General features: G+C 44.8%; 2 protein-coding genes and 1 non-coding gene across 4 annotated transcripts; 2 read left to right on the plus strand and 1 right to left on the minus strand.

Annotated features, from left to right (window-relative positions):
• Window positions 1–15,147: 15,147 nt before the first annotated feature.
• On the plus strand, window positions 15,148–15,219 carry trnam-cau. The gene has a single exon. It is a non-coding gene; the product is annotated as a tRNA-Met (tRNA).
• A 28,898-nt stretch (window positions 15,220–44,117) lies between these two features.
• Window positions 44,118–48,208, minus strand: rpp25l (ribonuclease P/MRP 25 subunit-like). 2 transcript variants are annotated; one of them, XM_007897123.2, is made up of 2 exons: window positions 47,966–48,208; window positions 44,118–46,168 (listed from the first exon to the last, which is right to left on the minus strand). In XM_007897123.2, exon 2 carries the CDS (start codon window positions 46,133–46,135, stop codon window positions 45,572–45,574), a length of 564 nt encoding a protein of 187 aa, XP_007895314.1. In that variant the 5' UTR covers window positions 46,136–46,168; window positions 47,966–48,208; the 3' UTR covers window positions 44,118–45,571. The 2 variants fall into 2 exon arrangements, with proteins under 2 accessions (XP_007895314.1, XP_007895315.1); XM_007897124.2 differs by having other exon boundaries at window positions 48,143–48,203.
• Window positions 46,446–60,631, plus strand: dctn3 (dynactin 3 (p22)). The gene is made up of 8 exons (XM_007897125.2): window positions 46,446–46,492; window positions 48,154–48,442; window positions 50,626–50,710; window positions 55,688–55,774; window positions 56,702–56,785; window positions 57,520–57,578; window positions 58,334–58,393; window positions 59,766–60,631. The coding sequence occupies exons 1-8, from the start codon at window positions 46,446–46,448 to the stop codon at window positions 59,853–59,855; spliced, it is 801 nt and encodes a 266-aa protein (XP_007895316.2). The 3' UTR covers window positions 59,856–60,631.
• The last annotated feature ends 317 nt before the right edge of the window (window positions 60,632–60,948 follow it).

Below are 60,948 nucleotides of genomic sequence, written 5' to 3' on the forward strand. Positions count from 1 at the left end.
TCATGTCCATGCGACTGCCTGATTTTCTAATCGGACAGAAAATATAAATTACTTTTATTTTAAAATATTTTATCTCAACGTGTGACATTTTCGTTTGCCCACCTAGATTATTGCGCCCATTAAATGCTTCTATGGTCATTCTTCAACAAAAAATATACGTAGTGGATAATACTCCGCCTGTGGCGTATTGGTTAGAGCACTCGCCTCACAAGCGAGAGTACCCAGATTCAATTCCTGGCGGGGCAAAACCTTAGGCAAGTTTCTTTACTCCACACACTTCGTTTTACTGAGCAGTAAATAGGATCCCAGTTGTTAATCGATTGGCGGATCACTTACAGTGGGTAATAAACCCTTAAAAAAAATTGGTCACTCAATCCACAACTGTTTGCTTTGCGCAATTAGCTTGCACAAAATAAGTGTTTTGAGATGTCTCAACGGCTTGATAAAGCACTACGTCAAATGCAAGCATTATTGTTGTTCATAATAGTGAAACTTTTCATTTTGATGTAGTGAACTTGCTTTTCAAGTTCCAACCATGTATTAGAGTGTTCTTCAAGTGTTTATTGAACAAGGTGCCAACTCATTCCTAGCCTTAGGCAATATCCATTAATTGACTGGTTGATTTGCACAAGGCTACGCAGCTAACCCATTCCGATATCTGACTGACCAGTGCCTTGGGACGTTCTCCCAACGTGAAAGGCGCTATACAAATAATATTTTAAAAATTTGTAACTTAATAATTTTCTTGAAAATAGTTATTTCTCCTAATTGGGGTTATATTATCACACTATCTCTCCATGCTATCTCCAAAACGCCCCTGGAAATGTTTGCACTCACTGTGTAAATTATGCTCCTGGGTCCATTTCTCCCCCCACTTCTCAGTTACCCTCCCCTCCCTCAGTCACCTGTGAGAACTGCCCTGAGATTTCATCCCAAAGTGAAAGGCATTTACTAATGTAAACTGCTACAGCAGTTTAACCTCTACAGAAGTCCAAAGTGTACAATATCAACTTGCATTTGTTCACATGGGGTAGCATCCCGGAGCACTTAGCGTAGTGTGGTAGTTTGAGCACTCGTCTCGCAAGTGTGAGGACCTGAGTTTGATTCCCGACTGGGGCAAAACCTTAGGCAAGTTTCCACATGCCTCTGTTTACCTAGCAGTAAGTAGGAACCCTTCCTTCTTTCAAAGACCTTCCTATAAATACTGGAACTAAGTCAGAAGGAAATTGCCCTTTGTAGGATCCCTGACACAAAGAGGCAGGAGGCAGAGATGCACGACATTGACAAGCTCAGTGTCCCAGTTTACGTTGGGTCGATTGAAGTCCCCATCAGTGCTACCTTATTTTTCTCACATAGATTAGCATACAGTCCGAAATGGACTCCTAATATTAGCATACAGTTCCGAGTCGTTCTCCCTGATTTGGCCAGGCGGTCGATAGCAAACCCCTTAGTCTAGCCTTTTCCCTCGTTGAACACAACTAACCAGAAGATTTTGTACCATATGCTCCAAGCACCAACAAGCCACGCTTGAAGGGGGACTTGTAAGCATTGCAGATCAGACCCGTCAATGGAGTGAATGTCTCCCTAGGACAATAAACTGTATAGGATCTAATCCCCTTATCTCCCCACTACCAGACAGCAGCTGTCTGTCGCTCACAGTGAAAAAAGGGGGGGACAGAAAACAGTAGCGAGTGCATCAATAGATATATATATTTATTTATTTATATATAAATACTGTACTAGAAAAGAGATCAAAAGTGCAATTAAAGGTGGAGACAAGAGGCAGAAGGACAGCAAATTAACAGTGAATTATATAAGGTGATCAAAGACAAGATTTTTCACCCCACCGCTCCACTAATTTGCTTTATACAAAGCTAAACAAACCCCCAGCAGGGTCTTGTGATCAGAGACATGTCAGGTCCCTGGTGTCACGCATTCTGGAAGCACATAGTCTGGAATCCGACAGCTGAACAGAGGGGAGAGGTGGGGGTGTGAGTCACTTTGTTACTGCACTTTTGATTTAATACTCTGGCATAAGGCATGTTGTAAATTACTTATTCGTCATATTCTGTGAAAACGATGTCTGAATCTTATTGCCATAGGTTGTTCATATATACAGTATGTACACACACAAATACACTTTTTTTTAGATTGAAATAAAAACACCTTTTGACTGACTGGTCTCTTTAACAACAGCTCTCCTCCCATGTGGGTTTCTGTCCAGATTTCATTGCCTGACACCAATCGATCCCCTTTCTCCCCTCCTCCCTCTAGGCCCTGCCGGTAAAGCAAATCATCCCTCTAAAAGGGATTAATTCCCCACTCGCTCAAATCCACAATTGCTTTCGCAAAGTGGCATAAAGTCTCTTGATGAAATGACTTGATCCTTTCAGTCGATGCTGCCTCTCTCTATCTCTCAGGGTTTGGGTGAAATTCCCACCTCATTCCAAGGGTCAGAGTCTGTCCCTTCTTACCCCCACCATCAAACTCCCTGTCCCTTCCTTACTACACACCCCCACCTCAAAGAAAACCCCCTTGCCGTTCATCTTAAATTTTTCCTCATTAAAAAAAAATGAGTCATTCAATTCACGACTGTTTGTGGGACAATGCTGTGCACAATTGGCTGTTGTGCCTTGGGATATCCTCCCGATGTGAAAGGCGCTACACAAATGTAATCTTGTTGTGTTTCACCCACAAAATACAGTCAACCCACTTTACAATATATTCTGTGAAGCGGCACTTTCAATGATGTGATAAGGCGCTATATCAAATGCAAGGATTATTATTATTATCTATCGACCCCTCTCCTCTGTCCTCTCCTATTTTCCTCTCCCCTTCTCAACCTCAATCTGGTCATATTGGGCGGATTTCACACCCAATTGGGTGTTGTTATTTCTGTGTCAAAAAATACAGGTTGGGCAGGTACCTCATTTTTTAAAAATTAATTTAAACTGCAAAATGTGGATTTTTTTCCCTTTGAAATCCTTTCCTTATACAGTTTCAAAAAGCAGTAAAACCTAAATTGGCTAGTCTGCTTACCCAATACATAATATTAGGCTAGTTGCGGGAGTTAGTATTTGGCTGACTTTGGGCTACAGAGTGTATTGTAATTTAACTCTACTACAATAGAGTCCCGCAAGTGAGAGGACCTGGGTTCGATTCCCAGGTGGGGCGAAACCTTAGGCAAGTTTCCTTACTCCACCCGCCTCTGTTTACTTAGAAATAAATAGGAACCGGTTGTTAGTCGATAGGCAGATCACTATTCGTGGGGGAAAATCCCTCAAAAAAAATTGTCACTCAATTCACAACTGTTTGTGGGACACTGCTGTGCGCAATTGGCTGCCGTGTTTTTCCCACAAAATACACAGTGAATCCACTTTACAATATATCAGGTGAAACGCTTTGAGACGTCTCAACCACGTGATAGGGCGCTTTATCAAAGCAAGGATTTAATATATATAATAGTAATCTTTGCATTTGATATATCTCTCTATAATATATATAGATAGAGATTATTTAATATCATTTCTGGCAAACCCTGACTTCCATATTCCCTGCATCAGACCTTGAGCAAGCAATTTTCCTCGCCTTTGGTTCGTTTCTGCCCGTCCGCCAGGCTGGACGCCTCCTGAGGGGTGGAGGGGGTCTTGCAAGCTTTGTACATCACAGCGAGGAGCAGAGCCATGAGCACTGACAACATGCAGTTCAGGACGATAGCGACAATCGCTGCCGTGGACAAATCAGTGCTCATCCCTGCGAATCCACAGACAATTTCAGATATCCTTTGGAAGGAAAGAGAGGGAGGGAGGGAGAGAAAGAGAGAGAGAGAGAGGGGAGGGAAAGAGCAACCGAAAGGCGAAATGTGTCCAGTCTTTGTAGGAAGGCGTTTTTTCTTTATATGTATATATATATATATATAAAAAGTTTTCTTCTTTTCGCCCCCTCCTCTCCCGTCTCCCTCCACCCTCTCCTTTCCTCTTTTCCAGCAAGCTTTCCCCTGCCGCTTTGTCCAGCCAGCTCGGACCACACTATCTATACCCCTTTCGGGCTTTGGCTTGCAGGGTCAACAGGAGCTGGAAAGGTAACCAAGAAAGTCAGAGCAAAAAGTGGATCCACCAGAGAGGCAGAGGGGGAGATAGACCTTGAGACAAGTCCATTGGGTTCTCATTGCTGAGAGCAAAAAAACATGAAGCAATAAAACGACTTTCTCTCTTTTCTTTCTCTCTCTCTCTCACTCTATCTCTCTCTGACACACACACACACACACACTCACTAGATGTTCATCTCTCTTCCCCTCCTTGTTGCATTCAAGCCACGAGCACAGATTTAAGTAGAGGATCAAATCCCAATGGGGTTGTTGTTGGTCCTTGGTCCAAAATTGGATGCAGAAAAGCAACAGCCCAGTATCAGCAGCAGAGAGAGAGAGAGTGGTTGAGTTCTTTCAATTCCTCCTCGATCCCTTCCCCTTCTCTGCACTGATCTCACCAGACAATCTCGAAATAGTATCTATAAATACACACAGACACACAGACACAGTGTATATACAAATCCAGGGAAATCTCCAGATGTTCTCCCAGACTCCAAACAGAGTGAATGTCCAGCAGATCAGATCAGCCCACAACCAGGTCACTGCAAGTCTTCTCCACCATCTCTCTCCCTCTCTCTCTCTCTCTCTCTCTCTCCTTTCTCTCTCCTCCTCCTCCTCCTCCTCCTTCTTCTTCTCCTCCTCCTCCTCCAGCTGCTGCTGCTGCGTTGTGTCTTCTTCCAAGTCCAGGCGAAAGCAAATGTGCTCCCACTTCACTTCTCTCGTGCTTTCACTTCGCTTTTTTGTTGTTGCATCTGCTGCACTTTGGGGGGGAGGGGGTGATCTGGGATGGGGGGGTGGGGGGGGTGGGTGGGATGGGGGGGGGTTTGGTCGAGGGTAGGGCGAGCCTTCAGCAGTTAGTTTGCAAAGAGAGGCTTCCCCCACATTGCACCCTTCATTGGGTACCCAGTGGGTTTGGTGCTGAGGATGGACTGGGTGGTGGGGTTGGGGTGGATGGGGTGGGGGTGGGATCCAGGCTGGAGAGAGTGAGTGGTGGTAGAGAGGACCAGTCTCTCTCTCTCTCTCTCTATCTGTCTGCTTTGCTCTTGGCAATTGAAAGCTCCTCTCACAGGCTTACAGTCTCACAAGCTGGATCCCTAGTTAAACCCTCCCTCAATTCCCTCTCTCTCTCTCTCTCTCTCCTCCTCCTGGAGGTGCTGGTGGGTTGGTAAAGCTGACAAGTGTTATTATCACTCCTCCTCCTCCTCCTCCTCTTCACTCTCCATTGGCCAAAGCTCCTGTTATTGACATCCTGCTGCAGAGAATTGACACAAGTATCTGACAGCTCATTTGTCACTGCGTCTGTTAATCACATTTTGCTGCAATTGCAATCTTTTTTTAATTAGAATCCCCCCCCCCGGCAATTGATAATAATAATAATAATCCTTGCATTTGATATGGTGCCTTATCACATTTCCGAGACGTCTCAAAGCGCTTCACAGGATGTACCGTAAAGTGAATTGACTGTGGGCAAAACGCGGCAGCCAATTGCGCACAGCAGTGTCCCCACAAACAGTCGTGGATTGAAGTGACCAAATTGTTATTGGTTTTTTTAAGGAATTATTATCCCTGGAAAAGCAATCAGCCCATCGACTAACAACCGGGTTCCTGCTTACTGCTAGGTCAACAGAAACGTGCGTAGTGAGGAAACTTGCCTAAGATTTCACCCAGGTCCTGTGGTTTGCACTAACCACTACGCTATGGGACGCCACAATATAACTCCTATCCTCCTTGGGAGAGGAGAGGGAATTGTGTATGTGGGTGCTGTTGAGGGGGAGGTAAGTGGGGTCTCTTTGGAGCTGAACTGTTTGGCAGAAAGTCAAAATCGAGTCCACCTTCGGTGGCGGTCTTGGTAGTCCGGTTCCTGAGCCAGGCAGGTCCGCATTATTCCAGGGCACTGCTGATGACAACACAGCCAGACTGGCTCATCGGCAGAACCTGGAGGGGCATACCAGTCACTGAGAGCAAGGATTGCTCCCATTTAACTCCTATTAACGCTGCAAGCCAAAATAGGGTGGTCCTCGCTGGACAAACAGTGAGAAAGCTTGCAAGATAGCGCTCTCAACGGCAAGTTATGCAGTTTTAGCTGGTTAGACTCCAGCACTCGTGGTCCCCCAAACCTCGGCTCTTGCCAACCTGCGCTTAATGCTCTCCGGAATTAGGGAAATTACAGACACGGGGAAATGTCCATGTGTAGGTGGCATACAGAACGCTCAGTTTGATTTGAGTACTCTTAAGTGTGGCAATTGTTTTCCAAATATACTGTAAACAAGGTAGAAAATTTGCACAAAACAATCTCCCACAAACAGCTGTGAACTGAATCTGGACGATTGTTGGCCCAGAGACAAACCTGGTGACTCCCTTCTTCCTTTTTGGTATCTTAAATATGCACTTGAATGGGCAGATGGGATCTCGGTTTAATGGACCCTGCCTCTATTTGGCAGGGCATTCCGCATCCCAACAACCCTCTCCAGCAAGGAATGGGAATAGAATGGTTAGCTGCAGTGGAGCAGGAGGAAGGACTTAAATAACCTGCTTCTGTGATTTCCATGGTTCTACACTCTCAACTCACAGGCTGTGCTGACCCTCCAATGGAAAGCTAAGGGTACACCGCATTGTTGGAAGTGTCGTTCTTAGGATCAGATATTAAACCAAGGCCCCGTCTGTTTGTTCAGGTGGACATTAAAGATCCCAAAAACTTCAAAAAGAGAAGGGAGTTTCTGCCAGTGCCCTGGCCAACAATCCCAAATATAATTGTTTTTTTCTGATAGCAGAGAGGAGAGTGCGGACAGGGAGCTAGGGACAGGGCAAGGGTTAAAAGTATCAGAATGTTGGCAATAGTGGAGTAAAACCAATACAATACAAACAGAGCAGAGCATTCAAGTCATGATGCTAAATCTTCATTTCGCTGACTTTCATCTGTTCTTCATCAAGGATTCTCCTTTGTATTGAAAAGGACGTTTGCTCAGTTTCTGTTCCCAGACACTTCATTCTTCATTGCCCAAGCCGAACACCTACAAACTTTGTTGCATTCACACACTGTGACTTAAACAGTAAATTGTCTTGTCATGGGGACTTTGATGTTCGCCAGTACAGACAGCCTGGATGTTAGCTTAATGTCTTACCTAAAGCACAGTATCGTGTCCCTGCATGTCCTTCATGCCCTCGGTTCCACCATTGGCGGCTGCACTTTCGGCCACTGTGACCTGAAAATCTTCCTCTATCGCTCCGCCTTGTCCCTCTTTCTCCATCTTCAGAGTGCACGTGAACACCTTCCTCTTCGACTGTGCTTACGGTCACCTCCCACCCGGCTCGGTGTCGTGCTCTGCCACAATCAATCGCTCTGAGACGCTACCCTGCACGAGGGGCGCTATATAAATGCAAGTTGTTGTTGCATCTCTGGCAATGCAGTTCTCCCCTTAGGGCTGCGTTGGGGTGTGTTTTGCAGCTGTACGAATGATGCGGAAAGTGTGAACGAAGGGCTGTCGTGGTTTGCAGATGTTACAGATGTTCTTATTCACTTTGTGGGTTTGTGGGATGCTCGCAGAGATTGAGATTTAATGAGCCATTGGTGCTTGAGGAGTTGCATGGGGACTCGAAGTACGAGATGCCCCTGCACGAGATGCACGGTGAATGGTGCCTTCTGTGCCGCCAGGGCTATTCCAAGCCTGACCAGCGCAGATCACTGGCTTCCAAAAAGCCATTTCTCGGATCACAGCTAATGTGCTCAGGCACTCAACCAGCTTCTCCACATGAGAGATCTGTTCTCAAATAAGGAAACTGTTTCCACTGGCGGGTGGGTCGGTAACCAGAGGAGACAGATTTAAGACAATTGATTTAAGATAAAAGCAGGATGAGTCCCTCCAGGGAGAGAGTGCGCATTCCATTCCAGCAATCTATCTCTGAAATTTCCATGCGTAGGTGGGATGCATGGATTTGTCAGCTTGGTTTAGATAGTGCACATGTGTCAGACACCCGGCTGACCAAAAAAAACACCCAAAACAATTTGACTTCAGGAAACTCCGAAATGCAACTTGATTGAATAAAATCGAGAAACAAAAGGAATTTGTTTAATAATACAGTAATGGGCTTTCTAAGGTTTAAATGTACTTTCCGCAAAATCCTGTTGAGAAAATAAATGATAGTTAAAATGGATTAAAAATAAAATTGGCAACTGTGCTACTTGCCCAGCTAGGGCCATGCTTTGGCTTGAATATAGGGTGTGGGGAAGTGAGCCTTTGTATCCAGTGGTAGAGATGGCTCCAATGGTCCATGACATGACTTCAAAATTGTAAGTTCTCAGCTGTTAGAGGGGCTGTGCTGTTGTTCACAGATTGGCTTCCACATTTGCTAGAAACACAGAGTCAATAGCCAGCTACAACAGCAATAGCAATAAACCTTGCATTTGATACAGTGGTGTGTGGCCATTTCTCCACAAAATACACAGTCATAGGAACATAAGAAATGCTGGACGATAAAAAGACCAAGGTCCATCTAGTTCACCTTCCAGGCGGTCGCATGCACATATTTCCTATGTACTATATCCCATAATGTTATTTCTTAAAAGAAAGCTATTGAATTTGGGTTTGAAGGAATCAACATTTCCTGCTTCAACTGTCTTACTGAGGAGCCTGTTCCATAGGTTTACAATTCGCTTACTGAAATTGTTTTTCCACTATATATATGTAATATATATATATATTTAATGGGCATTTCTCTCACAAAATATACAGTCAACCCGCTTTACAAAATATTCTGTGAAGTGCTTTGAGACGTCTGAATGATGTGATAAGGTGCTATATCAAATGCAAGGATTATTATTATATATAAAGTTACAATCAGCCAAATAAATAAAAAAAACAAGGGCATTGAAAGATGCTGGGATGCAGAGTTTAAAAGGCCCTCCTGGCAGGGAGGAGGGGAGGCGGTTGGGGAACTCATCTATATTAATGATGGATGTATATTCTCTTTTCTCCAATTCAATAACAAACAGCTAAAAATAATTTAAAATAAAACCTGCCTCTGATTCCAACATATTACATATTTGTGGAGTCCTGTAGCTCAGTGGTTAGAGCACTCGCTTTGCAAGTGAGAGACCTGAGTTCAATCACAGGCAGGTCAGGGCGAAACCTTGGGCAAGTTTCCTTACTCCACACGCCTAATAATAATCCCTCCAAAAACCAAAAACAATAATAAATTGGTCATTTTCAATCTAAGATTGTTTGTGGGACATTGCTATGCGCAATTGGCTGCCGCGTTCGCCCACAAATGTACAGTCAATTCACTTTACAGTGTGTTCTGTGAAGCGCTTTGGGACGTCCTCCCAACGTGAAAAGCGCTATATCAAATGCAAGGATTATTATTATTATTACAACTTTACAGTAAAACACTGTGAAGCGCTTTGAGATGGCCTCCCTGAAGCGATAGGCATTGTATCAAAATTAAGGATTAGTATTGCACCATTGAGATGTATCAAAATGCTTCACAGGATTTTAATGTGAAGTGCAGCAATTGTGGATATGCAGGCAAACACTTCAACCAATTTGTGAACAATGTCCCACAAACAGCCAGGAAGTAATGACAATTTTTTTTTACCTGGGGCACTGTTGGCTAGGATGCAGGAAAAACTATCATCATCATCATAATAATGATAATCCTTGCATTTGGCATAGCACCTTATCACATTGGAAGGACATCTCAAAACACCTCACATAAATTTTGGAATGACTGTGTACCTGTAGGCAAACACAGCAGCCAATTGCACAAACAGCTATGAAATGAATGACTTACTTTATCTGGGAGTTTGTTGGCCAGGACACCAGGAGAAACTCCCTTCACTTCTCGAATGGTGCCGTAGGACCTTTAACATTCACTTGAACAGGCAGATGGGACCTCAGATTAACATTTCATCTGAAGGACAGAACCTCTGGCAATGCAACACCCCTTCCAATACCCCCCCCCCCCCCCGCCCCCCAACTGCATTGGAGTGTCAGTTTAGATTGTGTGAGTCAAGTCCTGACGTGGGATTTGAATCCACAACCTTCTGACTCAGAGGTGAGAGTGCTACCAACTGAGCCAGTATTGCCTTGGGATCATTTTGACATTCATCCGGGCCGGGGTCCCTGTGCAGTGCTTTGAGGTATGATGCCATTCGACACCAAATGCAGGCAAATCTGGGTGAAATGAGTTGTTCAGCTTGTGGCTGTTTATGGGGCCTCGTGGGTGTAAATATAGTCTCCGTGTTACAGACGCTCCAGTTGACAGTAATTATTGCAAAGGGCTTGCAGGCATTTTGACACGATAAGCAGGAACTATACAAATGTCTTTGCTTTACAGGCTGTCCTTGCTGAGCGATCATTAAATCCTATCCTCCAGCACAGGATGAGAACCAGCTTAGTCATTCGCCCTGAGTTCAATTCAGTCAGGGTTTGTGGCAGATTTTTGGCTGCTAGTCCATGAATACCATTAATTTAGAGTCCACTCATATCAGGCCTCAGTTGTCTCTTTCTCTCTCTTTCCCCCCTGTATTGTGGAGGTTTATAAGGTTGAATTTCATCTCACTGAGAGCAGGGATTCTTTCCACTCGGATCCCGTTACTGCTGCAAGCCAAAGCCCTAATGTGTAGGGTAGTTCCAAACTGGACAAGCAGCTGGAAGATTCCCAGACAGTGCTCCCAATGATAAATTATAGAGTTTTAGTTGGTTACACTCCAGCAGTTAGCCCAATGCACATGCTGAGGTCACCAAGCCCCTCCATGTTCTGCCAAGCTATTGTCAAAGATATTCCAGTCCCGCCTTCCTGTTCAGGTGGACAATAAAGATCCCACAGCATTATTTTGCCCCCACCATCTGGAACTCCATCCCACAGTCCCTCTGCCTCGCCCCCTTCCTTGCCGCCTTCAAGACCCATCTCAAGATCCTCCTCTTCGATCATGCCTTCAGCACCCTCTAATCCCTACCCTCCCCGCCCTTCACCCCTCCTGATCCCGACCACCAGCTCGGGTGCGGATCCCTGACCGTCCAGCACCTTGGGAAGCCCTCCTGACGTGAAAGGCACTGTACAAATGTAATTTGTTGTTTGTTTGTGGAACGAGGCAGGCTGGAGTACTGTGAAGCAGCCTGATTCAGGCGCTAGACTACTGAGCCCACCAGAGAATACACTCAATTCCAGTCTTCCAGCACTAGCCATGTTACCTTGGAGCCTCCTCAATCCGAGGCAATCCTGCTTACCTCCCTGCCTTGGGGAAAGGAGGGAATTTCAAATCAGATTGTAACAACAACCCACAAATAAGCAATGGTATATGTTGTGCTTCTTCACACAGAGGATGGTGAGAATGTACAACGCACTCCCTGAGAATGTGGTTGAAGCAGAAAGCATTAACTTAATTTAAGAGGAAACTTGATGCAAACATGAGAGACAAGGGACTACAGGTTAAAGATGAGACATCTAGGTGTGGTTGACGCTGGTGGGGAGTATAAATACAGGCACAGATTAGTTGAGGCAAGTGGTGTTTTTAGGTACCATATGTAGTTCTATGTAGTTCTGTGTAGGAGTACCATAAAATAACACTTGATTTTGATAGGGCATTTATTACTTTAAAGCTTCTCGGTGCAACCAGCTAATATGCAGCACATTGATCTTGCTCAGGTCAATTTGCAGCACAGAACTCGAGGGCTTGAAAAATAAAGAGCATATCTGGATACGAGAGATTAAATGGCGGTAGCAGATTTCACAATCTGTTCCCACCATCTTGAATCACAATGAATCCTATGGAAGATTTAACATGACATCTTCATGGCTCAGGCAGTGGGCTAAGGCACACATGAACTCTAAGTAATAATAATATAATAATCCTTGCATTTGATATAGCGCCATATCACATCAATGAGATGTCTCAAAATACTTTACAGAATATACTGTAAAGTAAATTGACTGTATATTTTATGGGCAAAACGCGGCAGCCAATTGCACATAGCAGTGTCCCACAAACAATCGTAGATTGAGTAACCAAATGATTATTATTTTTTTTGAAGGGATTATTACCCCCGAAAAGCGATCTGCATTGACTAATAACTGGGGTCCTACTTACTGCTGAGTAAACAGAAGTGTGTGGAATAAGGAAACTTGACTATGGTTTTGTTTTGTCTGGGAATCAAACCCAGGTCCTCTCGCTTGTGAGACGAGTGCTCTAACCACTATGCTACAGGACTCCACATCCTTCTGACTCAGAGGCGAGTGTGCTACCAACTGAGCCAGGCTGACACTCTCTGACTGATTGACTGACAAGAACATTCAGTGTTCCTCCCAGAAATAATGCTCAGAATGTCTCCTGCAGCTAAACTTGACCTTGTGTACAATGAGTGTGTTGGGTTCTGTCATTTCCATCTGACTCGGGACTTAGATTTATCTCTTCCGTTTAGTCCAGGTTCTGGGTGCTTGAGTGATATAAAGTTTCCCTTGTTTGTTTCCCACTCACCCAGCATGTAGAGACAATTGCCTTCTTATGCCTTCTTATACCAAGCATTCATACCATGCTTTTCACCCACAAAATACAATTCAATCAATTCAATTTACAGTGTATTCTGTGAAACGTTTTGAGACGTCTCAATAATGTAAAATGCGCTATATCAAATGCAAGGATTATTATTCTTGTTATTATTCACTGGGAAAAGGATTCCTTGTCACGTCCCAAAGGATCCCCTGCATCACAAGCACATTGAGGGGAAGATCTCTGTGCAAGTAAAGCTTTTTAGAGTAGATGAATGTGGTTGCTTTTTCATGAGAAGCTCTGTTTCATATATACATACATTCACATGCGCGCGCACACACACACACACACACACATACATACGGTGATGAGTTTCTGGATGCATAAGATACCGACTGACCAAGGAAAATCGTACCCACAAATTATTGTGTGGATTGCATAGGGCATCGGTTCTGGGTTGTGATGGACAGACAATAGGAATGTTTTCTTTATCCTGAGGATAGCAAATAACTGAAAGGGTTTATCAGGTACAGGCCAGGACTCAGAGACTCATTAAAGTAGCTATTTGATGCTGTGACGTGACAACAGTAGTGCGAGGTGGAGGTGTGGAGTTCCAGAGAGTGTGGGCAGAATGGCTTTGCTCGCCTGCTGATGATGGGGCGGGGGACTTGAAGCAGGCTGGTTTGAGGTGAGTGGAGGGAGGGGTTGCACTGGTAGGGTACAATGGTAGGATGGGAGGGGTGGTGAGGTCATGGAGAGATTTGAACGTGAGCACTAGGATCTTGAATTCGATCCAAAGGGGGATGGGGATCCCAATGGAACAAAGTGAGAATGGGGGAGGGGGGTGGCGGTGGGGGTGGTGATAGTCTCTCAGAGTTTGATGCAGGAGAAGACATTGGCTGCAGAATCCTGCAAAGAAGAGATAAAGTAAGGAGCAAAGTGATTGGAATTACAACAACAACAAGATTCCATTTATAGAGCGCCTTTCACGTCGGGAGGACGTTCCAAGGCGCTGTACAGTTGGGTCAGGACCCGAGCAGGGGGGAAATGGTCAGGGTGAGGGGAGGGAAGGGAGGGGACGAGGAGGGGTAGAGAGTCGAGAGGGGAGCTGAAGGCACGGTCAAAGAGAAAGGTCTTGAGACCGGCCTTGAAGGAGGAAAGGGAGGAGGCGGCGAAGGCACTGGGGGATAGAGTTCCAGAGCCTCGGGGCTGAGAGGCTGAAGGTCCGGCCACCGATGGAAGGGCGGCTGGGGCGGGGGATGTGGAGCAGACCGGAGCCAGAGGAACGGAGGGCAGGTAGGTAGGGGGATAGTAGGTCAGAGAGGTAGGAGGGAGCAAGGCCGTGAATGGCCTTGTAGGTGAGGATGAGGATCTTGAATTGTTTTTCTTTAGGGTGGGAGGGAAAAGGGGAGACTTTGGATTGAAGGAGCTTTAATAGAGTGGTGAAATATAACGCAATCATTCCCTAGTTTGGTAAAGTTATTCATTTTCGCGGCTCGGAGCTGAGTAACTGCAGAGAAAAAGATTAATTTGACAAGTTTATATAATGAACACAAGAACATTTGAAATTGCTGCAGAACATTGGGTGGAATAACAAGAGGAGCCCGTTTGAAAGCCATGATAATGGGGATGTGCGTTTTATGAAATCGACCTTTGTGGTTGCTTACAGTGCATAAATGCCCAAAGTCTGCATTGTGTGCAAGCCCAGAGGTCTCATGTGGACTAACTAATGCATGCAGTACTTTACGCTGATTCAGCCTCTGATGGTTAACTCTTCATAGGAAAGTCTGTTTGGAAGAACGTAAGGAAGGGCAGAACAATGGAACAAGACATCACAATAATAACAATAATAATATTAATAAGATAAGGTGATTATTATTATTATTAACCTTGCATTTGTTATAGTGCCTTTCACATCAGAAAGACGTCCCAAAATTCTTCACAGGCCGTAGTGTAGAGTGGAGTGACTGTGTATTTGTGGATGAAATGCCCACCGCCAGTTTCCACACAGGAATATCCCACAAATAGCCATGGAGTGAGTTACCATTTTTATTTAAGGGATTGTCGGTCAGGACACCATGAAATTTACAGTATGGAAGAAAGCCAACCGCCCCATTATATGTTCCATTAACCTCATTTTGTTGCTTGCTCCTTCCCCTCCTTCAAAACACCTCTTTGACCTCAATTCTGGTCGTCAGACTCCACCACTGTCAAGTGCTCTGGGACCTTACCCTGCATAAAGGGCGCTATATAAAGGCAACGTGTTGTTGTTGTCTTTCCCCTCCCACCCCCCGGTTCCCACCCCCAGCACGGGTGTCCGTCCAGCGCTGTCAAGCGCTTTGAAACGTCCTCTCGATGTGAAAGATGCTGTATAACTGTAAATTGTATTGTTTTATCCCGTACATACTCCTGCAAATTACTCCTTTGTAACATTATAATAATAATCCTTGCATTTGATACTGCGCCTTTCACGTTGGAAGAACATCTCAAAGCACTTCACAGGATATACTGTAGATATCATCTTAAGCACTGTGATAGGCTTTTGCATAGGTGCATAGGACTCCTTCTACGTAGGAGTCCTGTAGCTCAGTGGTTAGAGCACTCGCCTCATAAGCGAGAGACCTGGGTTTGATTCCCGGCAGGGCAAAACCTTGGGTAAGTTTCCTTACTCCACACGCCTGATAATAATTATTCAAAAAAAAGATAATAAATTGGTCACTTCAATCCACGACTGTTTGTGGGACACTGTTGTGCGCAATTGGCTGCTGCGTTTCGCCCACAAATTTACAGTCAATTCACTTTACAGTCTATTCTGTGAAGTGTTTTGAGACGTCTAGAAGACGTGAAAAAGCACTATATCAAATGCAAGGATTATTATTATTATAGGTCAGCCGCCCGCTTTCAATAAAAACACTCAGTTCTCATGGGGGAATGCTCTCTATTTATCTAAGGCTGGATTATACTAGAGTGTTTTTCTACAGGTGCGTGCTGATGCGTTTTTTTCTGAATGATACAATACCCCTCACAGCACCCAAACAGACCCGGTTTCCCTCTAACCGTTTGAGAGGTTAGTTTTTCTTAGAAAAAAAACATTGCAAATCTGAATGTCGCAAATAGCACATTTTGCAGCTAACGTCATGTGTCGAATCTCCCTGCTGATCCACAAAGTTATAAAAAGAATTAAAAAGGGATGTGAAAGAACACTGGCCTCTCGGTGGCTTTAAATCATAACAAAGACACCTATACTGGTGTGCGACTCAGAGAGAAGCACTAATCTCTGCTGTATGGTTCTTAGGGGTGTGAGAACCCATTATCAGCTGTTACTCTCTTCAGAGAAAAAACCTTTGTTTTCAGTCAGTGGGTCTGACACATTGCATTATATCCCGTGAAGCGCTTTGGGACATCATCCTGATGTTTAAGCCCTCCGCGAGGCTACCATGCGTGAAGGGCACTACATAATGCTGTAAAACATAATAATAATGCTTGCATTTGATATAGCACCTTATCTTGTTGTTGAGATGTGTAAAGGGGTTCACAGAATATATTGTCAAGTGTATTCTGTGGGCAAAATGTGGCAGCCAATTACGCACAGTGTCCCACAAACAGCCATGGATTGAGTGAACAATGTTTTTCTTGGAGGGATTATTACCCCCGGAAAGCAATTCGCTAATCGATTAACTACTGGGTTTCTACTTACCACTAGGTAAACAGAGGCTTGTAGAATAAGGAAACCGAGTCCTCTTCCTTGCGAGGCAATTGTGCTAACCACTATGCTATAGACTTGAGAAGCACTCTGGGACATCCTACTGACGCAAAAGGCGCTGTATTAAATGTAAGAATTATTATTGTGAAGATTATTTACCAAGATATGTCCCATCTTGAGACTTTTCCGGAGATAGTCTGTCTGGGCCACTAGTCCCCAAAGAGAGGAATGACATTGAGAAGATGTGAGAGGTTTGTAAGGTTGAATGCTCTGCTGTAAAACAAGGAAGCTTGCCATTAGATAAAGCTACTTCCTTTGCTTGTCAAGCTCCCCAACCTGAATATTAATGGCCCTGGGCAGGGCAAAATCTTAGCAAGTTTCCTTACTCCACACACCTTCGCTTACCGAGTGGTAAGTAGGAACCTGGTTGTTAGTTGATTGGCGGATAATTATTTGGTCACTCAATCCACGACTGTTTGTGGGACACTGCTGTGCGCAATTGCCTAACATGTTTCGCCCACTAAATATACAGTCAATTTACTTTACAGTATATTCTGTAAAGCTCTTTGAGACATCTCAGCGACATGAAAGGCGATATATCAAATGCTATGATTATGATCGTGATTACGATTATTATTATTATTATTTATAAATGGAATCTTGTTGTTGTTGTTATTAGTCTTTTAAGTCTTGCCTTAAAACCTGTGGAGTCATTTGAGACATCTCACCGACGTGATAAGGCTCTGTATCCAACACGATTATTATTTTTTCTGCCTTGGGGGAGCCAGGGACCACTGTACATCCTGTCATCTGGGGCTGTTTGAAGGATACCTCCACAACATCCCAGCCTGGTCTTCACCCACTCAGAACATACAAAGTTGTAAAATAGCTCAATTCACTATCAGCACATTACAAAAAAAATCTGGGGATTGAATGTTAAAATCTGCTTCAGGCTCTCTTTGCTCTTCAGTGAGCTGGTTAAGTATTTTTAAAATGCCATTTCCGACTGTCTTCTTGACATCTTTTGCAACCATTACAATATGATTAATAATAATAATAATCGTTGTATTTGGCGTAGCGCCTTTCAAGTCATGAGGATGTCTCGAACCTCTGCACCCGATTTACAATAACAACATATTACACTCGTATAGCGCCCTTCATGTCGGAACGATGTTCCCGGGCGCTGGACAGTCAGGGTTTTTTGGACGTGGGATCAGGAAGGGTGGAGACAGGAGGGTTGGGGGTAGGAGGGTGGCCAGAGGCACGGTCGAAGACGGTACTTGAAGGAGGCAAGAGAGGCGATGAGGCAGGGGGATTTTGGGATAGAGTCCAGAGTGTGGGAGCAGAGATAACCAATGCCAACCAATGCCCGACAACCAATGATTTACTGTGAAATGTGATCACCATGTAGGTGAACGCAGCAGCCAATTTTAATAATAATAATAATAATAATAATCCTTGCATTTGATATAGCGCTTTTCACGTCGGGAGGACGTCCCAAAGCGCTTCACAGAATATACTGTAAAGTGAATTGACTGTATATTTGTGGGAGAACGCGGCAGCCAATTGCGCACAGCAATGTCCCACAAACAGTCGTAGATTGAAAATGACCAATTTATTATTGTTTTTGGTTTTGGAGGGATTATTATCTCACAGTAATGTCCCACAAACAGCCATGGAGTGAGTGACCAATTTTATTTGGTGGATTGTTGGTAAAGACATCAGGAGAAATTCCCTTCTCTTTCGAATAGTGCTACAGGATATTTAACATCCACCTTAATCGACAGATGGGACCGCAGTTAAACCTCTCATCTGAAGGATGCCATCTTCAGCAATCCAACAGACCCCAGCACTGCATTGGAGTTCAGCACAGACTATGTATTATATGAAAAAGTGCACGTTTTGCCCACAAACTAAATGGTTAATTCACTTTACAGTATATTATTTAAAGCGCTTTTAGATATCTCAATTACATGATAAGGCGCTATATCAAATGCAAGGATTATTATATATTATAAGACAACAATTATTATTATTTTTCCAGGCGAATAGTTTACACACAGCGATGTTCTACAAACAGCCATGAAGTGAATGATCAATTTTTTCTGTGGCCAGGACATCGGGACTTATACCACCTTTCATATCGGGAGGTTGGATTCAAAGTGCAAGGCAGGATTTTAACTCCATTAAATGTGGGAGAACGATTTGATTTTAAAATAGCCTAATGGGAAGCTCCTGGCACTTCATTTGAGGATGAATATCAAGGACTCAGAGAGAGGCAAGTTCAATGGGATAAGTTGAGGGATGAGAAGCTGTACTGAGCCATACTCAGTGTTGATTCCCGCAATGTAATGGTTAGAGCACTCGCCTCGCAAGTGAGAAGAGTTGTGTTCAATTCCTGGGCAGGGCAAAAGCTTAGGCAAGTTTCCTTACTCCACACACCTCTTTTTAGGTGTCTTGTTCAACCCTCAACTGTCTTTTCTGCCCCACATTCAAGCTATGACCTGCTCTGCCTTCTCTCACCTCCGTAACATCGCCCGACTCCGCCACTACCTCACTTCTCAGGGCGCTGAAACTCTTGTTCATGCCTTCATCACCTCCAGGCTCAACTATGCAAACGTCCTGCTTGTCGGCCTTCCCAACTCCTCCCTCCACAGGCTGCAGATAATCCAGAACTCTGCAGCCCGTGTCCTCTCCCGCACCAAACTCCGTGACCCCATCTCCCCTATTCTCGCCGACTCCATTGGCTCCTTATCCTTCAGAGGATCCAGTTCAAGATCCTGGTCCTCACCTACAAAGCCCTCCACAGCCTCGCCCCACCCTACCTCTGCAACCTCCTAACACCCTACCAACCCGCCCGTTCCCTCCGCTCAGCCGGCTCAGGTCTGCTCCACGTCCCCCGACCCACCTGCCCAACCATTGGCGGGAGAGCCTTCAGCCATTCTGCCCCCAACCTCTGGAATTCCATCCCCCAATCACTCCGCCTCGCCCCCTCCTTAGCCTCCTTCAAGTCCCGCCTCAAGACCCTCCTCTTCGACTATGCCATCGGCCACCCCCCAGCCCTCCCAGCTCGGGTCTGAAATGCTGTACACTGTCCAGGACCTTGGGACGTCCTCCTGACTTGAAAGGAACACAAATGTAATCTTGTTGTTGTTGTTTACCTAACAGTAAATAGAAACTCAGTTGCTAGTCGATTGGCTTTCTGGGGCTAATAATCCCTTATATAACAAAAATGTGGTCACTCAATCCACGACTGTTTGTCAAGTGCTGCTGTGCACAACTTGCTGCCGCGTTCCGCCCACAGAATACACAGTTAATTCACTTTATAGTATATTCTGTGAAGCGCTTTGAGACGTCTCAATGACATGATAAAGTAGTACATCAAATGCAAGCATTATTGTATTATACTCAGGTCTCCGAGACACTACCCCGCATGAAGGACACTATATAAACGCAAGTTGTTGTTGTCGTACAAGAGAAGGTGGGGCTGTCTTCACTAAAATCAGAGAATTTGGTCGGTCTGACCATCCGCCTTTTATCACTAAAATAAAATTGAGAGCGCAGATAATCCCAGGCTTTCAAATAACAAGAGACCACGAGAAAATAGATTGTAGCAGATTATGTAACTTGGATTGCAATCAGTGGGACAGATGTATAATTAACCCAAACCTCGAGGGAGATTAGTGAATGGAAGAAAGATCTTTCCTATTGATTAGTCAGTAAATGGGACAGACATCAGCAGCGGTTAATGCTTTGTTGATTGTACTCACTCTATGGCTGTTTGTGGGACATTGCTGTGTACATATCAGCTGCTGCATTCTTCCACAAAATACACACAGCCAAACCACTTTACAGTATTTCCTGTGAAGTGCTTTCAGTCTTCTCGAGGGCATGATGACATTATATCAAATGCAAGAATTATTATTATTTATTATTCTTTTGGGTGAACAATCCCTATCTTTCTGATCCGTTTGTAATCCCACTCTCCTGCTCACTCCCCCACCCCTGGCACACAGCTGGATGTCCTCCGCCCTCTCTGAACCATCATCAGTGGCCGAGTCTTCAGTCATTCTATTCCTCAACCTCGGGAATCCCTGAACCTCACCTTCTCTCTTTATATCCCTCTTTAGAACCTTCGACTGCGCCTATGGTCAGTCTGTTCCCGCTTCCTTCTTACTCAACGTATAACTCTGCCACTGTGAAGCACTCCAAGTCGTAATTCTATGCGCAGTAAATTATATCAACACAAGTTGCTTCGTGAAATGTCTGAGAATCAGATCGAAAATCGCAATGTGAAAATGTTGGAATTTCTCACAGTCTTAGACCATTAACTTACAATTATAGATTTTGAAGGATTTTTCTATTGACATACAGTGCCTTTTCACATCAGAAGGATAACTCAAAATGCTTCTCAAAAGCATGTGTAATGTGTAGTGACTGTGTACTTTGGAGGCGAATGCAGCATCCAATTGGCACACATCAATATAAAGACCTGTAGTGTATTGGTTAGCACGCTCACCTCGCGAGGAAGAGGACCTGGGTTCGATTCCCAAACTAGGCGAAACCTTAGATTGGTTTCCTTACGCCACAGTCCTCTGTTTACCTAGCAGCAAGTAAAAACACAGTTGTTAGTGAATTGGCGGATCGCTTTCCAGGGGTAATATTCCCTTCAAAAATAAGTTTTAAAAAATAATAATTTGATCAATCAATCCACGACTGTTTGTGGGACACTGCTATGTGCAATTGGATGCTGCATTTCATCCAGAAAATATACAGTCAATTGACATTACAGTATATTCTGTAAAGCGTCTCAACGACGAGATAAGGCGCTATATTAATTGCAAAGATTATTATTACTTAAATTTTCCTCCTAATCCGCCTGCTGAAATGTAACAGCTCTGCCTCGCTCCACAGCTTTAATTGCTTTTGAAGGCAGAAACAAAAAAGATCCACAGGCAAACCGAACTTGACTTCAACCAGTTAGCAGACAGGCTGATCACTCGTCTCACAGGATCAATGATTTTGCATGACTAATTAGCGTGAACATCTGGTAATGGGAGTTTGAGATAAACAAATGTGATAGTCTTCATCAGTGTCAATTATCACATCGTGGGAATTTTCACTGCCTTTGATGGGTCAAACGGTCCTGTGTGAAAGCTCTCCCCCAACATCTTCAGCGGTAGTTGAAGGCAATCAGAGCACTCGGGACAAAACTAGATTGGATTATACTGGGTAACGAGTTGTTCTTTTTATTTATACTTGCATTTGATGTAGAGCTTTTCACAGCAGGTGGTTTATCTCAAAATATAGCGACGTGTATTTGGTAGGGAAACGCAGCACTGACTTTCACAAGCAATATCTCACAAACTGTTACAAAGTGAGTGACCAATTTCTAACTGGGGGGATTGTTGGCCAGGACACCGGGAGAAAGTCTCTTCTCTTTACGAATGGTGCCATTGGATCTTTAACATCCATCTGAACAGATAGAGGGGGGGACTGTTGCTTAACGTCTCATCCAAAGGACGGCATCTCCAACAATGTAGTGCTCCCCCAACACTACACTGGAACATCAGCCTAGAGTTCAAAGGCTCAACATGGGGCTTGAATCCACAACCCTCTGACTCACAGGCGAGAGTGCTACCAACTGAACCAGGCAATAAACCTAGAGCCATAAAATTTACAGCACAGAAGAAGACCTATTATGCCTGTGCTGGCTCTTTTAAACAGCAAACCATTTATCTGCCTTTTTCTGCGTGTAGTTTACTCCTTTTTAGATATCTACAATAACAACAATGACTTGTGTTTATATAGTGCCCTTCAGTGTCTCGCAGCACTGACAGCTATCTTGGTCTCTTTTGGAAGTTAACATGGATTCGACCTCAACATCCATCCCAGCAGTGCATTCTGTATCCTAACAACTCTCTGCCTGTAAAAAGATTTCTCGTCTCCAACAGATAATAAAAATGTGACAAAGGGAGAGAGAGGGAGATCACCTCAGCCTTTTCTAGAGTGTTGACAGGAATGAAATAAGCATGACAAGTACAGAAACAGTATTGAGTCCCTGCCAAGCACCAGCAGTTCCCACAGTCTCTGCGGAGTTGGAAAACACACTGGGATTTAGTGCGATACCATTAAGCAGTAAAATAAGTTCTTCTTTAGATAGGATGAATAGCTTCTACGAATTGCTGAGAAATCAATTATGCAGGGCTTTCTCATTTGTCTTCAGTACAGAATGGAAGGGAGATTCATTAGCAAGTGAAGAAGAAACGCTTATTAAATCCTTTTCACCCATTTTCTATTTTTCTTCTTACTTTTACATCTGGTTGGTCGCAAGCCTAGCAAACCGGTTCTCTGCTCAATGACAAGAACTGGCATTTATTTAGCGCCCCCCGCGCAGGGTAGTGACACAGAACACTTGACAGTGGCGGAGCACAATGCAAAGCCGGGAGGAGGGGGAGGTAACCGTAAGCACGGTCGAATAGGAAAGTCTTCAGGCGTGACTTTCATAGGGAAGGAAGGGGCAAGGCGAAGGGAGGAAGAGTTTTCCAGAGTTTTGGGCTGTAGTGGCTGAAAGCAAGGCCACCAATGCTGCAACGGCGGGCACGAGAGACATGCAGAAGGCTGGAGCCAGTCAAGGGAGGCAGGGAGTTGTGTGTTGGGGGATACGTAGGTCGGAGAGGTAGGGAGGCGGATAGAAAGGGCGTAGAAACATAGGATCTCAACCGACATTCAATAAGATTGTGGCTGATCTACCTCAAATCCAATTACCCACCCTTGCCCCATATCCCTTAATATCCTGACCTAATACATATCTCTCTAGCTCAGTCTTGAAATGTGAACAGATCCAACATCCACAGCCTTTTGGGGGAGAGAGTTCCAGATTTCCACTGCCCTGTGGGTGAAAAACTTCCTTCTAATTTTATACCTAAATGGCCTAGTTCTAATTTTAAGATTATGCATCCCTTGTTCTGGATTCCTCACCGGAGAAAATAGTCTCTCTGTATCTGAAGGTATGAAGGGATTTGAAGACACCTGTGAGGATCTTGAAATCAACAACAAGATTACATTTGTATAGCGCCTTTCACGTCGGGAGGACGTCCTAATCGATCCATTCGGTGGCTAGGGAGTCAGTGGAGCTTGGCTAGAATTGCTGTGATGGGGGCACGGAGTTTAGTGCTGGTGAGTATGTGGGTGGTGGAGTTTCGGATTAGCTGAATTGTGGATAGTGGAACTGGTGAGACTGGCGAGGTGGGCAGAATTACAGGAGGTCAGGGACCTCGCTGTTCCCGTAAACTTAGAAGTTGTAAGGGTTTCTAGGTAATAATATAATAATCCCTCCATTTGATATAGCGCTTTCCATGTCTTCTAGACGTCTCAAAGCGCTTCACAGAATATACTGTAAAGTCAATTGACTGTATATTTGTGGGCAAAACCCAGCAGCCAATTTCTCACAGCAGTGTCCCATGAACAGTCGTGGATTGAGTGACCAAAGTATCTTTTTTTAAATTTAAGTAAGGAGGAATGCTGCATTATTGCTTCATGCATCATTTATTTTGCTTGCTCTCGGTTTAATATCATCGCGTCAGCTCTTCCAGTTTCAGTCAGAGGACAAAGAGTACAAAGGGTTTGCTGTCCGCTTTCAAACATTCACTCACTACAATGTTCCAGTCTCTAGAGGCCCTGAAAAAAATCCACAAGCTACTGCGGCTTTGACCCCACAGTTATTTTTAAGAACAAAATTCGCCTACAAAATACACGGTCACTGCACTTTATTAATAATGATTACAATTATTAGTAATGATAATAATAATCCTCACATTTGATACAGGGTCTTTTATGCCAGGAGGCTGTCTCAAAGCGCTTTGCAGGATACAGTGGAAAATGCAGTGACTCTGGAGTCCGGTAGCTCAATGGTTAGAGCACTCGCCTCACAAGCGAGAGACCTGGGTTCGATTCCTGGCAGGGAAAAACGTTGGGCTTATTTACTCCACTCACCTCTGTTTACCTAGCAGTAAGTAGGAACCCGGATTGACGGATTGCTTTTCCAAGGGTAATAATTCCTTAAAGGAAAAAAAATTGGTCATGACTGTTTGTGGGAAACTGCTGTGCGCAATTCGCTGTCATGGTTCACCCAGAAAATATACAGTCAATTCACTTTACAGTATTTTCTGTGAAACTCTTTGAGACGTCTCGAAGATATGAAAAATGGTATATGAAATGCAAGGATTATTATTATTTTGTAAGCGAATGCAGCAACCAATTTGCAAACAAATCTCCCGCAAATGGCCGTAAAGTGAATGACCAATTTTATTTTGGGGATTATTGACCAGGACCCCGGAATTTTTTTTTCGAATAGGGCCCCAGGGTCTTTAACATTCACCTAAACAGGCAAGAATGCGGTTTAGGCGGGGAGGTGGAAGGCGGAGGGATTGAGGAAGAAAATTCTCTAACTTCAGGATGTAGTGGCTGAAAGCATGGCCACCGATGGTGGAGTGGAAGGGATGAGGGGGTTGTGCAGAAGGCCAGAGCCAGCTGAGTGAAGGAGACAGGAAGGGGAGCGGTGTGTGAGAAAGTCGGAGAGGTAGGGACATTCCAAGGCATTAAATGATTTGTAGGTGATTAATTTGGACTGAGCCCTTAAATGTGAGACAATTTACAATTATGAAGAAGTTGACGTGTTGCTAATGTAGAAATTAAATGGTCTTTTTAAAATTCCATTTATCAGTCCACTGGGTACAGATTCATTTCACCGTACTGAAAGGAGAGGGGAGCTCAGTGGAGTGTTCTTGGAGGCGGACTGGTGACTAGTTTGGCAACAATAGATAATTATTTGATTTGGGGAGGACAAGTTTGCAGGGCAGTGGGGAGAGAGTGGGGGAGTGGGATTGAATTGGATAGCTCGTGTGTGCTGTATATTTCTCTGATTCTGTGAACAAAATGTTGGAATGGAGTCAGCCCTCTTGTTATTCCAGTTCCTGGCCCCTCCCAACCTAATCCCCCTCCTCCCCACCACACGCACAAACACATACACACACACACACACACACACACACACGTGCCTTCCCTCCCAAACTGTCAGTTTGCGCATCCCAATGCATTCGGACAAACTGTTATCTGAGGAATCTAGAGAGTGTGTCATGCAGTGTTAGCACGGCACTTACTGTAATGTTAAGTAGGTAATTGAAACACTTTTTTCACTGGTATCATTTGTCAGATAAGGCTGAGTACAAGTCTGCTAGAAGAATGAATTTAATATCCGCTGAACTCCAGCCCTGGAACCCCAGGACTTGGGAGACAGAGGTCGTATTTGTGTTGAGGAATTCCACATCATATTAATAATAATAAAATAATAATAATCCTTGTATTTGATATAGCGCTTTTCACGGCTTCGAGACATCTCAAAGCGCTTCATAGAATATACTGTTAAGTGAATTGACTGTACATTTGTAGGTGAAACGCGGCAGCCAATTGAGCACAGCAGTGTCCCACAAAAGGTCATGGATTGAGTGACCAAATTATTATTGTTTTTTCTTTGAAGGATTATTATCCCCAGAAAAGCGATCTGACAATCGACTAACAACCAGGTTCCTATTTACTGCTAGGTAAACAGAGGCGTGTGGAGTAAGGAAACTTGCTCAACGTTTCGCCCTGCCGGGAATCAAACCCAGGTTTCTCGCTTGCGAGGTGACTGCTCTAACCACTGAGCTACTGGACTCCAGTATTTCCTATTTAGTTCCAGGACACAACAAACTAAATGAGAAAAAATGGCTTGTACAGTCAATTCAACGCTTTGAAAAGAGAAGGGAGTTTCTTCCGATGTCCAGCCAACATCACTCACATGGAGTCCTGTGGCTCAGTGGTTAGAGCACTCGCTTTGCAAGCGAGAGACCTGAGTTCAATCCCAGGCAGGGCGAAACCTTGGGCAAGTTTCCTTACTCCACACGCCTAATAATAATCCCTCCAAAACCAAAACAATAATAAATTGGTCATTTTCAATCTACGACTGTTTGTGGGACATTGCTGTGCGCAATTGGCTGCCGCGTTCACCCACAAATATACAGTCAATTCACTTTACAGTGTGTTCTGTGAAGTGCTTTGGGACGTCCTCCCGACGTGAAAAGCGCTATATCAAATGCAAGGATTATTATTATTATTATAAGATTGGTCCCTCAGTCTATGGCTGTGTGTGGGATATTGCTGTGCGTGCAAATTGGCTGCCGGGTTCGGTTGCAATTTACACAGTCACCACACTTTACTTTTCCCTGTGCACCATTGGTGGCCTCTCTGCCTCCACCCTTTGGAAATCCATCCCACAACCCCTTCGCCTTGCTCCCTCTCTTGCCTCCTTCAAGGCATGACTCAAGACCCTCGTTTTTGACCGTGCCTTCAGCCGCCCTCCTACCCTCCTAAGACAATAATCTTTCAAGAAAAAAAACAATAATGGTCATTTCAATCCACGACTGTTTGTGGGACACTGATGTGCGCAATTGGCTGCCGCATTTCACCCACAAATATACAGTCAATTCACTTTACAGTCCATTCTGTGAAGCGCTTTAAGACGTCTAGAAGATGTGAAAAACGCTATAACAAATGCAAGGATTATTAGCATTATTATTACCTCTCTGCCCTGTCTCATCCCAACCTTGCACCCCCCCAAGCTTGGGTCCTGATTCCCCAGCTGTTGAGCACCTTGGGATGTCCTCCCGACCTGAAAGGTGTTTCACAAATGTAATTTTGTTGTTGTTCTGAAGTGCTTTGAGGTGTTACATGTAACCCTAATATGTGGGGGGGGGTCCTGCCTGGATAAACAGGGGGAAGCTTCTCTCAGTTATAACAATTCTTGCATTTGATATAGCGCCTTTCACATGGGAGGACGTCTCAAAGCGCTTCACGGGATTTAGTAAAGTGCCGTATTCTATGAGGAAAACTTATGTATGGAGTTGGCATGTATGGAGCAATTACCTGAACTGCGAGCTGAAGTCCTGATTTGGGACTTAGAACTCAAACTTTCTGACCTTAGAGGCAGGGGGGAGCAAAGTACAAAAGGGAACTAGACAGATATCAAAAAGGAGTAAATTGGAGGGGAAAAGACAGGTGATAGGTTTGTTTTTTAAAAGAACCAGCGCAGATAAGATGGGCCAAATGGCCTTGTTCTGTGTTGTAAATTGTTTGGGTTCTTTGGTTCTAGAATGGAGCCAAGCCAACACTAGATGCCAATAATTAAACAGGATGTATATATCTATCTGAATCATGATGTAGAGTGCATTGCACTTCCTCAACTTCCTAGCATCTTATGTTTCAATAAAGATTGCAGCTCAGAACATTTCTATCTTGGACAGTTAATGGGACCAGAAAAACGTGAATTTAATAAGAAAGTGGGAAGTGATCCATTTCTCTATTAAAAACATTTTGCAAGTTTCATTTGGGAAAAATGTGTTCTGTGAGCTGGATGAATGTATTTGGTTAATAGCAAAGTGCTTTACATTTAATGATCATAATACTAATCCTCGTGATGTAGCGCTTTTCATATCTTCTGGACATCTTAAAATGCTTTACAGAATAGACTGTAAAGTGAATTGACTGTATATTTGTGGGCGAAACGCAGCAGCCAATTGTGCACAGCAGTGTCCCACATACAGTCGTGGATTGAGTAACCAAATTATTATTGTTTTTTTCAGTGAGGGAGTATTATCAGGCATGTGGAGCAAGAAAACTTGCCTGAGGTTTCGCCCGGCCAGGAATCAAACCCAGGTGTCTTGCTCGCGAGGTGAGTGCTCTCACCACTGAGCTCCAGGACTCTCAACTTTGAAACATTTGAGCTCACAGATTAAGATGCTTCAATCCATATCTCCTCCACAATACTCTGGAGGAGATACACTTTCCTTGATAAATTCACCTAAACAGGCAGACGGGACCTGGGTTTAATGGTTCATGTTTATTGTTGAGTCCTGTAGAGTATTGGTTAGCGCGCTCATCTCGCAAACGAGAGGAGCCGGATTCAATTCCTGGGTGGGGCAAAATGTTAGGCAAGTTTCCTTTCTTGACACACCTCTGTTTTACCTAGTAGTAAATAGGAACCCTGTTGTTAGTCGATTGGTGGATTGCTTTCCGGGTGGTAATAATTCCTTAAAAAAATAATAATTTGGTCATTCAAATCCACGATTGTTTGTGGGACACTGCTGTGCACAATAGGCTGTCCTGATTCGCCCACAAAGTATACAGTCAATATTCACTTTCCCGTATATTCTGTAAAGAGCTTTGAGAAATCTCAATGACGTGATAAGTTGCCAAATCAAATGCAAAGATTATTATTATTATTATTATTGTTATTCCATCTGAAGAGTGGCACCTCTGACAAGGCAGTGATTCCCCAGCAGTGCATTGGATTGTTAGTCAGAGATCAAAGTCCTGACATGAGGCTTCAACCCACAACCTTCGGACTCGGACAAAAGTTTTACCAATTTGCCAAACTATCATCAACTAGTAGAACAGGCTTTGTTGCCTTATGATAAATTTGCTTGGCATGATTATATTTTTTACAATGACTAACGTTTTATTAGCTTTCTTCCGTTCCTCTGCTATACCTCATTCACTGTAATTCAGTATTTCCAAGTGCCGGAAATAAACCTTTTTGTCTCTGTGGATGTTAATTTACTGGGAGGTCTTCAACTCCTATAATGGAGAGTCAAAACGTAAATCTGAAAACTGCACGAGGACTCAGCCTTTATGAATTAATAATGTTTCCCAGATTCTCTCATTAATTCCATCCTGACAGATGAGAGGTCAGGCCTCGCATATTTAGATTGAGAATGAACATGTATCTCCTGCAAAGAAAAGCAACATTTATTATTTTAGATTCCGACCTTGCCTTTCTCCTCGTCATAGTCACTTAGTTTGGGGTTTAAAAATAAACTGGTGGTGATGGACGGTGAGTCCAAAAGCACTTTGGTACGCTACCCTGCATGAGGGGCGCTATATAAATGCAAGTTGTTGTTTTTAAAAGAATACAGGACCCATGCACTACTTTTAAACTTCACAGGATGCCCTGTACAATGCAGTGACTTGTGCATTTTGTGGGCAAATGTGGTAGCCGCCAATTTGCACACAGCAATGTCCTACAAACAGTCATGAATTAATTTACCAGTTTTATTTGGGGGATTGTTGTCCAGGACACCGGGAGAAACTATTTTCTCTTTTCAAATCGTGCCACAGAATTTTTAATGTCACCTGACAGACAGCTGGGGCTTCAATTTAAGGTTTCATCCGAAGGACAGCATCTCTGACAATGGAGCACTCCCCCAGCTTTGTAGTGCTGTGTCAACCTAAACCATGAGCAAGAAGTCCCAATGTGGGGCTTGGACTCATAACCTTCTGACTCAAAGTCTAGCTGAGATTCAGCTAAAAATAGGGAACTGAGTATTCTGCGAATAACAAAAAACTTGCATTTGATACATCGCCTTATCATATCGTCAAAATGACTCAAAGCACAGTTTTGCTTAATGTGTAGTGACTTTGTGTTCATAGTGAATGTGGCACTCAAGCACTGGCTCTGGATTGGGGAGGTTCATTTCCATTGCCAGTTTCTCATTGATGGAAAAATGCTGTATTTCTTAACAGATTGGATGCGATTACATGATCTGTTAAAAACATTGCATTTCCCATCCAATACTTTGCAGTGAGTTATTTACAATAATGATGGTGACACTGAGCAGCCATTGTTATTAATAATAATAATTCTTACACTCGGCACAGCGCTTTCATGATGGGAGGAAGTCCCAAAGTGCTTCACGGGATATACTGTGAAGTGCTGTGATTGGATGTTTTGTGGATGAAGAGCAATGTGCTTCAAGACACCTCTAATGTATAATTCATCAGTCAAATGTACCTAAAGTCCATTTAATAAGGTAATTGTATCTCTTAAAGCATTGCAGTGGAGAGATAACAAATGGAATAATTCATTATAGAAGATTTGCACTTTAAAATAATCAACTGATTTATACAAGTAAAGACATTTTGACATATTATTGATAATTTGCAGAAATCTAACTTATAATGAAATGTGGCTCAAGAATTCAAGGAGGGAGACTGTGAATGCCTGATAAGATATTTCTTCTCAAAGGCTGTATAAATAGATCAGTCTAGGATGACACACCAACGCAATAATGTAAGAAGTGCCATCGTTAAACTGAAGTCCCATCTGCCTGTTCAGGTGGATGTTCAAAATCTCATGTTACTATTTAACAAGAAAAATGGGTTTGTCGTGGTGTCCCCCCCCCCAGAGATACAACAACAAAAAATTACATTTATGTAGCAACTTTCAAGTCGGGAGGACGTCCCAAGGCGCCGGACAGTCAGAGTTTTGGACCCGAGCTGAGGGTCAGGATTGGGGAGGGCAGGGGTGGGTGCAGGGAATCGAAAGCAGAGGGGGGTCTTGAGATGGGTTTTGAAGGAGGCAAGGGAGGGAGCGAGGTGGAGGGACTGCAGGGTGAAGTTCCAGAGGGTGGGGGAAGAGTGGCAGAAGGCCCGCCTGCCAATGGTGGGGCGGGTGAGGCGGGGGACGTGAAGTAGGCTGGAGCCCGCTGAGCGATGGGAGCGGGCAGAATGGTAGGGAGTTAGGAGATCGTAGAGTTAGGGGGGGAGTAAGGCCATGGAGGGCTTTGAAAGTGAGGACCAGGATCTTGAACTGTATCCTCTGTGTGTTGGGAAGCCAGTGGTGTCGGGCGAGGATGGGGGAGATAGGGTCATGGAGCCTGGTGTGGGAGAGAACATGGGCTGCAGAGTTATGGATGATCTGCAGCCTGTGGAAGGAGGAGTTGGGGAGGTTGACAGGCAGGGAGTTTGAATAATCAAGCCTCCTGTTATGAATGTGTGTATGAGGTTTTCGGCAGCCTGCGGTTTGAGACATTGGTGAAGCCGGACGATGTTGCGGAGGTGGGGGAAGGCAGAGCGGGCCATGGCACCAATGTGGGGTAGAAAGGATAGTTGAGGGTCAAACAAGATGCCAACGTTCCGGACTGGCTTAGCAAGTTGGAGTGTGCATGGATGGTGATGCTGTCAGCGCCTGAGGTGAGGAGGTGCTGACGGGAGCCAATAAAGAGAGCCTCGGTCATGTTGATGTTCAACTGAAGAAAGTTAGCTCGCATCAGGACTTGATGTCTGACAGACATTCTGTCAACACAGCAGTGGTCCTGGAGTGAAGGGTGGAGGCAGAGAGGTACAGTTGGGTGTGATCCGCATACATGTGGAAGTTGACCCCATGTCTGAGAATGATGTCACCGAGAGGGAGCATATAGATATTGAAGAGAAGGGAACCAAGGACAGAGCCCTGAGGAACGCCGCACAAGATGGTGCGGGGCTAGAAGAGAAACCGTTTGAGGAGATGAAGTGGAGGCGGTGTGAGAGGTATGATGTGAACCAGTCAAGGACAGAGCCATGAACGTTGAGGTGAGAGGAGAGGTGGTGGATGAGGATAGAGGGGTTGATGGTGTCGAAGGCAGCAGATAGGTCAGGGAGGAGGAGGAGGCAGAGAGAGCCCTGGTCTTAGATGGACAGAATATCATTTGTTACTTTGACCAGGACTGTTTCTGTGCTGTGGGCGGCATAGAAACCCGATTGGCGGGATTCACGAAGGGAGTGGTGGGAGAGAAAGGAGCGAAGCTGAGAAGCAGTAACTCATTCCAAGACCTTGGAGAGGAAGGGGAGGTTGGAGATGGGGCGGTAATAAAAAGATAAATTGTTCACTTGCTTCGTGGCTTTTGGTGAGACATTGCTATGCGCAAATTGGCTGCTGCATTCACCCACAAAACACAAAGTCACTACACTGTAAGGTATCTCCGTGAAGCAACAACAACAACAAAATTACATTTATATAGCGCCTTTGATGTCAGGATGATGTCCCAAGGTGCTGGACAGTCAGGGGTCAGGACCTAAGCATGGTAGGCAGTGCTGGTCATGGCACGGATGTGGGGGAGAAAGGACAGTTCAGGGTCAAACAAGACACCCAGGTTCCTTACTGGCTTAGGTGCAGAGGTGCTAGCCCGAGCCAATTGGAAGGGCCTCGATCTTGCTGAAGTTCAGTTGGAAAAGTTGTCCCTCGTCCAGGACTTAAGATGTCCTCCTGAGGTTAAAATGTTTTACCAAAGGGCCTTCTTCATCCGAACTAGTCTTGTGACATAAATGGGAATTGTATTGTAGATTCATCACCAGAAAGAGATTGAAGTCACACGAACTGTGAAGTACAAAAAGCCCATTGATTCACTTTATGTTCCGATGCTTGCTTCATCCTTCAATCCAGATCATCTCAATTTAATGGGGCGATGCGCTATTTTGGTCATAGTTTTATAGAACTCATTCCCTGCAGCTAATATTAATGTCGACCTTATCATATTAGCAGAAATCAGATATCATGACAGAGAGAGAGAGATTGTCAAGCCACTGAATTATTCACAGCAGTGAGACAGTCTCTGAATTAAACATATGCAAACCAGCCCAACAGAATGGGAGTTTTACAAACGACCTGAAATAAATAGGGACGGAGAAACAGATTGGTGCTCAGGTGAGCATATTTCAGGGACATAAATAAATTTTAAAAAATTGAACTCACCACAATTCCTGATGCTGGCAGTACGGGAGAAGCTTGCTGGATTAATTGATTGTGTTTCCCTGATGACTGCATCTAATGTGGAATGTTCTTGTTCTTGCTCAGTTGGCTGCTGAAATCAAAACGGGGCAAATTTGGCCCCAGAGACAAAATGCCTCATCTGGGGACTATCCCCACATATTGGGAACATATTGTCACCCTATGGTACTCTGTCCCGGGTTAGAGGGTTAGAGGGTTGGTGGGTTAAGACCCACAAAGGGACTTGAAACTCAGTGTCTGTGCTCACATTCCAATGCACTGCAGATAAAATTGATCATTCACTTCACGGCTGTTTGTGGAAAGTTGCTGTGCACTAATTGACTACACACAGAGGCTCTCCGTGTACAAAGCAAAAAGGACTTTGGAGGCATCCTGATGCAAGTCAGCTTTTTTTAAAAAAAAGTGCAGGAAGCTAAAATGTCTGACTTCTGGGTCATCGGGTCACTGCCCACAACACTTTCTGTTTTTCGCCTGCAGAGGAAACTTGGTATATCATTGGCAACGACCTAATGACCTGAAGGTCGGCCATCTTAAAGCAAAAGCAAGAGAGTGAGCTACGTGCATTCGAAGTGAATGGAGACCACAATGCAACTGCATCATCACCACATTCACTTCAGGTGCACTTGGCACTGTACTTTGCTAAGGCTCTTCAGCCATAAACGTACAACACAGAGGGAACTTTATAAAGATATATAAAATGCTGGATGAGAAAGTAAACCCAGTACAATACTTCCCTTCATAGAGTCATGAAGTGTATTGGTTGGAGCACTTGGTTCAATTCCCGGGCAAAACCTTAGGCAAGTTTCCTTACTCCGCACACCTCTGTTTACCTAGCAGTAAGTAGGCACCCGGTTGTTAGTCGATTGGCGGATTGATTTTCCGAGGGTAATAATCTCTTCAAAAATAATAATAATAATAATTTGGTCATTCAATCCACAGCTGTTTGTGGGACACTGCTGTGCACAATTGGCTGCTGCGTTTCACCCACAAAATACACAGTGAATTCACTTCAAAGCATATTCTGCAAAGTGCTTTGAGCCGTCTCCATGATGTGATAATGCACTATGTCAAATGCAAGGATTATTATTATTAAGTTATGCCTTGGCAGTGAGACGAGAGAGCAAAAGCTCAGAGCTGTGAAGGGAAATATCAAGACAGATGCCCTTTGTTATTATTCTGATTTGCATTCACTTTGCATTTACCTAAATTAATATCCATCTGCCACGCTGTGGTTTACATGATCCAGATTTTCCTGATTCCTACTTATCCTTCTCATTTCAGTCAATGTTGCCATCTGTCTGTTTTCAACAATGAATCTATGTGCATAGATTCTCACTGACTTTTACTTTAAGGAGAGATACTTGTGTGCCCACCAGAGGTAAGGGAGTGAAGACTTTATGACATAATAGGAGACCATCAGTTTGTGTCAGTATTTGCTCCTCCAAAAAGTCATCCATCCTAATCTCTATACACAGCAATGCACATACACAGTAACACAGATGCAAATACACATACACATACCAATATACACCCACAGCAACTGATTCTGTGAGGGTCCTTACTCCTTGTCGTACTTGCAAAATTTAGTAATGCTTTCGTACTAAGTGGCCTCTGCTTTCCTAACCCTGTCAGTGTGAATCCTTGCTCAAAGGTGTCTCACCGAGTCAGAATTAGGCACTCAAACAGGTATTCCCAGATAACTCCAATGCACGTTAACTGGGATGTCTAATTGGGGTCTGCTCGCACTGCCAGAACTCCGAGGTCGTCAGCTACTCTCTGAGTGCTTTACTCCTTTTCTTGTTTTAGAATATTACAGAGACTCGAGGATACATTCAGTAATAACATCTCTTTACTAAGACCCAGCAACCCTACAACAACAACAGCAAAATTACATTTGTAAAGTGCTTTTTACGTCGGGAGGGCATCCCAAAGCCCTGGACAGAGTTACGAGTCTGAGCTGGGGGTCAGGATTGGGGAGGGTGGAGGGTAAGGGTGGGGAAGCACGGAGATCGAAAGCAGCATGGTTGAAGAGGAGGGTCTTGAGATGGTTCTTGAAGGTGGCGAGGGAAGGGATGAGACGGAGGGACTGTGGGATGGAGTTCCAGAGGGCGGGGGCAGAGTGTCAGAAGCCCCGCCCGTCAATAGTGGGGGGAGCGAGCAGGATGGTAGGGGGTTAGGAGGTCGCAGAGGTAGGGGGGAGCAAGACCATGGAGGGCTTTGAAGGTGAGGACCAGGATCTTAAACTGTATCCTCTGTGTAATGGGAAGCCAGTGGAGTCGGGTGAGAATAGGGGTGATAGGGTCACGGAGCTTGGTGCGGAAGAGGACACGGGCTGCAGAGTTCTGGTTGATCTGCAGCCCTATGGAGGGAGGAGTGGGGAGGAACTCTAGACTACCTTGCATATAAAAAATAACAACAATGGGATCAAATATAACCAACACACATAACTATAACTAGCAGCACAATACTATATTAGTCTAACGTAATTTAAACCAACCGTTACAGTAATCCTGTATATGTCAGTACGTGCCGGATGAAGACAGAGACACACAACAACAACTTGGATTTATATAGTGCCCTCCACGCTGGATGGCGTCTCAGAGTGCTTTTCAGTAACGGATCCCGAGGCCAAGCCAGGGGGAGGGGGAGGAAGGTGACCAAAGGCGCGGTTGAAAAGAAAGGTCTTCAGGAGAGATCTGAAAATGGGAAGGGAAGGAGCGAGACGGAGGGAGTGAGAAAGGCAGTTCCAGAGCCTCGGGGCATAGTGGCTGAAGGCACGACTGCCGAGGGTGGAGCAGAGGACTCAGGGGACGAGGAGGAGGCCAGATGCAGAGGAACGAAGGCAACGGGTACTGTTTTGAGGAGAGAGGAGTTCAGAGAGGTAGTGGGGTGCAGAAGAGTGCAAGGACTTGAATACAAGGGTGAGGATCTTGAAGTCGAGGAGGGCGTTAGAGTAGTCCAGCCGAGAGGTGACACGAGGCACACCAAGCTTTGCTTTTGTATAGGCGCATGGTTACACCCATTGTATGATGCGAAGTGCGAGGGCATTTGACTTTCCACCCTGCTTGTTAACTGCTTGTCAAGCAAGTAACCATGAGCCCAGATATCGTTGCAACTTGGACACCTCATGTATGCGGTTTGCTAAGTCTTTGGCAAACAGTTTCTGAAACTAAATCTTTTGCAAGCATTTTCTTAACCAGAATCTAATTAAAGGGACATGCCTCCCCATTTCCCTTAAATAAAAAAACGATATATATATTTACATATTACTATGGATTGCAAAAACAGTGTAAACCGTGACAATGCACACAACCACACGTGAGGTCTTAAATATCCACCTGAACAGGCTGACAAGACCTCAGTTTCATCTGAAACACAATATCTCTGACAATTCAGTGCCTCGCAAAGACTATGTTTAAAAGTCAGCCTAGATTGTGAGGAGCTCAACTTTTGTTCCGATTTTCACATAATAGGCTTATCTGCTACCTGCTTATCTCTCTGGTTACAGGTTGTCCTTTTTATCTGTGAAATATGCTGTTCTTGTTTTGTTTCTAACCAGATTAACAACCTATCTCATGTTTTGGAGCGGTGCAGTGGAATTTGGCCTCTCTGTTGAGATTTCATAACTGCAGATTTTGCAGCTCAAAATACCCCAAATTCATGTGGGTTATAGGATTATAGTGAGTTCCGCTTGTGTTTAGCTGTCGACTGCTTTCAGTGAACGTCCTTTCCTTTGGATATTATTTATCTTTAGTTCCGACTGCCTTTCTTTCAAAGCATTTAACAATGATCATTGTTGCAATATTTACTCCTGTACATTCGTGAGTGAGTGCGCACTTATGTGTTTGTGACTGCGCGTGTTTATATTGGTAAGCATTTGTGTTTGTGAGAGTGTGCGTGTGTATCTATTGTGTGGCTGTCCTTCGGATGAAACATTAAACCAAGGTCCTGTCTGCCTGTTCAAGTGACATTAATGATTAATGGCAATATTCGAAAAAAAAAATATTCGAAAAGAGAAGGGAGTTTCTCTCTCACAGTGTCCTGGCCGACAATCCCCCAAATAAAATTGGTCACTCATTCCATGGCTGCTTGTGGGACATTGCTGTATGCAACTGGCTGCCACATTTCGCCTACAAAATAGTCAATCCACCTTAGTGTGACGCACTTTGAGATGTCTCAACGACGTGATTAGGTGGTATATCAAAACCAAGGATTATTATTATTATTGTTTGTGAGTGCACAAGTGAGTACGTGGGTCCATGTGTAAATATGTATATAACTCAATGTGTCTATTGCCTATGTGTTTAAGACTGTATTCCTGACCTTTACACTCACATCCCTCCTTTCAGCATCTCTGCCCCTGTTCTCTGGAACTCCATCCCAGAGATCCTTCACCTCCTCACCACCTCGTCACCTTAATACCTTTCTTTTCAAACGTGTTTTTGGTTACCTTTCTCCTCTTCTTCCAGTCACCGCCCCCACCCACCCCACCCCCAGATCCACCTCAGCTCAGGTGCCCAGTCAGTTGTGTGAAGGGCTTTGGGATAGGGAATTTCCTCACACCATCCTACAAACAGCCAAACAACAATAAGAAACAGATAGGGAAACAGAAGCTCAGACCCATTCTAGTAGACTTAGTGTGATTATGTGATTCACGGTAATAATAATCCTTGCATTTAATACTGCACCTTCCATGTCAGGAGGACGTCTTAAAGCGCTTCATGGAATTTTACTGTCAAGTGCTGTGACTGTTTATTTTGTAAGCGAATGATTCATGCATTGTCAGAAATGCTGTTTCAGATAAATCCACCTGAACAGGCAGACGGGACATTGGTTTAACGTTTATCCGAAGGACAGCAGCTCTGACAATGCAGCGCTCTCCCAAAATTGTATTGGAGTATTGGACTTAGGCTGAGAGTTTAAAGTGCCTTGGGTAACTAAATACTTCCTGGTATCTGTCCTGAAGTTGCCCTCTGCAACTCTAAACTTGTGTCCTCTTGTTCTTATTGCTCTGGACATGTCCCAGACTTTGCCAACTATGGGGATTCACAATTAGCCCATTAACTGTTCCTTTTAAGGTTTCCAATTCTGCCGCAGAGATAAACAATAACAAATTATATTTCTAAAATGCCTTTCCTGTTGGGAGAACATTATGTAAATTATAGCGATATTAATCATTGCATTTGATACTGCGCCTTCCATGCCAGGAGGATGTCTCAAAGCGCTTCATGGGATAACATGACCTCAGTGGAGTAAAGAAAACATTTTCCTTATTAGGATTCAGCAAGGGTTTTCCATTCCTGGATGTGATCGTGAGGTCTCTGCTGGAAGGCCAAGGAGCAAGGACAGGATCAAGCTGTGATTGTCACGTCCAGTGGTCGAGAAGTCCAGCAACAACAAAATTCAACAAAATTACATTTGCTTAGTACCTTTCACGTCGGAAGGGCATTCACAGGAATAATGGCTGCGTGTTTTATTGGCAAAGTTCCAGAGCAACCAACATCTATGGAACCATGCCCAATAGAACAAAAAAAGGGAGTCAAATTACTTCCGGAGAGGAAAATTGGCAGAAGGTTACACTCAGATATGAATGAAAACAATGACTTGATCACTACTGCTTATGCAGTGCAACAACGTGGGAGAAGAGGGGCTGAGTGGTGCAGTCCTTTCAATTCTGAAAATTCAAACTAGGTCGACAGAACAAAGGTTTTCCCATGTATAGATAGGCGTCGACTATTTTTGGAGTTCTGCAGCGCAGTTGTTAATAATAATAATCCTTGCATTTGATATAGCGCTTTTCACGTCAGGAGGACGTCCCAAAGCGCTTCACAGAACACACTGTAAAGTGAATTGACTGTATATTTGTGGGCGAACGCGGCAGCCAATTGCGCACAGCAATGTCCCACAAATAGTCGTAGATTGAAAATGACCAATTTATTATTGTTTTGTTTTTTTGGAGGGATTATTATTAGGCTCTGTGTGGAGTAAGAAAACTTGCCCAAGGTTTCGCCCTGTCTGGAATTGAACTCAGGTCTCTCACTTGCAAAGCGAGTGCTCTAACCACTGAGCTACAGGACTCCACTTGCCTCACAAGCAAGAGGACCTGGGCTTGATTCCCGGGCAGGGCGAAACCTTAGGCAAGTTTCCTCACTCCGCACGCCTGTTTACCTAGCAGTAAGTAGGAACCCGGTTAGTCGATTGGCGGATCGCTTTCTGGAAGGTAATAATCCCTCAAAGAATAATGTGGTCACTCGATCCACAAATGTTTGTGGGACACTGCTGAACACGATTAGCTGCTGTATTTCAGCCACAAAATACAGTCTGCTTTATGATACATTCTGTGAAGCCCCTTGAGATGCCTAAACAACGCAATAAGGTGCTAGATCAAATGCAAGATTAATAATAAATATACTTAATGAAACGAATACTGTCATTTCCTCTCCTGTTATTCTGGATGGTTCAAAGTCAAAAATATCTGGTCTGTGAAGTTGATGCTAATTTAGTTAAATCTCCTCAGAACAGACCCAGACAGGAGAGAGCAAGCAGATTTAGTACATTAAAGATGCTCTTTGTCAGGCCGAGGGGAAGATCAGGCCGAGGGGGAAGAGATATTCTTTAAGAAAGCATTACAGCTGACCCGTGATGCAATTGATCTGGAAGCTGCAATGTGAAGAACTCAATATTCCAGCAATATTTTAACAATAATAATCCTTGCATTTCATATAGAATATATTGTAAAGTGAATTGACTGTATATTTTGTGGCAAAACTCGGCAGCCAATTGAGCAAAGCAGTGTCCCACAAACACTTGTGGATTGAGTGACCAATTTGTTAGTGCTTTTTTTTCTTGAGGGATTATTATCAGGCCTGTGGAGTAAGAAAACTTGCCCAAGGTTTTGCCCTGTCGGGAATCGAACCCAGGTCTCTTGTTTGGGAGGTGAGTGCTCTAACCACTGAGGTACAGGACCACTGAGCTGCAGGCAGGACTCCATTGTAGCTCAGTGGTTTGATATGTCTCAAATATATTTAAAAAAAAACATTTCTCAAAGAGCTTCACAGGATTTACTACAAAGTTTATTGACCGCATTAAGTAGGCAAACGGGGCAGCCAATTTGCTCGCAGCAATGTCCTACAAACAGCCCTGAAGTGAATGACCAATTTTATTTGGGCGATTTGTTGGCTGGGACACCTGGAGAAACTCCCTTCTCTGAAGTACAACACCTCTGACAATGGAGCTCCGTCCTCTGATCACACAAACCCTCACTTATATCCACAGGAAATAAATTTAGTCTTATTCAAGCAAAGATACTAAAACGTATTCAAATATTTAAAGCCAATTCACTTTACAGTATATTCTATGAAGCGCTTTGAGACGTCTCAAAGACGTGGTAAAGCGCTGTATCAAATGCAAGGATTATTATTATTTATTATAAACTTAAATATTCCTCAATTAGGCCTGCACTAAAAAACTAGGAGTGAGTTAGTTTCCTCTAGTTGGGAAATTTGAAGCCCATGTGAGGAGAAATTCCACCTGGCTCTAGGATTTACTCGATCAGGGCTCCCTCTGCCTCCTCGTCCTACTTGACCTCTCTGCTAAGCGCTCTGAGACACCGTCCAGCGTGGAGGGCGCTATATAAATCCAAGTTGTTGTTGTTGCTTTCGACACCGTCCACCACTCTATCCTCATCCACCGCCTCTCCTCTCACCTCAACCTCCACGGTTGGTGGGCGAGCTTTCCGCCACTCTGCCCCCACCCTTTGGAACTCCATCCCGCAGTCCCTCCACCTCGCCCCCTCCCTTTCCACCTTCAAGACCCATCTCAAGGCCCTCTACGACCGTGCTTTCGAGAATCATTATCCCCAGAAAAGCGATCCACCAACTGACTAACAACCAGATTCCTACTTACTGCTAGGTAGTCGTGTGGAGTAAGGAAACTTGCCTAACTTTTGCCCCGCCTGGGAATCGATTCTAGGTCCTCTCGCTTGTTAGGCGACTTCTCTGATCACCAAGCTACAGGACTCCACAAGAAGTAGCATTTTAGAATGTCAGGAATTTAAAATTTTTTGGTAACTAGTCAGCTGTGAAAGCAGCTCTTGCTGTGAAAGGAGCCATACCAAATTGTAAAAACATTGTTAATTCTGAAGTTGGTATTCAGCACATTCCTTTGAAGAGCTGACCGAAAAACAATTTCAAAAGTAAGATTGGAACTGACAATTTGCCAAACTCTGAATGCTCGAAAACAGGAGGGAGAGTAAAATCTTAGATTCGGGTAGAATGTTCTCCAAAACAGCCAAAACAAACTTAAAAAAAACCACACACCTACAGCCTGGCTTTTCGTCCTTGACAAGAAGCAGATGAACGTTCTATTTTGGGAGAACTGAAAACATTAGGTATCAGCGACTTTGAAACTGGAGTAATTTTTCTCTATGTTCTTATTATGTTTCCAAATTATGGTTATTTTTAAAAAAATCCAGAAACACTGACACACTCCCCCCCGCCCCCCCTCACCCTCGCGTTAGACGACGTTGAGCGAATCAACAACAACTTGCATTTATATAGCACCCCTTACGCAGGTACCGTCCCAGAGCACTTGACAATGACTCTGAACCGGGGAAGAGGGGGGGGTGACCGCAGACACGGTTGAATAGGAAGGTCTTCAGGTGCGACCTGAAAATGTGCCACATTGCTGTAACAACAACAACAACAAGATTCCATTTATAAAGCGCCTTTCATGTCAGGAGGACGTCCCAAGGCGCTGCACAGTTGGGTCATGACCCGAGCAGGGGGGAAATGGTCAGGGTGAGGGGAGGGAGCGAGGAGGGAGGAAATGGTCAGGGTGAGGGGAGGGATGGGAGGGAGCGAGAAGGGGGAAGAGAGTCGAGAGGGGAGCTGAAGGCTCGGTCAAAGAGAAAGGTTTTGAGACCGGCCTTGAAGGAGGAAAGGGAGGAAGTAAGGCGAAGGCACTGGGGGATAGAGTTCCAGAGCCTCGGGGCTGAGAGGCTGAAGGCCCGACCACCGATGGTAGGGCGATTGGGGCGGGGGACGTGGAGCAGACCGGAGCCGGAGGAACGGAGGGTACGGGCAGGTAGGTAGGGGGATAGTAGGTTGGAGAGGTAGGAGGGAGCGAGGCCGTGAATGGCCTTGTAGGTGAGGATGAGGATCTTGAAATCAAGGATGAGGATCTTGTAAGCGGGACATTGTTGTAAACACTGTCTCTTGGTTGAAACATTAAACTGAAATCTGATCTGTCTGTTCAGGTGGATGTTAAAGATCTCTATTGACACTATTCAAAATGAGAACGGGTTTCTCCACACAGATCACCCCTGTGATCACTTAAGCACTCGATGGGACATATTCACAAGATTGGTTCACATGAAGGAAACTCTTTGGTCCATCTGACTCTGCGGCACTATTTGAAGAGAAGGGAGTTTTATCAGTGTCATTGGCCAAATAATCCTCCAGATAAACAACAACTTGCACTTATATAGCCCCCTTCACGCAGGGTAGCGTCTCCGAGAGCTTAACAGCGGCGAAGCCTGACTCTGAGCCGGGGGGGGGGGGGACAGGGAGGTGGCCATGAGCACGGTCGAAGAGGAATGCCCATAAAATTGGGCATCCACTTCATCAGTGTGTGTGGAACATTGCTGTGCGCAAATTGGCTGCCGTGTTTGTCCACAAGCAGGCCTCAGAGTAGATTTCCACAAACGGCTTTTCCTCCAGCCCCCGCACTGTCTCGTGCGGTGTCCCTCAGGGCTCTGTCCTCGGTCCCCTCTTCTTCACCCTCTATATGCTCCCCCTCGGTGACATCATCCGCAGACATGGGGTTAACTTCCACATGTATGCGGATGACACCCAACTCTACCTTTCCCCCTCTACCCTCAAATCCACGACCACCGATGTCCTGACAGTCTGCCTGTCTGACATCGAGTCCTGGACGAGAGACAACTTTCTTCAGTTCAACGTGCGTAAAACTGAGGCCCTCCTGATTGGCTCACGTCAGCGCCTCCGCACCTCAGGCGCTGACAGCATCAGCATCCAAGGCTGCACTCTCCACCTCTCAAAGCCGTCAGGAACCTCGGGGTTCTGTTCGACCCTGAGCTGTCCTTTCTCCCTCATATCCACGCCACAACTGGCACCGCCTTCCATCACCTCCGAAATATCACCAGACTCCGGCACTACCTCACCCCTCACGCTGCTGAAACTCTGGTCCATGCCTTTATCATCTCAAGGCTGGACTATGGGAACTCTCTCCTCGCCGGCCTTCCCGGCACCTCCCTCCACACTGCAGGTCATTCAGAACTCTGCAGCTCATGTACTGTCCCGCACCAGGCTTCACGACCACATCACTCCCACCCTCGCTCGCCTCCACTGGCTCCCCATCCCCCAGAGGGTCGAATTCAAGATCCTCACCCTCACCTACAAGGCCATTCACGGCCTTGCTCCCTCCTACCTCTCTGACCTACTATCCCCCTACCTACCCGCCCGTACCCTCCGTTCCTCTGGCTCCGGTCTGCTCCACGTCCCCCGCCCCAACCGCCCTACCATCGGTGTCTGGGTCTTCAGCCTCTCAGCCCCGAGGCTCTGGAACTCTATCCCCCAGTGCCTTCGCCGCCTCCTCCCTTTCCTCCTTCAAGGCCGGTCTCAAGATCCTTCTCTTTGACCGTGCCTTCAGCTCCCCTCTCGACTCTCTTCCCCCTTCTCGCTCCCTCCCATCCCTCCCCTCACCCTGACCATTTCCTCCCTCCTCGCTCCCTCCCCTCACCCTGACCATTTCCCCCCTGCTCAGGTCCTGACCCAACTGTACAGCGCCTTGGGACGTCCTCCGGACGTGAAAGGCGCTCTATAAATGGAATCTTGTTGTTGTTGTTGTTGTAGATCATGTATCAGACACCGCTGACCAAAATAAAAATAGGACTTGGGTGGTACATGACGTTACTAGCCGACTCTTACGGGATGGTGCCCCCCACCCCTCCTAACCCCAACCACCAACTCAGGTGCGGATCCCTGACTGACCAGCGCTTTGGGACGTCCTCCTGTTATGAAAGGCGCTACACAGATGTAATTTGTTGTGATTTGGGTTCATGAACTCGGGAGCGTTATGTTATAACAAAGTGGTCAGTGTTTCCAGTTTATCAGCAATCCCCCAGCATTGCACTGGAATGTTAGCGCAGATTATGAGCTCAAGCATACAATGTAAGTGAATGAACTTATTAACGGAGGCACACAAAGCACCATTTTATAGAGGGCCATTTCATCTTGTTGACGTGACATGTCTTCATTTCAAACCAACAAAGAGCAATATTTACAAACACTTCTCTTGCGGTTTCAGTAACATTTAATCTTGCTAAAGCGCAGCAAACTTGTTCCTTAACGAATGCTGGCGTTTCCTCGTCCCCATTCGTAAACAAAATGACCAGTAATAAAACATCCCACATCATTAACCCCTGTGGCTGCAGTATATGTCCTATTTTTGATGTGGGTGCGCAGGACTGAAGTAAGACATGAAACAGACTGCTGGAAGTTAAATTGCAATTTCAAACGGGATTGTATTTATCACTGTAACTTTCAATTGTTCAGTACTTAGCACTCCCCCTTCCAAGAGAGAAGTTTGGGGTTTCAAGCACCACATCAGAACTTTGAACTCATATAGTCTAAGTTGACACTCCAGCACATTGCAGGGGAACGCTGCATTGTTGGAGGTGCTGTCCTTTGGATGAGATGCTAAACCGGGGTCCCTGTTCAGCTGGAAGTTAAAACTCCCACAGCACTATTTGAAAAGAGAAGGGCGTTTCTCCCGGTGTCCTGGCCAACAAAAAATTGGTCTTTCACTTATAAGTCTGGAGTTCAGTGGTTCATACTGGTTTAACTTAAGTGAAAGAAGGAAGCACATGACAAAATTCTAGTGCAGTAAACTCTCATTAAGAGTATAAGGAATTTGTACACAGCCAGACCGGGCCTGAAACAGAATTTAAAAAAATCTGCAAGCCCTCGCGCATGTTGACTCCCGCTGTTCCACTCTCCTAACGCACGGCCCATCGCCCCGGCTTGCTGACCTTCAGTGGTCAGGCAGGGTTATCCACTTTAGCTTAGTTTGATACACACGAATAGAAGGTAGCTTATTTGCTAAGCTTTTGCTCCTGGGATTCAAACAATTAAAAAAAATTGGCATTGAAAAAAGCCAGCGCTGAAAAAAGGCCCACATCAAAAAGGCAGTAAATGGTCTTTACCTGCATGGGAATTACACCTAGCCAGTAAATCTGGCTTGCATCTATCTCCCTACTGCCACCATCAATTGGTCTGGCCAACCGGGGGTTGGGGGGGTGGTGGTTAATGCAATACACAAGCTTTTTGAAACCTCGCTAGTCATTTATCTCTTTTGGGACCACAAAAGGAGTCATTCATCAACAGGCAGAAGGCAAAACACAGACGAAGCAGCTGTAATTTACATACATTACATATGTACATTGTTTCTAGTGGCTGAATGTCAGGGATTCTTGTGAAGCACAGGGACACCCAGTGTACAGTGTGTGCAAACACACTGAGGGTGATATTTAGCACAAATAAGAAGATGGTCCATGAGACTTTTTTAAAAAAAAAGCAAATTGAGAATTGTTCTTTATGGTACACATTTGTCCATTTTGGCTCTCTCCCCCTGCCCTCAGCTTCTGGCTTTCTTGGGTATTTCTCCCTTTCCCGATCCTGGCTGCTTACTGCCTTTCCCTGTCATGCCTCCTCCACCTCCTCCTCTCCTCTTCTTCCTTTGAACCTGCGCCTCCTCCTTTAGCGAATTAATCCACAGAGCGTCGAAGGACCCGGGCGCCTGGTAACCCGGCTCGCTCGGGTCCAGACTGTCTTTGGATAGCAAGACCCAGATGGCAGGGAGGTTTCTCTTCACGGTTAGACTGTCTAACCCTGCCTCGGTGGCGATGGGATCCCACAGCTCCTCGACCTGTTTGTAAGACAGCTTAGTGATCTGCTGGAGTCCCTTCAGCCTTCTCTTCATTATCTCCACACAGGTGATGGCTTTACTCACCGCTCTGCCAGTGCCGGTGAAAAGCATCACCCTGGTGTCGTCCGATTCCATTTTCCCAATGGCGTAGCCCATCAGGTTTCTGATTTTGCTGCCTTCTTTCACCTTCATTTCAATTATATCCTTCGGGAGGTTGGTGAATGGCAGTTCTGTTGGCAGTTCTGTGATTTTGGCTTTCTGGTAGTTTTCCATTTCAAGAGCTTTTCACCGCTGGCTTCCGAGGCCCTGTTTGAATTCAATGAACAAATGTTTAAAGTATATCGTCTGGGAATGTAAAAGATACAACGCAACATATAGCACCCGTCACAAGGATAGTGTCACGGAGTCCTTAATAGTGCCAGAGCTTGACACCAAGCCGGGGAGAGGGGAGATGACAGTAGGCATGGTCAAAGAGGAAGGCCTACAAGTTTGATCTGAAGATGGGCAAAGAAATGGCAAGGCAGAGGGATTGAAGCAGAGAATTCCAAAGTTTAGGGCTTTCTTGTTGAAAGCACGGCCACCGATGGTGGAGCAGAGCGGAACGAGGGCTGTGCAGAAGGCCGGAGCCAGGTGAACTAAAAGGGCGGGTAGTAGAATGGGGTGTAAGTGGATCGGGGAGGTATGAAGGTGCCAGAGTATGAAGAGATGTTATGACAGGTCAAGACTTGATTTCCCACGATTCAATGCTAAATACAGTCGTGGCGTTACGAGTTAGATGATTTACATAGCATTTAGGATTATTTGGGGTCAAGAAACTGTTACGATTTAGCCGTTTATCTGATTTATAACAAACAAATGCAAATAAATCAAAGCATTTTTTGATAGGAAACCGAATGGGACTTGGGTGCATGTAAAGCGCTCTGAGACGCCGTCCGGCGTGGAGGGCGCTATATAAATCCAAGTTGTTGTTGTTGTTGTACGGCGAGTTCAATTTTAATGGCGAGGTCTCGTCTTCCTGTTCAGATGGACATAAAAGTTCCCATAGCACTATTCGAAAAGAGAAGGGAGTTTCTCTCTCCCGATGTCCTGGCCAACCAATCCCCCAAATAAAGTTGGTCATTCACTCCACGACTGTTTGCGGGACATTGCTGTGCTCAACTGGATGCCGGGTTTCACACTTAAAACAGCCAATTCATTTTACGGTATGAAACAAGAACAGAAGTCGCTGGGAACACTCGGCAGGTCAGGCAGCATCTGTGGAGAAAGGAAAGTGAGTCAACGTTTCAGGTCCACGACCCTTCGCCAGAGCACGTCATTCCTGACAAAGAGTCGTGGAAGGTTGACTTCGCCTTCCTTTCTCCATAGATGCTGCCTGACCTGTTGAGCGCTCTCAGCTCTCTCGCTCCGTTTCTGCTTCAGATTTCCAGCACCTGCAGTGCTTTGCGTCTCGTCCCCTTCGCGATATACTGTTTGGAGATATCTTGAGCGAGTGAGAAGGCGCCATATCAAATGCAAGGATTATCATCATCATCATCATCATTATTATCATTGTGCCCAGAGATTTTAGTCGCAAAAATACCGTCACCTCGTTACTGTACAGAGAAGGGCACCGGAGGCTCAGTGTCACTCTCAGGTGGTGGGGGGGGGGTGGGGTGGAGGGCACTGCATGAACTTCATCTCGTCAACAGATTGCAGACTTGCCAAGTCGAGACTTTCCATCACGAGCAACGACCACCGCCACGACGGCTGACGACGACAACAACCAACCCCCCCCCCCCCCCCCCCACACACCTCGCGTTCGACATGAGCGCCTCATACGGTCCGGGACGTCTCGAAGCGCTTCCACGGGGAACGGACCGCAAAGTGGGCGGACTGGACCGGACCGGACCGGACACCTCGCGGGGCAAGACACGGGCAGCCCCCGACAGCGCGAGGCAACGTCCCGCGGACAGCCACGAAGCGAGCGGCCAACTTTATTTGGGGAGGGGAGGGAGGGGGGGGGGTTGGGTGTTGTTGGTCTGGACAGTGGGGGGTCAGTCAGTCAGTCAGTCAGACAGACGGTTCAGGCCCTTCCCCTATATTTATTTTAAAGCCAACACCCACCTATTTTTTTTTGACCCCCCCCTCCTTTTTTAGCTCAGTTTTCGCGCTCTTTCCATCGCGCTGCAGGTTTTTTGGACGGAAATTCTCTCCCCCCCCCCCTTTCCCCGGGGGGGACTCACTTTTTTTTTTCTTTTTCTTTAAATATATATCTATCACTTTTTTTAAAAAAAAACCCACCGACTCACGAGGCGCCAAACGGCCGACCGACCGACCGACCTCCTGCCGCAAACCGTCCGCTCGCTGTCGCAAAATCCTCCCCGCCCCACTACCGCAAATGGTGGGGGCGGGTGTCGCCAAGTCGCGCTGGAGAGGGGCTTTCTCTCCGCCCCGCCCGGGTCACGTCACTTCCCGGCGCGACCGGAAGTGGCCGTTGGCAGCCATGGCGGAGCTCAAGAAGCTGGAGTCGCGGCTGCAGGAGTGGAGAGGCGGCTGTACGGAGAGGGCGGGGCCGGGACCGGGGCCAAGGCCAAGCCACAGGTACAGAGGAGGGGCCACGGGGGAAAGGGTCAAGGGCGGGGTCGCTGGACACCCCCCCCCCCGGGGACCGGCAGGGCTGAGGCTCGGTGTCGGGGGCTGAGGATCCGGGAGAGGGAGGAAGAGGAGGAGGAGGAGGAAGAGGAAGGAAGGGAAAGCGGTTGTTGCTGTTGTTGGAAACAGTCCATAAGAGCGTCGGAATTCGCTGGCGAAAGACCACCAAGTTCCACCCAGTTCACACTCCGCCGCCCGTCGTGTCCCAAACTCGCGGTCATCATCTCGTGTAGACCACGAGGCTATTTCCGTTGGGGTCCCAGACCTTAAGCGCTCTGGGGCGCCGCCGCCGCCCCTGCGTGAGCCGCGCTCTCCCAGGTGCAAGTTGTTGTTTTGGGTAAAGACGATGAGTCGAACGGGGACTCGATTCCTCTCCCCCTCCCCCTGGCTTCGCCCCTGTTACTGTGAAGCGCTCTGAGACGCCGTCCGGCGTGGAGGGCGCTATATTAATCCAAGTTGTTGTTGTTGTTGTAGATCCGGCCTCTGAGTCTGTCCGGCCTTGGGTCGATTCCGCTGGAACTCCACCCCGGAGTCCTACCGCCTCCTTCAAGGCCCGTCTCAAGATCTTTCTCGTTTTTCTGCTCAGCTGAGCGTCTGCAGAAAGTGTGAGGCAAATGATTAGGAAACAATAACAAAAGTACACTTGTATAGGGCCTTTCATGTCGGAAGGGTGACCGAAGGCGCAGGATAATCAGTTTTTCGGACACGAGCTGGGGAGCGGGTTCAGGAAGGGTGCAGGGCAGGGTGGGGGGGAAGGAGGGTGACCGAAGGCCCAGTCGAAGAGTAGAGTCTTGAAGGAGGCAAGGGAGGGGCTGAGGCAGAGGATAGGGGAAAAGATGGGGGGTGAGAGGGTCGCGGAGCCTGGTGCGGGAGAGGACATGGGTTCTGGATGATCTGCAGCCTATGGAGGGAGGAGTTGGGGAGGCCGACAAGCAAGGAGTTTGCTTAGTTGGGCCTGGATGTTATGAATGCATATTTGAGGGTCTTGACGGCCTGCAATGTGAGACAGTGGCAGAGCCAGGCGATGTTGCAGAGGTGGGGCAACGCAGAGGGGGTCATGGCATGGATGTTGGGTAGAAAGGACAAGTTGTGGGTCAAACAAGACTCCAAGATTCTGGACTGGCTCAGTGAAGTGGAGTGTGCATTCTTGGATGGTGATGCTATCAGTTCCTGAGACATGGAGATGCTGACGGGAGGTGATCAGGAGAGCCTCGGTCTTGTTGATGTTCAACTGTAGAAAGTTAGCTGTCATCCAGGACTTGATGTCTGACAGACAGTCTGTCAGGACAGGAGTGGTCCTGGAGTCAAGGGTAGAGGCAGAGGTAGAGTTGGGTGTCATCCGCACGCATGTGGAAGTTGACGCATGGCTGAGGATGATGTCACCAAGAGTGAGGATATAGATATTGAAAAGAAGGAGACCAAGGACAGAGCCCTGAGGAACGCCGCATGTGATGATGCAGGTTCTTGAGGAGAAACCGTTTGTGGAGAAAAGCCAAGGCTTGGAGACCCTAGAGTGTGTGTTGGGTACTGCTGGAGTCTAATCATCTGAACCCACATGGCTTGCGCCTCCGGTCATCCTCCCTCCCTCCCTTTAAGCACTCTGAGACGCCTTGCGCCGTGGAGCGTGCTATATAAATCCAAGTTGGTGGTGTTGGCCCCACCCCTCCAGAATCCATCCCCCAGTTTGGGTGCAAACTCTCGACCGTCCAGCACCTCGGGACGTCCTATGTGAGAGACAGTATGTAAATGTAACTGGTTCTTGTTGCCTCCGGGTCACAGGTTGCGGTTCTACCAGGTTAAACTCCAGCAGTTACCAATCCTTCTCTCTTTCCCCCTCCCCCTGCTACCTACACTGTGCAGTCCTCAAGCCTTGGCTTGTTAGCTTATTACTGTCTGGAATTGGGTAAGCAGAATGTGTCCCTCCAGGGGGAGAATGCACTTTCATTTGCAGCCCCTCACTTGAGAACCTGGATACCCAGTCACAATGTGCTGCTTATGGAACATGAGCATGGTATTTTTTGGAATAAAGGCATCTTTGTGTGTGCTAGTCAGTCATGATCCAGAGGTGCCGATTGGAGTAATAATGTACTTTGCTCTGCATTTATTGTTCCTGTGTCGTCTTTGTCTTCCAGTGTACTGATGCTGTGGTAAAGGTCCAGGTCTCTTTGGGGAATGTTGCTGGCAAGAGGGAAAGGATAAAAACTCTGTACAAGAAAAGTAAGTACTGCCTATTCTACACAACACAGCTTTGAACTGTGTATGGATTTTACTCCTTGATCGAACATTTACCTGACACTTAAATCCTTCTTTCGAGCTCATTTGCTTGAGCAATAGCTGTTCAGCTGGTATAGATTGGGTTCATTATGATAGTGTGCCAGGTCTGAGATTCAATGTTGCAGAAAATATTTCCAGCTCCAATTCCTGCACGCTCAACAACCACGTGGCTTTTGATTCATTGTGTGCTGAAACTGTTGTAAAAAGAAAGCAAACCAGAATTCCGGAGAAGAGAGTTCCTTGGCCTCTTTGACACCCTGTGGTAGTGTGTGTGCTTGTTTTTGCAGCACCACGCAACTTCTGTGTCTTCACTCAGCTGCAGAACATGTTTATAAGTTAAATATTTAGAAATTTGGAATAGATTAGGATTGGCACATCCTGTTATTGCATTTCTCTTCAATCATGCTCCTTTTCAGGGAAAAAAAACTGATGATGTACAGTCCTTGCATTTGATATACCGTTTTAAATGTCATCTAAACGTCTCAAAGTTCTTCAGAGGATTTTACTGCAAATTATAGTGATTGTGTGGTGATTTTTGTGGGTATGGTGCCATAGGATCTTATATCTGTCTGAACAAGAAGACAGGACCTCAGTTTTATCACCTCATCTGAAGGATGGTGCTTCAAAAAAGCAGCTTTTCCCCAAGCACTGCATTGGAGTGTCAACATTCCTCTCAACTTAGCTCCTGTTTTATTTATATTTGAAAAAAAATGTGCCCCAGAAGGCATTCAAAAGGCTCCCAATGTAAGCTAAACTGTTTACAATTGGAGGCTATATTTTATGGAGACGGATTTAACAATTTATTGAAGGTGGATGTTTTTGCAGAATGCACTGGAGGAAGCTGTGGATTTATTTGGATGGTTGCTATAGTGGTTGAATGCAAGCTTGCCTGCAAGATTCCACTATCTTCCACTCTGTTTATACCCCCTCCCTACCCTGAAATCACCATGTGTCCTCACTCCACTGCATCATACAGGGTGTCCACAAAGTTCTTTTACCCCCATGTTTTTTTTCTACAGTGCACTCACTAACAGCTGAAACATGTGGAAGAATGATGATAAATGTATTTAGAAGTGCTTGATTGTATTCAGTGCAAGTGTTTAAGTGTATTTGGTCGTCCAGAGGAGCGTCATCGTTTTCAGGGCAGATAATAATAATAATAATAATCCTTGCATTTGATATAGCGCTTTTCACGTCGGGAGGACGTCCCAAAGCGCTTCACAGAATATACTGTAAAGTGAATTGACTGTATATTTGTGGGCGAACGCGGCAGCCAATTGCGCACAGCAATGTCCCACAAACCAAACAGTCGTAGATTGAAAATGACCAATTTATTATTGTTTTGGGTTTTGGAGGGATTATTATTAGGCTCTGTGTGGAGTAAGGAAACTTGCCCAAGGTTTCGCCCTGCCTGGAATTGAACTCAGGTCTCTCGCTTGCAAAGCGAGTGCTCTAACCACTGAGCTACAGGACTCCGTCCTGAACACACAAAATCCTAGTAATCCACAACAGATTAACAATGTCAATGAAGGTCACACACAATTAATCTCTTTCAATGCTGATCAAATTACTATGCATTTTTGCTTTGTATTTCAACTCAACTATTTACACCGTCCTAATACATTCCTGGACAACTGCTATATTGTAATAAGTACAGTTTTGCAGGAAAAAGAGCACATTCAGGGATATTTCTTTAATTTTTAAAATTAAAAAAATGAAACACAATTCTCTCTACTTTGTGGCCCTGAACATTGATTAATGGAAATGGATAAATACTGATGGTTAATCTCACATTCTGAGTTATACTCTATGGACAGCTGACTGAGGAAAACATTAATCAGCCCAGCATTGCTGAATGCTAGTCAGAGGATGAAAAGCATGAACATGAAAAAATTGAGACTGGTATTTCAAACCAGATCTCCCACCTGAACAGTTTTAAACACTTTGCATATCACGTCTTTTGTACTTCCTACATTTAATTTTCTAGCAACTGGCTGAAGTTTGTAGAGTGATAAAGAGTGATACAAACATTTCCAGAGAAGTTTCACAACAGATTTCAGCAGATTGACTTGTCTGCCAAGAAACATTTCCTGAAACAAACCTCTAAGAATAATTAGTTACTTCCCTACTTTCAGTAAAAAGAGATGGGAGAACCCACATGTGCAGAACGCATACTGTAACTGTTTTTCTACAAAATTTAAATCCACTATATTTACAACCCCAAATATGCTCCAATTCAACGATCCGTCCCTATGTCGAATGAGACATCTTCCGTAACATGGATGGAGTGACACAGAGAAATGCACGTCTGACAGCTTGTTTCAGATCCTCCATAGTCTCATATCGCTGTTTGTAACAGGATAAGAGGACTTTGTGTACACCCTGTACTTGAGCAACAATTGGAAACTGGGATGTTTTTCATGGGAGGAGTGGGGAAAGAGGGGAAAGGATGCTTTATGTACTTCTATCACACATGCTCTTGTACATGATTCAGTTCACTGGTGGCAGCTCGGTAGGATTGCATTCATTTAGTCAATACAAGGTGAAAAGGCACAACAGCATGAAACTCATGAAAAATGGGCAATAGCTGACATTTTGCAACGTGAAAATGAATATGAAAATCTTGAACAGCAACAGTATGAGGTTGCAAAAGGATCCTTGTTTAGAAGTGATTTGAGCATTAAGATGTTCCTTAATGAGTCCAGTGCACTGGTAACTTGCTGTCAATTACACTCTGTAAAGAACTACTTCCCGGTGTGTGTCCTAAACTTCCCCTTCGCAGCCCTGAACAAATTCAACAGTTTAAATTCCAGTGGTTAAATTGGGTGCATCAAGAGCGTATTGTGCCATGCAAGTCAGCCACATTTGTTACCTTCTGTTCTTGTGAAGACTGAAAGAAAGCCAGCAGTTTGTGTGTTTAAGGGTGGAGCTGGGAGAAGCTTGCTCAATTCGTGTGAGGTTTTGTTTTTGCCTGGTGTTTAATGAAACAGAGCAGTTTTCATTTAGTTGATGAAGAAATTAGCGATGCTGCTATTTCATTCTGCAATTTAAGTTTGCTCTGAAACACTCTGAGATGCCCTCCTAAAGTGAAAGGCACTAATTAAATGCGAAATTGTTGCTGCTGTTACATGCGATATTAAAGTATGTTGAAGTATGCCTTTGAACTCTGCAGTGCAGTACAATGCAGCGAAGAGCAGGAACTATAAACAGGCGCCTTGTCTCCAACTTGATAGACCAGGCATTAAAAGCAAAGACTTAAACAATCTAAACGTATATTATGTAGATAAAAGAGGATAGAGAGTGAAATAGAAAACAAATACTTTTTTGTGTGATCTGCTGATTTGGAAATGAGTAAAGGAGATGTCGTCAGCTGAGTCCTGAAGCCCAGCTTAGTTTCCCAGGATCCATAAGGCAATTGATGCCTCAAAGTCTATTTAACCTGAAATCTGACCCTGGATTCACATCTCATCTGAGCTCCTCCACAAGGTGGCACAAGAGGGTCTCGCTACAATTTACTCTCAAATTGAGAAAAAATATAACAGATTAGAACGGGATGAATGATTCTTTATAAGTATAAAAAGCAAGTACTGTGTCACGCTTCTAGGTTTCCATTTTGAATTTTATGGGGACAAGATTGCTTTTGAGGCATGACAGCCATGATCTGCAGGGACTGCAGTGCTATATTGTAAGACAACCTTAATCCAGTCCTCGTCTTTTTTCGACGTGTCCTTTTATGACATTGAAACTGAAGAGCCATTTGCTATGGGATAAAGAATGCAAACCTTCTCTCATCAATACTGAGTGGCTCTTGTGCTGGACGTTTGCCTTTTGGCTCTAGTAACACTGGAACCGACTCCAGACTCCAGTATTTAACGTGCATTAAGAAGGCAGCTTTTTGAATAAAAGCTATTCTTTCTTTAAACAGTAACATTTTTCCGCATAGTTGTGTTGGCAATACAACAATACAGTACAATATAAATTTACGTTTATGTAACGTCTTTGACGTCAGAAACATGTCCCAAGGCATTTAACAATACTGGCTGGGCACCCGACCTGGGGGAACAGGAAAGATGACCAAAAGCAATGTCAAAGACGTCGGTCTCGAACAAGATGAGCGAGGGAAGGAGTGAGTTGGAGGGACTACAAGATGGAGTTCCAGAGAGTGGGGCAGATAGGTTGAAAGGTCGGGTGGATAGGATGGAGGACATGAAGCAGGTCATAGATTTGCTCCACCTCAGAGGAATTGTCATTCTGTAAATGTAGGTGGATGTACATCACTTTGTAAAAGAATGTTTATGAGAAACCTTAGACGGTATGTTGATTTGGATTTCTCTGTTCATTTTAATCTCAGCCCTACAAGCAGCAGTGTTAGGGTGTCACCCTAACTCAGTTGGTAACACTCTCACCTCTGAGTCAGAATACAGTGGGTTCCTGCCCCTCGGGTTTTGAAATCAAAGAGTCTAGGCTGACATTCCAATGTAGTGCCGGGGGAGCATTACATTGCCAGAGGTGGTATCCTTCAGACAAAATGTTAAAACGACTCCTGGTTTGGGTGGATTTTAAAGATCCTGCGTCACTTTATTTGAGAAAGACAGGAGTTTCTTCTGGTGCCCAGGTGAACGATTCTCCAAATAAAATTGCTCGTTCATTTCACGGCTGTTTGCTGTGTGCACATTGGCTGCTGCCAAATCTACAGTTATTATACAGTTATTATACAGCTTTTAGAACATTTCAAGGGCGTGACAAGATGCTCCAACAAATTCAAGGATTATTATTTATAAGTGTATCTTGCCTCAATTTTTCCTGCTTAAAAGAAAAAAATGGGCCTTGGCTTCTGTAAAAATGATACTGTGGCTCCGTTCTCGCATTCCTTGTAGGATGTTAACAAGTGGTTTTGTTTTGAAATGTTTCACCTTTCAGTTGACGATTTGATGAAGTATTTGGATCCTCTGTACATGGATCGCATCGTTATCCCGGACGCCATGAAACTCGAGTTAATTCTGGCAGGCAAGTACCACTGAACCATTCCTGAGGTCTAGCAGAACTAATATTGTCCCAACTTCTGTCACGCTCAAAAGGATTTTGTTTTTTGTCAACATTTGTCATCCGCTTCCTTTCTGAAACGCTCTGACCTATGCGGGGGTGGGGGGTGTAGGGAATTCCCAACAAGGACCGGCAGTACCTCGTTCAAGCCGTCATTCTTCACATGTGACCCCAGAACTGTGAGTATTGATTGGTCATGTTTGGGCCTGAGCCCATAAATGAGCTTAATGCTATCCTGATCCAATGTTCATGTTTCTCTGCAGATGTTACTGAATAGCAACTGGGAGCAGAAACCCAAGTTAATTTCCCCTCCCTGTCCCTCATCTTCAGCCCTCTACTGCTGCTGAACTGAAGATGCCCAGTTCAGTCCACACCAGCAATCTGATCTGTGTGGTTGAATCCTGCATTAGGCGGTGGCTCCACCCATTCATCAGGGAGATGAAAGCATGGTGATGGGTTTCCACACGTGTCAGATACCCGGCTGACCAAATTTTTGTTTTCGAAGGACTGATTTATTTTTTTTTAGTGAGAGAATTTTGAACTTACTGTATTTCACTTTCTCTCTCCCACTCCTTTTCCACCTCCCATACACCACAGTTCTGTGCCTTTTGGTGCATCTGACCTACTGTAGTTTTAGATTTGACTGCTGGTTGAAAATGGCACCGTAGTATGTATTTTTTTTACAGTTCTAGTGTCCACCGTTATTGTCTTCGGGGTTTCATAACTGCAGTGTAAAGCCCCTTTTGTTACTGTTTTATGTAGTTGACATTTTGTTCGGTGTGAGAAAAGTACCTATAGTTGCCCTCATTATTGCAGAGAAGCTTTCTACCCCCATGTAAATAAATAACTAATTTCCTCTTCCTAACTTGATGCTTTTGTTTTGTTCTGCAGAAGAGCCGTTCATACATTCCCAAGTTACACTTTTGGAGTCAGTCAGCAAACTGCAACCATTTCTTGAAAGCGAGCACATTAAAGGTCGGTGATGATACTTGCCATTTTTCGCTTAAGTCTTTTGATTTTTTTAAAAAATCCTTCCATTACATTGTCATGCTTTTTTTAAAAGATTGCTTCAATTGTTGCTCTTTGCCCCTATTTGTATTTCTCAGCTCTTCAAATCCTCCCCTTTCCCTCAGGGTATTAAAGAATACAGGGCAAAGGCGAGTGATTGGATTTGAGGTACAGATCAACCATGATCTTATAGAATGGCATAACAGGCTTGAGAGGCTGAATGGCCTACTCATGTTTCTATGTTTCTATCTTGTGTAAATAGGCAAGTGAGCTGATTATTCAGTACTATTGTGACATTATTTTAATGAGGAAGATTGTCGGCTTATCCAGTTCTGCAGATTGAAATACAGAGGTGATGCTGAAGTTTTGAATGTTTTTAAGAGAAGAATGAATATCTGCTGTCATCTTGTGTATAAATAGGCTGTTGAAGTATAATTATCTTCCAGTGGAAAAGTGAAGCAAAAATATTATTCCGCCGAATTACCAGCTCAGTTACCTGTTTACATGTAAGTTAACACCAGATATTCATTTGTTTCTTAAAAATATTAAAAATTTTAGCATCACCCCCATATTTCATTTTCCTATTATTTGTGAAGTAGAATTATCTGGCCGCTGAGATAATGTAGTGGGTTAATAGGTAAGCAGCTGTGCAGATAATATTGCATAAATTATATTATTTGCCTCCCCTTGTGTTTGTGCAGCGGTTCCAAACTACTCTTCCAAGCTACAATCACTGACCCAGATTCAAATTCAGGAACAGGTACTGTGGGCACTGCTGTATTCAGCATTTATGTGAAAAAACAATAGTTTGACTGAGACCTGCAATGATTCTTGGTTGGTGACCGCATCCACTTTCAAAGCTTGAGTCACCAGTAACGTCATTGTTCTCGTCTGTTATAGATAATGGGATAAATACTGATTATTATCTTTGCATTTGATATAGAGCAATTTGCACACAGCAATTCCCACAAATAGCCGTGATGAATGAACAATTTTATCTGGGGGATTGTTGGCCAGGACACTTGGAGAAACTCCCTTCTCTTTTCAAATAACACCATCGAACCTTTAACGTTCACTTGAACAGGGGGAGCAGGACATCGATTTAGCATCTCATCCAAGGGTGGCACCTCCAACACCACGAGCACCGCATTGGAGTGTCAGGCTTGACTATATGAGGTCAAAGGCCCGATGTGGGGCTTGCACTCGCAATCTCTGACCCAGAACATCAACAAATTGCACTTATATAGCGCCCTCCACGCAGTATTGCGTCTCAGAGCGCATCACACCAAGGCTCTATTATCAAATGCAAGGATTTTTATTGTAATTAATCTCAGAAGGAATATTATTTTATGTAGCCAGCCACATTGTATTTAATATAACCTACCAGTCCTTTTAGAATCTGTACCTATCACATTGATAGAATGAGTGGAAAATGTGTTTTTTAAATCCCCTTGTATATCTTTCCCTGTTTTGTGTTTTTGTACATGTGTGTTTGTTGGGGCTATTTGTGTGTAGGACCAATGTACGGCAGTCACAGAAGATACAAGGAAGCTCCTGGATGAGTACAACAAGATGGTATCCTTTTTCTTTCTTCACGTTCATTCTCTTATCTCATCCCCAGCTCCAGTCATGCTGACTGAAGATGGAATGCAGATTCATTTCAGCGTGTTAAAAGCTCCCTTCAATTAAAGGCATTTTAAGTCAACCCTATGTTCAGAAGCAGGTGTGGGGTTGGAGGTTGGAGAATGAATAAAGTGGAAAATAGCAGGAAAAAGTGTAGCCACACAAACTGCAAAACATTTCCATTCTTTTAATTACACAATTACTCTGAAATGCTTTAAAAAAATTTAAAGTAATATTTATTCGGTAAATCTAAAAAAGTGTAGCAAGATGGATTAGACTTTTGTGGCTATTTGCATTGATAACTTAAAGTCCAATTGAAGAATTATATGTACGGAGAATGGAAGTGCTGTCAGTCCAATCCAACTCAAGTCTCTTGTCCTCTCCCTTCAGCAAGCTGCATGTAAACAAAGATTAATTTGGAAGGACTTTTACCTGAGAAGAGAACCCCACTTAGCGGAGAAAAAATAGTCTGTTGGTGACTTGTGTGTCAGCGCTATAGGTCAAAAATAGCTGCTGGTGTGCAGTAAGCAGTAGCTCTGTCCTTGACCTGTTCATTAAGGAGCTTCGGTAGCACAGTATTAAACTTGGTGACAATTTTTTGGCATCTAGGACCATGCAGTGTTTTTACTGAAACTGCATGGGTTCAAAAGGATATTAATGCTTTATTCAGTTGTTCAAACAAGCTTCTTCCAACATAAAAGTCTTCTAATTCACCAAGAAGCAATAGGAACCTGGGAAAGAAAGTTAGACTATCGAACCATAGAAATTTACAGCACTGAAGAAGCCCATTCGGCCCATTGTCTGTTCTGGCTATTTTAAGAGCAATCCTTTCAATCCTATTTACCTGCCCTTCCCCATTATTCCTGTATTGACAGCTTTTTAGGTGTTTGTTTACTTCTCTTTTGACTAGACAAGAAGCTGTTGATAATTAGATTGCTCCCGAGAGGTGTAATGTTAGACCTGAGCAATTGTTGTTTGGTGTCCCACAAAAAATGATGTCTTAATACAAATCTGCCTGGATACTGCAACGAACAGTAAGCTGTACATGTTGTGAGGGAGCAGTGAGACAGACAATACAGCAGAACGTTTTCAAAAGTGTTTAGAGTTGGCAGCTTGGTGACAAATTAAATGTAATGCCGATAAACCAAAATACTTCATCTACACCAAAAAGAACGGCAGATAAATATTCAGTGAATATTATTTTATCCCTGGCATTTGTTTAGAAAAGACTAATTTTCCACCTGTAACAACTTGCATTTATGTAGTGTCCTTTACGTGGCTAGTGTCTAGAATTGTGCAGATTTACCTTAACCGTGTCACACAGACTCTGCTCCTCTCAAAACAATTCGTTCAGTGGGAAGAAGCACTAAGCAAGCTGGAGGCTGCGAAGCAAGTAAAGCCACTCCGCGACTGATGTCCCGGCGAGCGAGGACCAAAGTATTCCATAGGAAGAGTGTCGGAGGAGCATCCCGCTTACTACCTGTATAGATAGTGCTGTACGTGTCGCTTGTAATGTTGGGGAAATGTCGCAATTTAAAAGCTAACGCTTAACAGCCAGGGTAATTAAAATTGCAGACTGGGATTTAAAAAAAATTAAAAAAGACTTGCGAAGAGAGCCAAACCAGGCATGGTGGCCATCAAGTTTTGCATTAGTGTTTGATTTCTTCCCCACCCTCCCATGTTTTACGTGGTTATAGTGAGTAGCCCTACTGTGTCACCGCTGCAAGTCTGGGATCTTATTTAAAGCTCCCTACCAGCCCACTTCATTTAATTTATTATTCCGTTTTGAATAGGACAGATTGCTCGTGTTTACAATTTAACGCTCATGGCTTCATTGCGGGATTCAAAGACCCGACGGTAAAAGAATGGGGAGGGTTATTTTATATATTTCAGTGTAATTTGGGACTTTTCTTTGCATGTGTTTGGGTTGATTTGTAGGTTGTACCTGTGCGATCTCAGTCAGTCTGTGGTTGGTTCAATAGCGTGTGCGAGCAAGTCTTGACGGTTGCCCTCTTTGCCAGACTTGGGAAGGTTTGCTCTCTCACTTGTCAATGCACTACATGATTAACAGCCCTGCTATTGGGACCAGCTGACAAAACAGCTGGGTTCAGAATAAATGTGATAAAATTGCACTGCTATTAAATCCAATTTTATCATATATGAGTTTGAATAAAGTACTTAAGAACATAATTTTTGTGACTGCACCAAGTCTGAGGTTAGTGCTCTAACTAGTGATTATCCTGGGGGGGAGGGGGTCATTTGAGGGTTGAGCTAGCTCTGAGGTGATGTGCCTTGCAATGGAATATCACAATTAAATCGATCCTCTGTGGCAGTCACAGGAGTTCTTGAGCTACAGAAGTCTGCAGGACTTCAAGGCAATGCTGATGACAGACCAGCCAGCCTGCCTCAGGAGGACATGGAGCGACAGACTGGTCACTGGGGGCAGTGATTCTCCCCACTCAGCCCCTGTTAACCCAGCAAGCCACAGTGGACATGTACTGTGACAC

The sequence above is a fragment of the Callorhinchus milii genome, unplaced genomic scaffold (genome assembly GCF_018977255.1).
Source record: "Callorhinchus milii isolate IMCB2004 unplaced genomic scaffold, IMCB_Cmil_1.0 Scaffold1, whole genome shotgun sequence".
In the NCBI taxonomy this organism is placed as follows: Eukaryota; Metazoa; Chordata; class Chondrichthyes; order Chimaeriformes; family Callorhinchidae; genus Callorhinchus; species Callorhinchus milii.

What these genes read in the sequence shown, in the direction of transcription:
- rpp25l (XM_007897123.2), bottom strand. Translation starts at nt 46,135, where the DNA reads ATGGAAAACTACCAGAAAGCCAAAATCACAGAACTGCCAACAGAACTG.
- dctn3 (XM_007897125.2), top strand. Translation starts at nt 46,446, where the DNA reads ATGGTGGAGCAGAGCGGAACGAGGGCTGTGCAGAAGGCCGGAGCCAG. An exon ending in GGGCCAAGGCCAAGCCACAG is followed by an intron (nt 48,443 to 50,625) that starts GTACAGAGGAGG and finishes TTTGTCTTCCAG; the next exon opens with TGTACTGATGCTGTGGTAAA. An exon ending in AGATTCAAATTCAGGAACAG is followed by an intron (nt 57,579 to 58,333) that starts GTACTGTGGGCA and finishes ATTTGTGTGTAG; the next exon opens with GACCAATGTACGGCAGTCAC.